A 72,089-nucleotide genomic window follows, 5' to 3' on the forward strand; every position below is an offset into this window, starting at 1 on the left:
GTCCAGTTCTAACTGTTGCTTCCTGACCTGCATACAGATTTCTCAAAAGGCAAGACAGGTAGTCTGGCATTCCCATCTCTTTAAGAATTTTCCAGTTTGTTGTGATCCACACAGTCAAAAGCTTTGGCATAGTTAATAAAGCAGAAGTAGATGTTTTTCTAGAACTGTCTTTTACTTTTTCAATGATCCAAATGTTGGCAATTTGATTTCTGGTTTCTCTGCATTTTCTAAATACAGTTTGAACATCTGGAAGTTCATGCTTCACATACTGCTGAAGCCTGGCTTGGAGAATTTGGGACATTGCTTTAGGAGCATGTGAGATGAGTGCAACTGTGCAGTAGTTTGTGCACTTCTGTCATTGCGTTTCTTAGGGATCAGAGTGAAAACAGACCTGTTCCAGTCCTGTGACCACTGCTGAGTTTTCTAAATTTTCTGGCATACTGAGTACAGCACTTTTATAGCATCAATTTCAGGATTTGAAATAGCTCAACTGGTATTCCATCACCTCTACTAGCTTTGTTTGTAATGATGCTTCCTAAGGCAGATGACACCACCCTTATGGCAGAAAATGAAGAGGAACTAAAAAGCCTCTTGATGAAAGTGAAAGTAGAGAGTGAAAAAGTTGGCTTAAAGCTCAACATTCAGAAAACGAAGATCGTGGCATCTGGTCCCATCACTTCATGGGAAATAGATGGGGAAACAGTGGAAACAGTGTCAGACTTTCTTTTTTGGGTCTCCAAAATCACTGCAGATGGTGATTGCAGCCGTAAGACGCTTACTCCTTGGAAGGAAAGTTATAACCAACCTAGATGGCATATTCAAAAGCAGAGACATTACTTTGCCAACAAAGGTCTGTCTAGTCAAGGCTATGGTTTTTCCAGTGGTCATGTATGGATGTGAGAGTTGGACTTGAAGAAAGCTGAGCACTTAAGAATTGATGCTTTTGAACTGTGGTGTTGGAGAAGACTCTTGAGAGTTCCTTGGACTGCAAGGAGATCCAACCAGTCCATTCTGGAGATCAGCCCTGGGATTTCTTTGGAAGGAATGATGCTAAAGCTGAAACTCCAAATCTCACTTGGGCCACCTCATGCCAAGAGTTGACTCTCTGGAAAAGACTCGATGCTGGGAGGGATTGGGGACAGGAGGAGAAGGGGACAACAGAGGATGAGATGGCTGGATGGCATCACTGACTCAGGATGTGAGTTTGAGTGAACTCCGGGAGTTGGTCATGGACAGGGAAGCCTGGCGTGCTGCAATTCATGGGGTCGCACGGAGTCGGACACAACTTAGCGACTAAACTGAACTGAAATGAAAGCCCACTTGACTTCACACTCCAGGATGTCTGGCTCTAGATGAGTGATCATATCAGCGTGATTATCAGGGTCATAAAGATCTTTTTAATATAGTTCTTCTGTGTATTCTTGCCACTTCTCTTTAATCTTCTGTTAGGTCCATACCACTTCTGTCCTTTATTGTGCCCATATTTGCATGAAATGTTCCCTTGTTATCTGTAATTTTCTTGGAGAGATCACTAGTCTTTCCAATTCTATTGTTTTCCTCTATTTTTTTGCATCAATCAATTAGGAAGGCTTTCTTAGCTCTCCTTACTATTCTTCAGAACTCTGCATTTAGATGCAGGTATCATTCCTTTTCTCTTTCACGTCTCTTCTTTTCTCAGCTATTTGTAAGGCCTCCTCAGACAACCATTTTGCCTTTTACAATTTTTTTCTTGGAAACAGTTTTGATCACACCGTCCTTTCAGTCACAAACCTCGTTCCATAGTTCTTCAGGCACTCTCTCAGATCTAATATTTGTCACTTCCACTGTATAATAATAAGGGATTTGATTTAGGTCACACCAGAATGGTCTAGTGGTTTTCCCTACTTTCTTCAATTTAAGTCTAAATTTTACAATAAGGAATCTATGTCTTAGCTGTTGTAAATAGTGCTGCAATGAACTTTGGGGGTTCATGTGTCTTTCTCAACTATGGTTTTCTCAGGACATTAAATCCAATAGTAGGATTTTTGGATCATATAGTGGTTCTATTCCTAGTTTTTGAAAGAATCTCCATACTGTTTTCCAAAGTGGCTGTTATCAATTTACATTCCCACCAACAGTGCAAGAAGATTCCCTTTTCTCCACATCCTTCTCAACGATTATTGTTTGCAGATATTTTCATGATGGCCATTCTAACTGGAGTGATGTGATACCTCATTGTAGTTTTCATATGCATTTCTATAATGAGGAGTGCTGTCGAGCATCTTTCAATGTGTTTACTGCCATCTGAGTGGGAAAAACACATAATTGAAACGGCCACCTCCCACTTGGATGGAAGGACTTTTTAGGTACTCTTAACTAGCTCATGCACAGTGAAGGTGAAGGGAAATTAACTCTTGGATTAATTCCCACTTCTAAAGGCCCCTACAATGGACTGGTCTATAAAGAGCAATGCTGACTTCACACTCATCTTAAAACAACACTCAAACAGAGAACACTGTATCTACAGCAGGGTGAGAAGACAATATCAGAAGTAGACAGGTGACTCAAAATTTGACTGGTAGATCGTTTGACTGGTATGATCAATTCTCTTACTTTTTGGACTTTTTCTTGTTAATTAAATATTTTCTATCTTGGATATGATCTTATGCTAGTTTAAAACTGAGTCTCATAATGTGTTGTTGTCAATTACCTGTATCTATTATTTCTGGGTTATCTAGTGGGTTTCTTCATTTCAAGACTCTAATTGGATGGCCCTTATGAAATTTATTTTAGAAGAAAGTTCAGTTCTGATTAGGCTACTCTTAATATTACTAGGTGGGATCCTCTCACCTGGTTAACAATGCCTGCTCTGATCTTGTCCATAAATAGAGAATTTTCTCTAAGCTACTCAAGCTCAAAATTACTAAAGCAGCAAGCAAAAAATTTAGCCAAGGTATAAGATCCCCCACTATTCTGAGATGGTTTTATGTGGTTTACACAAAACTATGGACAAAATAGCCTTTGAATTTAAGGTTTTAAGTTCCCTTCATCTTGGGATCAATTAAATTATATTAAGAATAGTCAGCCTAAAAACACTATGAAATTGGGATGGGAGACTTAAAAACAGTGCCAGTACAGAATTTAACTAAAAGATAAATACCAGAACAGAACAGACTGAAGATATACTGGACAGCACCTAATTCTTAATTAGAATTCTGGCTTAATTCTCACTTATGACCTTGGCAATACTGCCAGCTGTGTTATCAATACTTGTTTTACAAAATTATTGTTTCTTCCATCACCAAATGTGACAGTCTCCGACAAAGTATCCAGTACCAGCACATTGAGTTTCTATCAGCAAATTCATCACTAGACCTAGGAATGAGTTTCCTAGCACTGTGGGACAAAATGGTCAAAAAATGCCTGCTGAAGTATGGTGGGATTCATGATCATATAAGGGGTCCTATCAACTACAAATTGGCACCTTCCATCAGCCTCTACAAGGATTCAATCACATGGTGCTGCAGCTGCTGACCTTCAACAGCCCCTGAAGGGAGTTCAGGGTGGAGAGCAGAAATGAAGCCATCTGCACTCTGGGAAACAACTGGCAGCACAGGTTTTCAAGGAGTTCAAGAGCTCATTTTATAAGCATCATGAGATCTGCATATTGGAAAAGAGAATTTAAAGGACTAACTTCCAACAGAATGAAAGGACTTTTAATGGCTGCTTTTTAAAATGTTTTTATTGGGGCATATAGTCTATTAACAAATAGCTTCAGGTAGAGCAAAGGGTCTCAGCCATACCTATACAGATATCCATTCTTCCCCAAACTCCTCTCCCATTCAGACTCTCATATAACCTTGAGCAGAGTACCATGTGATATATAGTAGATTCTTATTGGTGATCCATTTTGAATATAACAGTGTGTACATGTACACGACCTAAGACTCCAAGAAGAGGTGGCAGAATACTCAGCAGACAGAAGAGCCTGAGCTTCAGAGATAGAGGAAGCCAGTGGCCACCATATAGCATGCGGTACCACATAGCCACAATTCTCATGGCATTGGCTCCAGTGGAAGACTGGGAGGCGATGGATGGGTCACCAGATAGCATTGGAAAGGTGTTACAGGCAGTGAGTTTCTGTTCACCAACAAGGCAGTACAGACTGCCACTGGCACCATGGGGTGGGTTTTCCTGACTCTTCTGAAGGTGAATATGGATAGTGCTTTCCATGATGCTGCAGAAGTGCATGCACTACAGAGATAACAGCTACAACAGTGTATACACACACACTGTACCAAGAGATGTGTGGCCTTGATGAACCAAGGACCTCGGTCAATGAAGTAATGAGGGACGATGATGAACACTGCAAGACTGCATGTCCCCACTTGGCAGAGAGGCCTACTGTGCAGCAGAAAGTGAAGAATAAGCAGCCTATGGCCCAAGGGTGGGGAGTGGCATCAAGGGGCCCACAATGTGACTGAGTTCATGACAAATCAACCATATACTCAGTCAGAGTTGGTTGATTTGGCTGTAGAATAAGGCACTCCATATGTGGTGGGTAGCTCTCCTAGCTCCATGAAGGTAAGCACTGCAACATGCATTTGAGGCGATAGCTGGTGTTGGTTTTTTACTGTTTTGAGGGTATAGCTTACACCCTAGTCGTCTGTTGTTGTAGCCTCTATTGTTGTTGCAGGATGTGGGTTCAAGTGGCAGCATTGTGCACTAGAAAGATGCTGTAGAAGGCAGAACTTGCATAATCTGTGGGTCAAGAGACCCTGAGCGGGTAGAATGTGGGGAAAGTAACAAGATGGTGCCAGTCAGGCTCTCTCTCTCCTCACACTCACATGCCCTCTCACCTCATGTTCTGTAAATAATGACTTGACATGGTTATACAACCACTGAAATCACAGTCTACTTTGTGCAGTACACTTCTATGAGTTTCACCATGAAAGCCCTGGCTGCTGCACCAACAGGGCAACACTGAACCAACAACATGGTTATGTTACATGAGGTTATGTATGGTTACATTATAGCTGTCATGGCTGCTGCATCAATCAGGGGGAGAGACTGTGTTACACCTGCTGTGCCAGCCAGGAGAGAATAAATGTGTTTGCTGTTCCTACAGTAAGATTCCTACTCCTTGAGTCTTCTTCCAGGCTCTTAGATTGTGCCTTGTCTACGCTAAGTTTAGTGAACAGTGCAAACAGTGTGAGCAGAAAGACAACTGGCATCATGAACAGATCAGCCATATAACTTTGCTGTGCAAAAGCTTTCAAGTTTAAGTAGGTTCCATTTCTTTGTATTTACTTCTGCTATTCTGGGAGATAGGCTGAAAAGATTTATGTCAGAGTGTGTTCTTCTTGTTTTCCTCTAGCAGTTTTATAGTGTCTGGCCTCACATTCAGGTCTTTAACATATTTTGAACTCACTTAATACATTTGCTTTTGAACTGTGGTGTTGAAGACTCTTGAGAGACCTTTGGATTGTAAGGAGGTCCAACCAGTCCATCCTAAAGGAGATCAGGCCTGGGTGTTCATTGGAAGGACTGATGCTAAAGTTGAAACTCCAATACGTTGGCCACCTCATGCGAAGATCTGACTCACTGGCAAAGACCCTGATGCTGGGAGGGTTTGGGGGCAGGAGGAGAAGGGGATGACAGAGGATGAGATGGCTGGATGGCATCACCAACTCAATGGACATGAGTTTGAGTAAACTGGGAGTTGGTGATGGACAGGGAGGCCTGGTGTGCTGTGATTCATGGGGTTGCAAAGAGTCGGACACTATTGAGCGACTGAACTGAACTGATTTTTGCATATAAAGAAGGATCTAATTTGCTTGTTTTATAAATTTAACTGTCCAGTTTTCCCAGCACCATTTGTTGAAGAGACTGTCTTCCCAATATTGTGTAGAATTGTCTTATCATACATATGGATGGCTAACAAACACATGAAAAGATGCTCAACATCACTCATTATCAGAGAAATGCAAATCAAAGCTACAATGAGGTACCATTTCACACCAGTCAGAATGACAGCGATCCAAAAGACTACAAGCAATAAATGCTGGAGAGGGTGTGGAGAAAAGGGAACCCTGTTACACTGTTGGTGGGAATGCAAACTAGTACAGCCACTCTGGAGAACAATGTGGAGATTCCTTAAAAAATTGCAAATAGAACTGCCTTATGACCCAGCTATCCCACTGCTGGGCATACACACTGAGGAAACCAGAACTGAAGGAGACACTTGTACCCCAATGTTCATCGCAGCACTATTATATAAATAGCCAGGACATGGAAGCAACCTAGATGTCCATCAGCAGATGAATGGATAAGAAAGCTGTGGTACATATACACAATGGAGTATTACTCAGCCATTAGAAAGAATATATTTCAATCAGTTCTAATGAGGTGGATGAAACTAGAGAGTGAAGTACGCCAGAAAGAAAAACACCAATACAGTATACTAACACATATATGTGGAATGTAGAAAGATGGTAATGATAACCCTCTACGCGAGACAGCAAAAGAGACACAGATATATAGAATGGACTTTTAGACTCTGTGGGAGAGGGAGAGGGTGGGATGATTTGGGGGAATGACATTGAAACATGTATACTATCAGCTAAGAAACAAATCGCCAGTCTATGTTCAATACAGGAAACAGGATGCTTGGGGCTGGTGAATGGGGATGATCCAGAGAGATGATATGGGGTGAAAGGTGGGAGGGGCGTTCAGGATTGGGAACTCATGTATAGCCATGGCTGATTCATGTCAATGTATGGCGAAACCAATACCGTACTGAAAAGCAAAATAAAGTAAAAAAAAAAAAAAGAACATATGTAGAGTTATTTAAAAAAAAAAAATTGTCTTGTCATAGATTAACTGCCCATGAACAGTATGAAAATGCAAAAAGATATGAATACTGAAACATGAACCCCACAGGTTATTAAGTGGGGCTATGCTACTGGAGAATATCCGACTTCAACATGCTATGGGAGAAGAGTGGAGGAATATCTCCAGAAAGAATGAAAAGGCTGAGCCAAAGTGGAAATGACACCCAGCTATCCAAGTGTCTGATGGTGAAAGTAAACTCTGATGCTGTAAAGAACAATACTGCATAGAAAACTGGAATGTTAGATACATGAATAAAGGTAAATTGAAAGTGGCAAGAAGGAACAATGCCATTTCACCAATTAGTGAACTAAACTGGACAGGAATGGTTGAATTTAATTCAGATGACCATTATGTCTATGACTGTGGGCAAGAATCCCTTGGTAAAAATGGAGTAGCCCTCACAGACAACAAGAATCCAAACTGCAGTACTTCAGTGGTACATCAGGAAGGACAGAATGATTTCAGTTTATTTCCAAAGCAACCATTCAATAACACAGTAATCCAAGTCCATACCCAACCATAATACTGAAGAAGCTGAAGTTGAATGGTTTTATGAAGACCTAAAAGACCTTCTAGAACTAACACCAAAAAAAGATGCCTTTTTCATCATAGGGGACTGGAATGTAAATGTACGAAGTCAAGAGATAGCTGGAGTAACAGGCAAGTTTGGCCTTGGCGTGCAAAATGAAGCAAAGGCTAAAAGAGTTCTGCCAAAAGAAAGCACTGGTCATAGCAAACACCCTCCTCCAACAACACAACAGATGATTCAACACATGAACTTCACCAGATGGTCAATACTGAAATGAGAGTGATTATATTCTTTGTAGCCAAAGATGGAGAAACTGTATACAGCCAGCAAAAACAAGGTCTGGCTGTGGCTCAGATCATGAGCTCCTACTGCACAATATGACCTAAAGCAAAGCCCTTACTGTCAGAGCACAGGTCCTGGGTGCCCTACTTCATGACTCTAACTCACAACGGTCATCCATTGTAATGTACATATTGTAATGTACATATTTCAATGCTATACTCTCAAATCATCTTGCCCTTGCCTCCCACTAAGTCCAGAACTCTGTTTTCTACATCTGTCTCCTTTGCCCTGAATGTACTATTACCAGTACCATTTTTCTAAATTCCATGTATATAAACAAAAGCCATCACAATATTCCTCCAATTAAAATAAATAAAAAAGTTTTAAAACCCTTATACAGCAAAAGTGACAAATAGATTCAAGCAACTAGATCTGATACAGTGCCTGAAAAACTATGGGTGGAGGTTCATAACACTGTGTAGAAACAGTAATCAAAACCATCCCCAAGGGGGAAAAAAGGCAACAAGGCAAAATAATTGCCTGAGGAGAACTTACAAATAGCTGAGAAAAGAGAAGCAGAAGGCAATGAGGAAAAAAAAATAAACTCATCTGAATGCAGAGTCCCAAAGAATAGCAAGGAGAGGTAAGAAAGCCTTCTTCAGTGATTAATGCAAAGAAAGAAGAAAACAACAGAATGGGAAAGACTAGAGATCTCTTCAAGAAACTTAGAGATGCCAATGCTACATTTCATGCAAAGATGGGCACAATAAATAACAGAAATTGTATGGACCGAACAAGCAGAAGGGATGAAGAAGGGGTAGCAAGAATACATAGAACTGTACAAAAAAGGTCTTAATGGACCAGATAACGATGGTGGTGTGATCACTCACCTAGGGCCAGACATCCTGGAGTGTGCAGTCAAGTGGGCCTTAGGAAGCATCACTCTGAACAAAGCTAGTGGAGGTAATGGAATTCCTTCAAATCCTAAAAGATGATTCAGTTAAAGTGCTGTACTAAATATGCCAACAGATTTGGAAAACTGCTCAGCAGTGGCCACTGGACTGAAAAAGTTCAGTTTTCATTCAAATCCCAAAGAAGGGCAATGCCAAAGAATTTTCAGACTGCAGCACAACTGCATACATTTCACATGGTAGCAAGGTAATGCTAAAAATCCTTCAAGGTAGGCTTCAATGATACATGAAGGAAGAACTTCTGTATATACAAACTGGATTTAGAAAATGCAGAAGGATAATCCCAACATAATGGAGGAATAGGACATCTCCCCCGCCCCACCCAAATTTATCAAAGATCATCTGACTGCTGAGCAACTTCCACAAAACAATTTCTGAACACTGGCAGAGAAAACCAGGCACTCAGAAAGGCAGCCCATTCTCTTCGAAGGAGGTAGGACAAAATATAAAAGACAAAAAGAGACAAAAGACTTAGGGGCAGAGACTCATCCTGGGGAGTCAAGGAGGAGGAGAAGTTTCCCAACAGCCGGAAATCCTCACTGGTGGGTCTGTGAGGAGTTTTGGAATCTCAGAGGCAAACATAACTGGTATAAAAAGCAAAACAAAACCACAGAATAGGCGCCTAACTGCAACTCCCAAAAGAGAAGTAAAGTAGCCCAGACGCACTCGACCCCCACCAGTGAGTGGAGGCACAGATTGCATACTTAGGGTAAGGAGCTGGCCTGAATGCCCTGAGCACAATCTGAGGGAGCTAACATAAGATAGCAACTGTGAGAGAGAGAGAAGAAAAGAGAGAGAGAGAGAGAGAGAGGAAAAAAAAAAAGAGAGAACTTTCCTGAAGAAGGCTCTAACCTAACGCACAACCTGGCCTGCTGATAGAAAAAAGGATTGAGCAAATACCAAAGAAGAGCTAGCCAGGTGCATATAGGCCCCTCCCCTACTGCCAGAGGCAGAGAGGTAGGCAAGTAGCAGCCAGAGCCAAAAGGCAAGGGGCAATCTTGACACCAGAGAGTGTCATCCTTCACCCAACTGTGAGCAGGCTCCCAGTTGCCAAAAAGTCTTCCTCAGATCCTGAACAGTTTGACACCTGCCAGGAGGGTTGCGGCCTGAGATCAGATCCTCAGAGGAGACACACAACACACCTGAGACGGTGCTCCCGTGGTGCATCAGGGAAACTGAGCAGCCTGGACCAGGGAGGTGATTAAGATGCATGGCCCACCTGGGATAGTGCGCTCACCAAGCACCTGGTCTTCTGAGCTGCTCAGACCTGGGAAGACACAAAATGCATGCACAACTGAGTCCGTGCCTATGCAGAGTACCTGAGAACCTGAACCTGAGCAGCTTAGACCTGGGATGTGCACCAAGCATAGGGCTCAATTTGGACAGTACCCCTGCAGAGCAACCTGGAGCCTGAGCCATGTAGACCCAGAAAGCACACGCCACTGTGATCTAGGGCAAACTCAGTGTGGTCCATACACTGTGAACACTGCCCCCGCCTCCCACGCACACACTCCAGCGATATTTGTTTCCAGTGTTCCCCGCTCCCCACAATACAACTGAACAAGGGACCCTAAATAAGCGACCACCTTCAGCCCCTTGTGTCAGGGTGGAAATTAGACACTGAAGAGACTTGGAAAGAGAAGACGCCAAAATAAGCAAACAGGGAACTGCTCTAGAAGTGACAGATAAAACAGATTAAAACTCTGTAGCTAACATTGACTAAGCATTGGAAGAGGCCTGTAGACCGTGAGAAGTACAAGGTGGAACAAGGAACTATTTGAAAGTGAACTGACCCCACACTGCCCACAACAGCTAGAGAAAAATTCCTATATATATATTTTTGCTATTATCACTTTTTAATTTTCTTCTTTTATTACTTTTTCATTTTTATAACCTATTACCTTGCAAAAAAAAAGGACCCTATTCTTAAAAAAAATTTCATATATATTTTGTAATTTTTGATTTTGTACTTTTGAGAGTCTAACCTCTAGATTTTTAATCTTTCCATTTTCCTATTTGATATCAATTTTGTACCTTTAAGAATCAAATCTTCAGTATCCATTTTCACATAGGGATGTGATTACTGGCTGATTGCTCTCTCCCCTTTTGATGTTCCATTTTCTCCCAGGTCATCTCCATCTCATTCCTCCCCCTTCTTTTTGCTATTTAACTCTGTGAATCTCTCTGGTGTTCCAGGCTGTGGAGAGCACATAACAAAGTTGATTACTGGCTAACCTGCACTCTCCCCTTTTTACTTGCCCTATTCTCCTCCTGGTAACCTCTATCTCCCTCCTACTCCATCTCTACTCCATGTAACTCTGAACCTCTCTGGGTGTCCCTCACTGAGAATCTTTTCAGTATTAATCTAGATGTTTTATCATCTGTGCTGTATGGATCAAGAAGTCTTGAGTCTACAGTAAGAATAAGACTGAAAGCCAGAGGCAGGAGGCTTAAATACAAAACTCAAAAACACCAGAGAACTCCTGATTCCAGGGAACATTGACAAGAGCTCATCCTCCCCTACACTGAAACCAAGCTCCCTCAAGAGCCAACAAGTTGCAGAGCAAGACAAGCCACACTCATTCTCCAGCACTGCTGGAAGACAGCCCTGCGCATTTAATCCAGGCTATGCAAAGTCATGCCAAACACAGATACCCCAACTACACTACTGAACACTTCATTGCAATCCAGAGAAGAGATACAGTTCTACCCACCAGAACACAGATGCAAGCTTCCCAAACTAGGAAACCTTGACAAGACACTCGTCCAAACCCACCCACAGGGAGTAACCTCCACAATAAAGAGGAACCATAAACTTCCAGCATACAAAAAGGTCACCCCAAACATAGCAATCTAAACAAAATGAAAAGGCAGCGAAATATTCAGCAGGTAAAGGAATATGATAAATGCCCATCAAACCAAACAAAAAGAGCAGACAGTCTATCTGAGTAAGAATTCAAAATAATGACAGTAAAGATGTTCCAAAATACTGAAAACAAAATGAAGTTAGCAGACAAAAAGACTGGAGACAAGGATTGAGAAGATGCAGGACCTAGAAGAAATTAACAAGTCAATCAATTATGAATAATGCAACAACTGAGATCAAAAGCACTATGTAGAGAACCAACAGTAGAACAATGGAGGCAGAAGACAGGGTAAGTGAGGCAGAAGATAGAATGATGGAAATAAATGAGGAGAGGAAAAAAGAAAAGAGGACAACCTCAGAGACCTCTGGGAAAATGTTAAATGGCCCAACATCCGAATCATAGGAGTCCCAGAAGAAGACAAAAAGAAAGATCATGGGAAAATACTTGAGATAATAGTTGAAAACTTCCCTAAAATGGGGAAGGACATATTCATCCATTTCGAAGAAATCCAGTGAGTCTGAAACAGGATAAACCCAAGGTGAAACACCCCAAGATATATATATTAATCAGATTAACAAAGTTCAAACACAAAGAACAAATATTAAAAGCAGTAAGGGAAACCTAACAAATAACACACAAGGGAATTCCCATAAGGATAACAGCTGATCTTTCAATAGATACTCTTCATGCCAGAAGGGAAAGGCAGGGCATACTTCAAGTAATGAAAGAGAAAAACCTACAGCCCAGATTACTGTACCCAGCAAGGATCTCATTCAAATATGAAGAAGAAATCAAAAGCTTTACAAACAAGCAAAAGCTCAGAGAATTCAGCACCACCAAACCAGCTCTCCAACAAACACTAAAGGATCTTCTCTAGACAGGAAACACAGAAAGGGTGTATAAACTCAAACCCAAAACAATAGAGTAAATGGCAACAGGGTCATACTTATCAATCAGTTCAGTTCAGTCGCTCAGTCATGTCCGACTCTTTGAGACCCCATGAATTGCAGCACGCCAGGCCTCCCTGTCCATCACCAACTCCCAGAGTTCACTCAGACTCGGGTTCATCGAGTCAGTGATGCCATCCAGCCATCTCATCCTCGGTCGTCCCCTTCTTCTCCTGCCCCCAAACTCTCCTAGCATCAAAGTCTTTTCCAATGAGTCAGTTCTTCGCATGAGGTGGCCAAAGTACTGGAGTTTCAGCTTTAGCATCATTCCTTCCAAAGAAATCCCAGGGTTGATCTCCTTCAGAATGGACTGGTTGGATCTCCTTGCAGTCCAAGGGACTTATCAGTAATTACCTTCAATGTAAATGGGTTGAATGCCCCAACCAAAAGACAAAGACTGGCTGAATGGATACAAAAACAAGACCCCTATATATGCTACAAGACACCCACCTCAAAACAAGGGACACATACAGACTGAAAGTGAAGGGCCGAAAAAAGATATTGCATGCAGATGGAGACCAAAAGAAAGGAGTAGTAGCAATATTCATATCAGTTAAAACAGACTTTTGAAATAGAGGCTGTGAAAAGTGACAAAGAAGGACACTACACAATGATCAGAGGATCCAAGAAGATGTAACAATTATAAACGCACCCAACATTGGAACACCACAATATGCAAAGCAAATGCCAGCAAGTATGAAAAGGGAAATTAACAGTAACACAATAATAGTGGGAGACTTTAACACCCCACTTACACCTATGGATATATCAACCAAAAAGAAAACTAGCAAGGAAACACAAAGTTTAAGTGATACTGATACAATGGATCAGTTAGATCTATTAGTATCTATAGGACATTTTACCCCAAAACAATGAAATTCACCTTTTTCTTAAGTGCACACAGAACATTCTCCAGGATAGATCACATCCTCTGCCATAAACCTAGCACTGCTAAATTCAAAAAAACTGAACTCATTTCAATTATCTTTTTTGATCACAATGTGGTAAGATTAGATGTCAACTACAGCAAATATATATATATATTAAAAATACAAACATATGGAGCCTAAACGTCATGCTCCTGAATAACCAACAAATCACAGAAGAAATCAAAATACACGTAGAAACAAATGAAAATGAAAACACGATAACCCAAAACCTATGGGATTCAGTAAAAGCAGTGCTAAGGGGAAGGTTCACAGCAATACAAGCTTATCTCTAGAAACAAGACAAAAATCAAATAAATAACCTAACTTTACATCTAAAAAAACTAGAAAAAAAAAAAAAGAAATGAAGAACTTCAGGGTTAGTAGAAAAGAAATCATAAAAAATTATGGCAGAAATAGATGAAAAAAAAAAAAAGAGAGGAGACTAACAAAAATCAACAAAACTAAAAGCTGGTTCTTTGAGAAGATAAACAGACAAACCATTAGCCAGATTCATCAAGAAAATAAGCGAGAAGAATCAAATCAACAAAATTAGAAATGAAAATGGAGAAATCACAACAGACAACCCAGAAATACAAACGATCCTAAGAGAGTACTGTCAACAACTACATGCCAATAAAATGGACAACTTGGAAGAAATGGACAAATTCTTAGAAAAGTATAACCTTATAAAACTGAGCCAGGAAGAAATAGAAAATCTTAACAGACCCACCGCAAGCATAGAAATCGAAACTGTAATAAAAAATCTTGCAACAAACAGAAGACCAGGACTAGATGTCATTATGGGTGACTTCTACCAAAAATTTAGAGAAAAGCAACACCTATCCTACTCAAATTCTTCCAGAAAACTCCAGAGGAAGATAAACTGCCAAACTCATTCTATGAGGCCACCATCACCCTAATACCAAAACCAGACAAAGATGCCACACAAAAAAACCAAAACACAGAATCCAACTACATATTTAAAAGATCATATATCATGATATATGATAGTGGCAGGGGTGCAAGGAGTCTTCAATATTCACAAATCAATGTGATACACCACATTAACAAATTGAAAGATAAAAACCATATGATTATCTCAATAGATTTAGAGAAAGCCTTTGACAAAATTCAACATCCATTTATGATTAAAAAAAAAAACACCTACAGAAAGCAGGCATAGGAATAATTTACCTCAACATAACTAGAAGCCATATATGATAAACCCACAGCAAACATTATCCTCAATGGTGAAAAATTGAAAGCATTTCCCCTACAGTCAGCAACAAGACAAGGGTGCCCACTAGCATCACTATTATTCAACATAGTTTTGGAAGTTTTAGCCACAGGCATGAGAAGAAAAATAAATAAAAGGAATCCAGGTTGGAAAAGAAGTATAACTCTAAAGACACCACCAGAAAATTACTAGAGCTAATCAATTAATATAGCAAAGCTGCAGGATATAAAATTCACACACAGAAATCTGTTGCATTTCTATACACCAACAATGTGAAAATAGAAATTAATGAAATAATCCCATTCACCATTGTGACAAAAAGAATAAAATACTTAGGAATGTATCTACCTAAAGAAACAAAAGCTGTATATACAAAAAACTATAAAACACTGATTAAAGAAATCAAAGGTGACACAAATAGATGGAGAAATAGACCATGTTCATGGATTGGAAGAATCAATATAGTGAAAATGAGTATACTACCCAAAGCAATCTATAGATTCAATGCAATCCCTATCAAGCTACCAGAGGTAGAAGAAATAATTTCACAATTTGTATGGAAATGAAAAAAACAAAAAAACAAAAAAACTCAAAGAGCCAAAACAATCTTAAGAAAGAGTGTATCTGGAGGAATGAACCTACCTGACTTCAGGCTATACTAAGAAGTTACACTCATCAACACAGTATGGTACTGGCACAAAGACATAAACATTGATCAATGGAACAAAACAGAAAGCCGACAGATGAATTCACTCACCTATGGATGCCTTATTTTTGACAAAGGAGGCAAAAATATACAATGGAGAAACGACAATCTCTTTAACAAGTGACCCGGGAAAATTGGTCAACCACCTGTCAAAGAATGAAACCAGAACACTTTTATACAGCATACACAAAAATAAACTCAAAATAGATTAAAGATCTATAAGACCGACCAGGAACAATAAAACTGCTAGAGGAAAATATAGGCAAAACACTCTCCAACACAAATCACAGCAGGATCCTCTATGACCCCCCTCCCAGAGTAAAGGAAATAAAAGCAAAAATAAATGGGACCTAATTAAACTTAAAAGCTTTTGCACAACAAAGGAAACTATAAGCAAGGTGAAAAGACAAACTTCAGGATGGGAGAAAATGATAGTGAATGAAGCATCTGACAAATAATTAATCTCAATAATACACAAGCAGCTCATGTAGCTCAATTCCAGAAAAATAAATGACCCAATCAAAAAATGGGCCAAAGAACTAAACAGACATCTCTCTGAAGCAGATATACAGATGGCTAACAAATGCATGAAAGGTGCTCAACATAGCTCATTATCAGACAAACGCAAATTAAACCTACAATGTGGTACCATCTCACGTTGACCAGAATGCCTATCATCAAATAGTCTACAAACAATAAATGCTGGAGAGGATGCAGATAAAGGTAACTCTCTTACACTGTTGGTGGGAATGCACACTGGTACAGCCACAATGGAGAACAGTGTGGAGACTCCCTTAAAAACTGGAAATAGAACTGCAATATGACACAGCAATCCCACTGCTGGGCATACACACTGAGGAAACAAGAACTGAGAGAGACACATGTACCCCAATGTTCATCACAGCATAGTTTACAATAGCCAGGACATGGAAGCAACCTAGATGTCCATCAGCAGATGAATGGGTAAGAAACCAGTGGTACATATACACAATGGAAAATTACTCAAGTATTAAAAGAACACATCTGAGTTAGTTCAAATGAGGTGGATAAAATTGGAGCCTATTATACAGTGAAGTCAGAAACAAAAGCACTGATACAATATATTAACATATATACATGGAATTTAGAAAGATGGTAATGATGACCCTATATGCAAGACAGCAACAGACAGATATAAAGAACAGACCTTTAGACTCGGTGCAAGGTTAGGGTGGGATGATTTGAGGTAACAGCACTGAAACAGGTATTATTACCATATGTGAATTAGATCACCAGTCCATGTTAGATGCATGAAAGGGGCACTCAAATCCAGTGCAGTGGGGCAAACCCTGAAGGATGGGATGGGGAGAGAGGTTCAGGATCGGGGGACACACGTATAACCATGACTTATTCTTGTTGATGTATGGCAAAAATCACTACAACATTGTAAAGTAGTTAGCTTCCAATTACAATAAATAAATAAATTAAATTTTAAAAGTTTAGTAAACATTTTTCTAAAGTGAATATTTTTAAGCAAATAAAAAAGTAGCAAAAAAAAAAAAAAAAAAGGCAACAGAAGCAGATCAAAATGCCAGCATCTGTTGGAACATAGCAAAAGCAAGAAAATTTCAAAAAAAAGTCGTCTTCTGCTTCATTGACCAGGCTAAACCCTTTGACTCTGTGGATCACAACTGTAGAAAATTCTTTTTTAGAAAGAGATGTGAATACCAGACCACTTTACCTGTCTCCTGAGAAACCTGTATGCCTGACAAGACACAACAGTGAGAACCAGACATGAGACAACTGACTGGCTCAAAACTGGGTAGTTTTGTCAAGGTTGTGTACTGTCACTCTGCTTACTTAACATATATACAGAGTACACCATGTGAAATGCCAGGATGGATGAAACAGAAGTTGGCATTAAGACTGCAGGGAAAAGTATCCATCATCTCAGACATGCAGATGACACAACTCTTAACAGCAAAAGTGAGTCACTGAGTCATGTCTGATTCTTTGCAACCCCATGGACTATACAGTCCACAGAATTCTCTAGGCCAAAATACTGGAGTGGGTAGCCAAGCCTGGGATCAATTCTAGGTCTCCCACCTTGCCGGTGGACTCTTCACCAGCTAAGCCACAAAGGAAGCCCAAGAATACTGGAGTGGTAGCCCATCCCCTTCTCCAGCAGCTCTTCCCAACCCAGAAGATCTAACAGCAGAAAACAAATAGCAGAAGACCAGTACCAGAAAATGGACTAAAGAGCAGCCCCCTAATGAAAATGAAAGGGGAGAGTGAAAAAGCCTTCAAAAAACTCAACATTCAAAAAAAGATCATGGCACCTGGTCCCATCATTTCTTGGAAAATAGATCAGGGTTGAGTGGGGGAGCAGATGGAGAGTTTGACCATACAGGACTGAGCAGCAAAATTTTATGCTTTCCAACTGTGGTGCTATCTTAAGACTGCAAGGCGATCAAACCAGCCAATCCTAAGGAAATCAGCCCTGATTATTCATCCAGTACTGATGCTGAAGTTCCAATACTTTGGCCCTCTGATGTGAAGAGCCAACTCAGTGGAAGAGATCCTGATGGTGGGAAAGATTGAGGGCAGGAGAAATAGGCAACAGTGGATGAGCTGTTTGGGTTGTATCATCAACTCAATGGACATGTTTGACTTAATTATGGAAGGTAATGGGAAGGATGGTAAGCCTAGTGTGCCACAAGTCCATGGAGTCACAGAGTTGGACATGACTGATTATACAACATGCTTCTAAGTAATGCTGATACTAGACATCTTGGCTGGCAGTTCAAAAATAACCGTTCTGAAATAGTGTATCTTTTAAGATATCAACTGGTTGTAGATTTTGATTTCAGATAATACAGCTATAAATTATCTGGGAAGTAGGGATCTGAAACGCAAAACTCGCTCAGTTGTGTCCAACTCTTTGTAACCCCATGGACTACACAGTCCATGGACTTCTCCAGGCCACAATACTTCAGTGGGTAAGCTGTTCCTTTCTCCCAGGGAACCAGTGCAGGTCTCCTGCATTGCAGGTGGATTCTTTATCAGTTGATCTACTAAGAAAGCGAAAGAACACTGGAGTGGGTAATCTTATCAGGTGTTACTTATAAAGGCTGTATGTGTGTCTGTGTACATGCTCAGTTCTGTACAACTCTGGGACCCTCCAAACTGTAGCCAGCCAGGGCCTCTGTCCGAGTGGTTCTCTAAGCAAGAAGAGTCTTCTCCACTGGCCAGTGGATTCCTTACCTCGGAACCACCTGGGATGCCCATTTATAAAGTAGTGTATTATAAATAAGTTATTCAGCTGCCATGGTCTCATCTGACTTATGACAAAGTAACATTCACCATTTCAATAATTATTAACTCAAATTTAAATTATTTATGGTTTGAGCTATCAGACAAATACATGTTCCTGTAAAGCGGAAGAACTTCAAGATCCTTATTTTCAAAATCAAAGCCTTTTGAAACAAAATAGAGGTGATGGTTGCAGAGCACTGTTTTTGAATTAAAGGCCAACTGGACACTTTAAATGACTTAGGGACATCCCCAGTGGTCCAGTGGCTAGGACTCTGCACTCCCAATGTGGGGGCCCAGGTTCCATCCCTAGGCAGGGAACTAGATCTCACATGACCCAACTAAGAAACAGTAGAGCCGAATAAGTAAAAATAAATATTAAAAAAAAAAAAAAACCTGACATATATTGGGTCAATTTTATCTCAGTAAAAATCTGAATGTCCCAATCATTTTTTCAAATTTCCCTTAACTGTAACACCATAAAATTATGATGTTTTCATGTGCTAGCTAATTCCAATGTGATGGTATTAGTAGGTGGGGCCTTTAGGACCCGATTTGGTCATGAGGATATAGCCCTCACAAGTGAAAATATGCCCTTCTTCATATCTCCCTCACTCTACCATCATGTGAAGACACAAACAGAAAATGGCGGTCTCTGAAGGAGCAGTCAGTATCTGTCTTGACCTTGAACTCCACAGCCTCTGTAACTGTGAGAAATACTTATCCGTTGTTCATGAGCTAACCACTCTATGGTATTCCACAAGAGCATTCTGAATGGACTAAGACAATTCCTGGTAATTTATAAGAGTCTAGCTTCTAATTTTACCATGACAATAACCCATTCTGTCAGTGTTTATAACGCACCTCCAAACTGGGCACAAAAGGATAACTCAAGGACAGGTTCTTTGCTATGAATACAGTAATCATCACCACTGATTCTTGTGCTCTCATACTGAAATGAACTTTAAGTGCTCTAAAACAATTTTATACATGGGAAACCTCAGAATTTGGAAACGTTGAAAAGATAAATCTTTTCCAAAAAAGAAAAAAAAATTCAAAGACATGATAATTAACAGGATTCAACAATCAACTACTGTAAAGTATAACCTGCAAAATCACAGGAAACATTTCTAACCAAGTCAAAAAAGGAAGGGCAACTAAGTATTTTGAACACATTCCACTGCTACACAGAGAATTTAAAAATCCAGAAAAAACAGTCCACTGTTTTATGTTTATTAGATTTAACAAAATTGTATTTTTTTTCCCCTTAAATAAGTATTACTTTGTACCGGTAACAGACTAAACACTGATTATCAGGAAAATAAGTCTGATTTTTATTTTTTCATGTTACTCTTAAGTACACATTTATAATAGTGTCACATTTCTCTGTATGAATTCCTTATTAAGTATTTTACAATGTACAGAGGAAGGAACATACAATATTTAACAGGTTATTTCAACAAATAACTTATGTTTTCTAAAAACTGGTACCTCTTTAAAACATTACACTGAAACATACTTTTTTTTAGCTTTGCTAATCAGTTGTTTAAAGGATTAAAACAACTTCAACTAATAACAGCACATAACAGTAAGTACAATTTAATTTTTTCTTTATGAAGAGAAATATTTTACCATATTTACTTGACCAAATCCTTAAATACCTTTTGAAGGTTTCAATATTGTGCTTTAAAACAACTGTGACTCCAGAATATATGAGAAATATGTAAAGTTCTGTGTTCTTTATCTTTCACTGTATTCTTTAAAATATAAATAGCTATTTATCTGTATTAATTTTACAGAATGTTCTAAAATTCATAAATGTAAACTTTCATTAAACATTTTGTTACTTAAGGGATTAACAAATTCAGGGGAGATTTAAAAGATTCTTACACACAGAAACAATTTTCCAGAACAGGACAAGAGATGGATACTAAAACATGTGGATACTAAAACAGGTGGGGACATACATGGAGGCCAAGAAGGCAGAGGTTCCAAAACCCATCCTGTGACTGTGGCTGGCACTAAGTTTAAATTCCTATGTACCTAAAGCACTTGATTTAGAATGAGAATAAATTAACCTAGCCTTGAGTGGCTGTCAATAAGCCCAAACAATTTGATTTCTAACCCTATTAATATAACTTTTGAACATGAATATTAATGGCACACAGAAAGGCAGAAGGTGAAACTTTCACAGGTGTAGAAGAAAGCACCATATGATGAAGTTGTAAGGTACTTATCCTAAGAAAAAAAAAATTTCTAATCTCCCCCAGTGTGCTAGTGTATATATGCCAGTAGCTAATTTAAGCACTAAAAAGAGTTTAACTGTGGTATAAAATTTGTATTAACATAACCAAATTGTAATTAACTGTTTGAATTCATTTTATGTTAAAATGTCAACACTTGTAAAGTTATTTTGCAGTAATCTTCAGTATATAGAGCTACTCTTTTGTTAACGCTACCTTCTTATTCGCTGAGATGACAGTTTCTTCAAAAGCTTCTCAGTCAGAACTGAGAGACAAATGTCTTGATACTTGATACTCCATTAGCTTTTCAGAAATTTTTTAAGGTATAAAAGATGAAGCTGTTAAGTAAGCATTCTATCTAGACATTACTTTCCTTTTCCAATTACCAAAGATGGTTATTGTAACTTTTTACAGTAACTAGCGTCATTTCCTCCCCCACTAATTCTTCAGCTAAATTTTAACCTCTGAATTACAAGCTGGGGAAAACACTCCTTCATATACCCTGAATGTTCCAGGTTATAGTACCTTTAATTCTCCCCATTATAGACTTAAAATTTGGGATTGGGTGCAGACGTACATAAAGCAAGCAACAAAAAGGTACACATGAAATTTGGGGGTACCTTACACACGCAGTTGTGCAATCTATGAGCCACATACATCTCTAAAAAAATTTCAACTTAGTTCAAAGTATCATCTGCAGAACACAACTATTCCAAAACAAAGGAGTATCGACAAAATAAAAAAACAGGAAAAACAAAACCTTTCAATATGACTTTCTAAAAGCATGCTATGCTGGCAAAAAAACCCCCACAACACTACAAAGAGGGAAAAACGCAGCACACTTTTCCTGTTAAACAGGATGAAAATTAAACACAAACCTAGCCAATATTCTATATTCAGCAAATGTAGAGTTTCAACTGGGAAGTTTCATGGTCATGTGGCCTGAAAATGTTAAGCCAGACAAGGAAATGACTTCTGTGCTGTAATTTAGACCTGACAGTAAAATCTCTCATTGACATTAGCAGATGTTTCTGTTTAAAATTTGTATGGGGAAAATGAGAGAATGATTACTTTTAGAGTTACCAATACTATGTTTTTTTAAATCTTTACATGGTCTTAGAAGAGTACCATACAGGTGAATAAAAAAAGAGTAAAACTTTTAAGACTGAAAAATTCAATATAGACTCAGATTATTAAAAACAAAATTTTGGTTGCTACTCTTCCTCATTTAAACTGAAGAGGATGCAAAACACTCTACATCAGTAGAATGTACTGATGTAGAGTACTCTACACAGTAAAATGAAAAGTTAAGAAAAAATAATCCCATCTGTACACAGTATAACAATATACAGTACTCTATGTGAAAAAGACTGACTAGCTTTAACATGAAATTTCTGCTTTCAAGGCCAATATCTCTACAAAGACTGTAGAAGTATTGCTGTTAGGGCAGGCCAACTTCTTTATGATGTCGTGTTATGTGCTGGTTCTTTTCTGAAGGTCTTCGGAACCCTTTCTTGCAGTACTCACAACGATGAGGATAGTCTTTCGTATGAATGGAAATAACATGCCGTTTAAAGCCTGAGGCATCTGTAGTGCTATATTCACAGTACTCGCACTGATACACTTTTCTGCCACTGTGTGTCTTCATATGCTTTTTAAGCTCATTCTGTTGCCTAAATCCCTTTTTACATCTCTTACACCTAAATGGAAGATCTTTCGTGTGAATTGAGAGAATATGGCGACTTAGAACAAACGGATCTGCAATCTTAAAGTCACAATGTCTACACTGGTGCATTTTTTTACCCTTGTGGGCAGCCACATGCTTCTTGAGTTCTGATGGCCTGTGAAAGCCTTTATCACACATGTCACACTTATGAGGGTAGTCCTTTGTGTGAACTGAAATTATGTGTCGTTTCAAATCGCTAGAGTTTGAACTCTTGTGGTCACAATGCAAGCACTGGTGTGTTTTGCTTTCTTGGTGGATAAGAGCATGTTGCTGAACCTCTTTGGTATCTGAGAAAGTCAGAAGACAAATGTCACACTTGAAAGACATTTCTTTACTATGCTTAGTTTTCACATGCGTTTTCAAATTAGAAGAGTCTGCAGACCTATATTCGCAGTACTGGCATTGGTACGGTTTCTCTCCAGTATGGATTCGCATGTGCTTTCTAAGCTCTGATGGGTGACGAAAACCTTTACCACACTCTACACATATATGAGGAAAGTTCTTGCTGTGGACTGCCAAAAGGTGGCGATTTAATAACCCTTGTTCAGCTGTCTCATACTCACAGAATTTACATTTATGCATTTTGGTGGCTCCTTTTTCCTTATGCACCATTTTGTGAGTGAACAAAGCCCCAGCATGGGAGAAATGCTTCCCACATTCATCACATTCGATGGCCTTCTCTGCCTTGCTGGTAAGCTTGTGGCTCTCCAGGTGATTGTGTAAACTTATCTTCTTATTGGTAGTGTAATCACAATCAGTACAGCGGTACTTCTTTTTGGTAAGGTGTTCAGGATGGTTTTTCATGTGCCTTTTCAAAAAACCTCTCGACTTAAATTTTTTCCCACAAATCATACAAGGATAGACAGTCAAGGGATGTCCATCAGGACCAATAATTATTGCTAAGAAAGGAGAAGAAAGGAAGCATGAGTGATCAAATGAAGTTCAGTTGTCGTCTCTTCAAGCATATAAAGTGAGTTCTGAACACATTTACAAGTACTCTTTCTTATATATTACACTTTTCAACAAAAAACATAGTTAGCATAGTAATAACGTGAATTTGGTCCAGAAAACTCAAAATGACTGTACCAATTAAAAGATAATTAAAATATAATAAAAACCCAATTAAAATACATGAAGCAGCAAAAACTGAAAGCCATACTTGCTTTGATATCTGGGGAAAACATTCATAAAGCTCAACCATTTTGGTTTTGTCAACTGTCAAATTTATATTGACAGTAAGCTACAATCATAGCCATAAAAAATTCTAATGTGCAGATCACTAGACAAGCAATAGAGGAAAGAAATATATTCAATTAACAGCTGTAGTATTTGTCCTGCTCCTCTGTGAATGTGCCTGCTTCATGCTGACACAAAACGACTTTAAATTTTTTCATTTAAAGTTAACCAACGTAACATTTTAGTGATTTACTTGCATTTCCAATAAAGTAACCTGATAGTTTGCAATGTTTTTCCTGAATTACATTCTGATTCAAAACTGTTTATTTTTATGAAAGAAAATCATTCATGAATATCACTTAATTCTTAAAAACTGTTATTTTCAAATTCAGTGCATGTATTCTAGCACCTAAAATGCCATCACAACACCTTTACGGAATATATACTGGAATTTCTTCTGAGAGCTTGCAAAGCATGCTGTGCTGTGGAACTCATGTGCCCTCACCTGTTTGGTACTGCCTGGAATCAGGTCTTCTCCTTTTCTTTGGCTTTTGTTTAGCCAGTCTGCCAAGTCCAGCAGACTCATCTATGTGCAAGAGAGCACTTGCAGTGCCATTCCGATTTTCAATTCCATCAGAATTATTACCTAACAATGTGCATTAAAAAACAAAATTATACAGTATTACAAATTATAAAGAATTAGGGACTCTTTATTAATGACAACAATGTAAAGCCATGATACTCATGAATGAGAGAAATTCCCTATCTAGGTATAAACACTGGGCATATTTGCATAAGATGAAAGAAAATGCCTAGCTTCCAAATATAGCATCGTTTTCCCCCATTAACTCTCATTCTCATTCAAACAAATTACATACTAAAAATTAAAAATATGGGTCTGAAAATCTACGTGCATGTATGCTCAGCTATGTCTGACTCTTTGAGACCCCACAGACTGTAGCCCACCAGGCTCCTCTGTCCATGGTATTTCCCAGACAAGAATACTGGAGTGGGTAGCCATGCCCTCCTCCAGGGTATCTTCCCAACCAAAGGATCAAACCCAGGTCTCCTTCACTGGCAGATGGATTCTTTACCACTGAGCCACCTGGGATGCCCTCTGGGAAGTCTTCATACTTCTTAGAAAACATAAGCATAAAGAAAGTTCCTATTAAAGTTAAAGACAAATGATAGACTATCATTTTTCTCAGTTTTTACTTAAATCAGTTCATTAGTATTCATATTTCTGAAACCTATGACAATGAAACCTATTTTTTTATTCTGAAATCATGTTCAAGAACCATACAATCCTAAAGCTGCAATGTGACTTACCATAAGCTGCTGCCCATGCTATTGGCATGAAGGTTTTGATTTCACTGTCATCCATTTCCTGCTCATGAACAGTGGTAGCAGCTGCTGCAGCAACAGCAGCATCTTCCTCTCCTACAATCACTTCCATATAAACTTCATCTGCAATTTCAGCAACATCTGAGTACAAAATTAACAGAACCACTTTTGTGACCAAGTTTACAGACGAGATAAGAAAAATATTTTTATTTGAATTCTGTTAATAAACAGAAAGTTCAAGTGTTACATACTTAGAATATTACTTTCACATAGTAAATACACTATAAACATTCAATGAATTATTTTCTTGGTTTTCACTATAATTTGTTTATAAAATGATATCGAGTAAACATCAAGAATCAATGATATTTTCTTTGTACTATGGCAGTACAGTAATGTTTGCCATAGTACTACTTTTCTTCCTTCAAATAGTGGTACAGTTTTAAAAATTTGAAGCATATAGAAACATAAAATGCTCTCCCACAAAAAGGCCACCTACTTACTTAAATCTTCATCTTCTTGTTGAGAGTCACTGACAGTCATATAAACCATCTTTTCCCTTGGCATACGAATACTGTTACTCTGATCAAGGAGTTCAACTCCATGATCATTCTCAGGCTCACTCTCCACAATGTCAACAGTCCCACCTATCAGGGAAGATGACAATTCCAAGTATTTATGTCAAAAGTTCATTTCCTCCTGTTTCATCTTAATAAGTAATTAGCTCCTTCAATACTTTTGTTTTTAATACAATAAAAACCTGTTTTTAAAGTTATCTTCAGAAACAATTACAAGTATTTCCAGTCTAAAACACCCTAAATTAATTAGGTTAAAGTGTTTGATGGGGATCTCCCTATGTTTAGCAGGGGAAAAGAATCTCTCTCCCACTGCAGGAGAGGCAGGAGATGCAGGTTTGAGCCCTGGGTTGGGAAGACACCCTGGGGAAAGAAATGGCAACCCACTCCAGTATTCTTGCCTACAAATCCCCTGGACAGAGAGCTGGACACAAGTGACACAAAGCACACATAATGTGCTCAAGGTTTCTCCTTACCTAAGTCATCCTCTCCAGGGTCAGCTTTAAAAATATACACCTTGATGACTTCAGGGCAAGTGCCATCCACCTTACAAGGATCAATTTCCGACTCTCTGTCTATGGTCATACCAGAACAGTCCTGTTCCATTTTGCCATCATCATCCACTAAAAAGGCAGGAAAGACATAACTTACTAACAGCAGAAACTTAAATATTACCATTTTCAAAAATTCTTTTTTTCCAAATATAATCTCTAAATTGATTCATGTAAAACTCAATGATTCTACCTAGAAAGTAGATGATTCAATGAATAAATCTTGGAAGTTTCCTAAAATTTTGAAAATTCTGCAAGCTATTAACGTAAAATACTTAAAAGTAAAATGCTGGCAATTTAGGAAACCAACACAAGTAATGAAATAATATATTTTACCTTTGGATACACATATCAGTAAGGTTAAAAGCATTTTATAATCTTAAAGATCTTGTGGAAAATGTCCTACTAGAAAAATCAGCAAGTAATAGCCTTAATATAAAGATTTTTATTGGTGTTACCTCATGTTTACTACTCCTGAGTACGGTCTGGTTTTATCAGTTTGTATTAGAATTATATGTATTTTTTTTTAATCAGAATATGTTTTTCAAAAAAGCACACTGCATTGGTCAGCATAAACATCAAACTGTCATGCAGAACTATATACTCACAGACATGGTATGTACATGCATATAATACATACAAACACACATACTTGAGTTTTGTAAAAAGTGGTAAGTTCGGGTCACTGCTTGAGAATGCAGTAAATCCATACTTCAACATACTCCTATAAACCCTAAAGAAGGTTAGGTGTTTTGCAAAAAAGAGAAACAACTCTTTCCTATAAACTGACACTCACATGGTTTCCAATATTAGAGACTTGAATACAAATAACAAATACATCCTATTTTGAACTTTATAACAGAAGAAAAAAATATGTGGCAGCAGTATGCTTAAGATTTGAGAACTTAAAAATCTCTCAAAGAAACATATTCTGGATAAAATTAATATGAAAAATATAATTCCCAAATCATGTAACCTTTCATGCATTGCTATCTGTGGCACAAAAGAAACTCTGGCAAAGACTGATAAAAACCAAGCCAGTAAAATTCAATTCATCATCAACATATGCATTAAGCAAAGACTAAAAGAGTCTTCTCTCTGCTTTGGCCACTACCTCGTCTATCTTGTACAACTGCACAGAGAAACAGAACCAAAGCCTAGAAAAAGAATGTGATAATGCTAATAACATACCTAACATTTATTAAGTGATATCTATCTAATCACTGAATATTTAGCCGGGAGATATTAAAGCATTTTTAAAATTTTAAAGGAGAGGAAAGATGTTTGTGCAAGTCGAATGACTTATCTGAGATCACACAGCTAATGATCTAAACAAAGCATGTGTGCTCAGTTCAGCTCAGTCGCTCAATTGTGTCCAACTCTTTGCGACCCCATGAATCACAACACGCCAGGCCTCCCTGTCCATCACCAACTCCCGGAGTTCACTCAGATTCACGACCATCAGGTCAGTGATGCCATCCAGCCATCTCATCCTCTGTCGTCCCCTTCTCCTCCTGCCCCCAGTCTCTACCAGCATCTAAGTCTTTTCCAATGAGTCAGTTCTTCGCATGAGGTGGCGAAAGTACTGGAGTTTCAGCTTTAGCATCATTCCTTACAAAGAAATCCCAGGGCTGATCTCCTTCAGAACAGACTGGTTGGATCTCCTTGCAGTCCAAGGGACTCTCAAGAAAGAGTCTCCTCCGACACCACAGTTCAAACGCATCAATTCTTCGGCGCTCAGCCTTCTTCACAGTCCAACTCTCACATCCATACATGACCACAGGAAAAACCACACCCTTGACTAGACAGACCTTAGTTGGCAATGTCTTTGCTTTTGAATATGCTATCTAGGTTGTCATAACTTTTTTTCCAAGGAGTTAAGTGTCTTTTAATTTCATGGCTGCAATCACCATCTGCAGTGATTTTGGAGCCCCCCAAAATAAAGTCTGACACTGTTTCCCCATCTATTTCCCACGAAGTAATGGGACCAGATGCCACGATCTTCGTTTTCTGAATGTTGAGCTTTAAGCCAACTTTTTCATTCTCTTCTTTCACTTTCAACAAGAGGCTTTCCTCTTCACTTTCTGCCGTAAGTGTGGTGTCATCTGCATATCTGAAGTTATTGATATTTCTCCCGGCAATCTTGATTCCAGTTTGTGTTTCTTCCAGCCCAGCATTTCTCATGATGTACTCTGCATAGAAGTTAAATAAGCAGGGTGACAATATACGCCCTTGACGTACTCCTTTTCCTATTTGGAACCAGTCTGTTCTTCCATGTCCAGTTCTAACTGTTGCTTCCTGACCTGCATACAGATTTCTCAAGAGGCAGGTCAGATGGTCTGGTATCCCATCTCTTTCAAAATTTTGCAGTTTATTGTGATCCACACAGTCAAAGGCTTTGGCATAAAGCAGAAATAGAAGTTTTTCTAGAACTCTCTTGCTTTTTCCATGATCCAGCAGATGTTGACAATTTGAGCTCTGGTTTCCCTGCCTTTTCTAAAACCAGCTTGAACATCTGGAAGTTCACGGTTCACGTATTGCTGAAGCCTGGCTTGAAGAATGTTGAGCATTACTTTACTAGCGTGTGAGATATGTGCAATTGTGCGGTAATCTGAGCTTTCTCTGGCATTTCCTTTCTTTGGGATTGGGATGAAAACTGACCTTTTCCAGTCCTGTGGCCACTGCTGAGTGTTCCAAATTTGCTGGCATATTGAGTGCACCACTTTCACAGCATAATCTTTCAGGATTTGAAATAGCTCCATTGGAATTCCATCACCTCCACTAACTCTGCTCATAGTGATGCTTTCTAAGGCCCACTTGACTTCACATTCCAGGATGTCTGGCTCTAGATGAGTGATCACAGCATCGTGATTATCTGGCTCGTGAAGATCTTTATTGTACAGTTCTGTGTATCCCTGCCACCTCTTCTTAATATCTTCTGCTTCTGTTAGGTCCATACCATTTCTGTCCTTTATCAAGCCCATCTTTGCATAAAATATTCCCCTGCTATCTTTAATTTTTTTGAAGAGATGTCTAGTCTTTCCCATTCTATTCTTTTCCTCTATTTCTTTGCACTGATTGCTGAAGGCTTTCTTATCTCTTCTTGCTATTCTATCTTTCCTTTTCTCCTTCGCTTTTCGCCTCTCCCCTTTTCAAAGCTATTTCTAAGGCCTCCCTAGACAGCCATTTTGCATTTCTTTTCCATGGGGACGGTCTTGATCCCTGTCTCCTGTATAATGTCACGAACCTCATTCCATAGTTCACCAGGCACTCTATCTATCAGATCTAGGCCCTTAAATCTATTTCTCACTTCCACTGTATAATCGTAAGGGATTTGATTTAGGTCATACCTGAATGGTCTAGCGGTTTTCCCTACTTTCTTCAATTTAAGTCTAAATTTGGTAATTAGGAGTTCATAATCTGAGCCACAGTCAGCTCCTGGTCTTGCTTTTGTTGACTGTATAGAGCTTCTCCATCTTTGGCTGCAAAGAATATAATCAATCTGATTTCAGTGTTGACCATTTGGTGATGTCCATGTGTAGAGTCTTCTCTTGTGTTGTTGGAAGAGGGTGTTTGCTATGACCAGTGCATTTTCTTGGCAAAACTCCATTAGTGTTCGCCCTCCTTCTTTCCACATTCCAAGGCCAAATTTGCCTGTTACTCCAGGTGTTTCTTGACTTCCTACTTTCGCATTCCAGTCCCCTACAATGAAAAGGACATCTTTTTTGGGTGTTAGTTCTAAAAGGTCTTGTAGGTCTTCATAGAACCGTTCAACTTCTGCTTCTTCAGCATTACTGGTTGGGGCACAGACTTGGATAACTGTGATACTGAATGGTTTGGTAACGAATAGAGATCCTTCTGTCATTTTTGAGACTGCATCCAAGTACTGCATTTCGGACTCTTGTTGACCATGATGGCTACTCCATTTCTTCTGAGGGATTCCTGCCCGCAGTAGTAGATATAAATGGTCATCTGAGTTAAATTCACCCATTCCAGTACATTTTAGTTTGCTGATTCCTAGAATGTCGACGTTCATTCTTGCCATCTCCTGTCTGACCACTTCCAATTTGCCTTGATTCATGAACCTGACATTCCAGGTTCCTATGCAGTGTGTGCTCAGTCATGTCCAACTCCTTGCAAACCCCTGGGCTGTATGTATCCCATCAGGTTTCTCTGTCCACGGGATTCTCCAGGCAAGAATACTGAAGTGGGTCGCCAGGTCCTCCTTCAGGGGATCTTCCTGACCCAGGGATTGAACCCAATCCTCGTGTCTCCTGCACTGGCAGGAGCATTCTTTACCACTAGCACCACCTGTATTCTGGCAAAACTTGACCCATGTGACTCCCAACTAACATTCTTCAACTTTCATATTTTAAGAATATTTTCTCTGATATTTAAGGTGACTTTTTAGAAAAGCCAACAATCAGTATATTTAACCCAAGATGGCTTCTCTGAAAACTGATCAGTTGAATATGTTCATGACTCAAGTACAATTCACCTAAGGCTGTGGTGATGGTTTTGTCTATGTAATTTTTTATGCCTTAAATTCTTAACAATGGTTTATAAAGAATTTAGAGTTTGATATGTTTAAAATACTCTTCCAAATCATCCATCATTTCCCTTAAAAGATCAAAAAATTACCTCTGTGTAAACTAATTCTTACACAGAAGTGAAGAATATTCTTACGTAGAATATTCAGATAAATTTGGTATTACACTCATGAAAAATGGACACTTTAGTTTCTTGCTTACTACAAATAAACAGTATCACTTTCCCTAAGAAATTACTTCATAAAACTGCTTTCAAACAGCATTCTGAAATCTTACGGAAGGGTAAATCCTTCTATAAACCCATACAGTAACACAACACCCAAACATTGTTAAGAATGAACAACTACATTGGCCTACAGTAACACAGAGGTCACTGATATTCCTGATGTAAAGTGTTTTAGTGAACGCTGTGGGGGTCAGACAGAAGCAGGTGTAAGCATCTGATGTAAGATGTCAATTTCTTTAATGTTTAGTTTAAAAAAGGAGGACAAAGGAGCAGTAATCCAAAAGGACTGAAAAATCAAAGTGATTACTATCTGATAAAAAAATGTATCAGCATGTTCAAAGTCTGTGGATAATAAAGAAAATGAGATTCTGGAATTAGAAGACTGAACTGCTACATCAGGATCTTGGATAGAAAGAGAGACTAGAAACAAAAATCAAGAAAATTTCTTTATCCTGGAGGATGCACATTATTTCTTTTGAGTCCTGGAAGTAAACAGCAACAGTAAGATAGGTGCATTGTTTGGGGGCAGAGGGCTGGACAGTAATGAGAAATGTAGAAAGCAAGAAAACAGAAAAAAAGTCCTGACTTGTGGTTTCAAGCACATATACACAAGAGGAGGCAAAGACTCAAGGTTAAAAGTAAGAGACTGGTAAGACTGGGAAAAGAACTTGATGACTGTGGGAGAACAAGTTGGTAGATGAAGAAGTTAATGATGATACCAAGATTCAAAAAGCCCAGCTTGTTGAACTCTTGGCAATTATTAATAAATACACACACACACCCACTCCTCCTTCCCTGAACTGTGAGTTTATCTAAAATGTCTTGATAATGTTTAATAAATACAGCTTGTGAGGACAAAAAGGCATGGTGTCCTTAACTCTGGGTCTGATGTGTACACAGCCTTTTTTTTTCCCAAACCTGAGTATTTTTGCATGACTACGTATCAAACTACTATGATATATCAGACCTAATTAAGATTATTTCCCTTAAAGTGACTTGGGGGTTTCAAACTAAGATAGCATTAGAGGGTGAAGATCTCAGCAAATAAGGGAGGAAAATCCAGAATAAATTTGTAATTCTTTGAAGAACCAACCACTAAGAACCTTAATTACAGATGAAGCTGGCCTCTTTGGGCAATGATTCTAAGTGTGAGTGAAAGTTGCTCAACTGTGTCCAACTCTTCGACTAGAGCCCATGGAATTAGTAAGGCCAGAATACTGAAGTGTGCACCTGTTCTCTTCTCCAGGGGATCTTCCCAATACAGGGATCAAACCCAGGTCTCCCACAGTACAGGCAGTCTCTACCATCTGAGCCACCAGGGAAGCTCAACAATAGTGGGGTAGGTAGCCTATCCCTTCTCCATGAATCTTCTCAACTCAGGAATCGAACCAGGCTCTCCTGCACTGCAGGCAGATTCTTTACCAGCTGAGATACCAGTGAAGCCAGGTACTGAAAAATCTAATGTTCGGTGTCTGTGAGAACATACCTGATTATTTTACAAGTGGTGGTTTGTAGGCAATAGTAAAATAAAACTCTTGAGGACTGGGAAATTTAATAATTTTCAAATTCCAAAATATCACATATTTACCTTTAGCTTGTAAAAGATTTTTCTAGCTGTGTCTATGGTTTTAAAAATATGCAATAAAGGGAGTTTCCTAGTGGCCAAGCAGTTAAAAATTTCAGGCTTTCACTGCTTGGGCCTTGGCTCAATCTCTGGCCAGGGAACTAAGATCCTCCAAGTCCTCTGGTGTGGCCATAAAAACAAACAAACTAACCACAGCAGAGCTCTTCCTTTGCACCAAATTAAAAAAATAAAAATTTAAAAATATAGGTGTCCTGTTACTACTCAACTTCTGATTTTAAAACTAATTTTAAAATTAAAATTTAAAGCCTGCATTAAATTGAGTCATGTAACAAGAAAGAAGTAGAGCTTTCGAATCAGGCCACTCCAAACAGAAAGTATAATTTCTAGAAATTAGGACTGCTTCTAATCAGAGCTACCTTCTACACATGGCATTTTAGATTTTCTTTGGCAGTTCTAAACATTTTGTCTCCCTTCTCACAGATAAATGAAAGTTCCGGGGTGGCATGTTAACTGCCAAAAGTTGGTGACCTTACTAAGTAAAAGCCGATGGAGAAGGAATGAGAAAGATGTCTTCAAGAACTGTTTCATTTTACTTTTCACCAGGTTATGTTATCTTACTTCTCTAAACTTCTGGAAAAAATTGTTTATGATTTTATATGGAAAAAAATGGTATCAAATTTGCTCTGGTACTGTACTTTTTCTAAACTAACCTCATAAACTGAGCTATCTTTTACCATCTGTTATGATATGTTAAAATATAAAATGCAAACATATGGGTTATCTCTCCATTTACTTAAACTGCCTAATCTTTCAAGATTTATCAAATCACTGCTCAGATCCCAGAAACCTAATGATTATCTACTGGATCTTCCCTCTCCAGGGTTCCCACTTATCACCGTGACACTGCTACCAATTTATCTTCCTAAAAACATCCCTGTTCTCCTTTTCTACCAAGTAAAATAGAAATCGGGCTTCCCCATCAGCTCATCAGTTAAGGAATAAGTCTGTAGAAGATCCAGGTTTGATCCCTGGGTAGTGAAGATCCCCTAAAAAAGGAAATGGCAACCTACCCCAGTATTCTTGTCTGGGAAAACTCACATATAGACAAGCCTGGTGCGCTACAGTCCATAGAGTCATAAAGAGCCAGATACAACTGAGCACACACACTGCAATGACAAGTAAATGGGCTTCCCAAGTGGCTCAGATGGTAAATTCATCATCTGCCAATGCAAGAGACCCAAGTTTGATCACTAGGTTGGGAAGATCCTGTGGAAAAGGCAATGTATTCCACTGGAGTATCCCACTCCAGTATTCTTGCCTCGGAAAATTCCATGCACAGAGGAGCCTGACTGAACCCTTCTGTGGCTGTGGTCACACAAATGGGCACAACTTAGTGACTACTTAATGACTACTACTAACGATGACGACTAATAACACTGATCTTCTATATGCTTACTTTTTCCTTTGGTGAAATATCCAGTCAAGTTCTTTGCCCATTTTCAAAATTAGGTTTTTTTTTTTTTTGCTGAATTGTAAAACTTTAATATTCTGGTTCCTAGACCCTTGAATATAGGCTTCAGAAATACATAGAAAAATTTTCTCCAACACGGAGTTATTTTTTCAGTTTCTTGATAGTGTCTAAGAAACAAAAACAATTTCAAATTTGACTTAGTTCTATTCATTTTTCCTTTGTTGTTTGTGGTTTTTGGTGCCAAACCTGAGAAGCTACTGCCATTAATAATTCAATTTAATACGTTCACCTAATTTTCTTCTCAGTATTTTACAATTTAAACTCCCACATTTAAGTCTTTTCTTTTTAAAGGTTAGTTTTTAAAATACTCAACATTTTGTTTTTTGGTGCACTGGGTCTTCCTTGCTTTGCACAGGCTTTCTCTAGTTGTAGTGAGAAGGGCTACTCTTCATTATGGTGCCCAAGGCTCTCATTGCAGTGGCTTCTTTTGTTGCAGAGGACAGGCTCTAGGCATGAGCATAAGCCGCTGCAGCATGTGGGCTCCATAGTCACGGTGCACAGACTTGGTTGTTCCATATCATCTGGAATCCTCCCATACCAGGGGTCAAATCCGTGTCTTCCGCATTGGCAGATGGACTCTTTTCCACTGTGCCATCAGTGAATCCTACATTGAAGTCCTGAGTTATTTTTGCATACGTTCAAGATAGTGGCCCAACTTCATTCATTGATATGTGGATGTAAAATTATCCCAGGACAGTTACAGTTATCCCAGTATTTATTATTATCAGCTGAAGAGACTATTTTTTACCTTACTGAACTATCTTGACAACTTTGTGAAAAATCAACTGACCACAGATGTACAGATTTATATGTGGGGACTCTACTCCATTCACTTACACGCCTATCCTTATCCAACACTAGTCAAGTCTTGATTACTTCAGCTTTTCTTTTAACATGTGAAGGCCTTAATTTCCCCTTTATTTTTAAAACTTTAGTTAGAGAATACTTGGTTGGCAATCTTTGTTCAACTTTTAACATGTTGAATACATTATCCATTGTCTTCTAGCCTCCATTTTTCCTAATGAGAAAACTGCCGCTACCCTATTTGAGGAAAGACCATTTGCATAAGAATCAACTCTGCCTGGCTTTCAAGATTTACTGTCTTGTAACAATTTAAAAGTCACCTCTTAGTTTCTATCAATTTTCTGATAATGTTTAATTCAATTTTTTAACCACTTCATTTTTGTAATTTTCTAAAACATGACCAGAAGACTGATAATTAATGACACATTTTAACTCTTATTCCTGCTTCTAAGTGTTTTGTCAACTAGTTTACACATGGTATAAAGTTCAAACAGTACAAAGGATATACAATAAAAAATGTCTCCCTGCAAGTCATATCTGCAGTGGAAATGGCAACCCACTCCAGTACTCTTGCCTGGAAAATGCCTGGCTGTAGAAGCCTGGTAGGCTACAGTCCAGGGGGTCACAAAGAGTTGGACACGACTGAGTGATTTCTCTCTTTCTCTGCAGAACAATTGCTGAGAGCTTCTGGGTAAATATTCAGAATCTCATGCATATGCAAGCATATCTGTATGAATTCCTAAAAGTATAATTTTTGTCGTGGGTAAAATCACTGCAGATGGTGACTGCAGCCATGAAATTAAAAGCTTACTCCTTGGAAGGAAAGTTATGACCAACTTAGATAGCATATTCAAAAGCAAAGACATTACTTTGCCAACAAAGGTCCGTCTAGTCAAGGCTATGGTTTCTCCAGTAGTCATGTACGGATGTGAGAACTGGACTGTGAAGAAAGCTGAGCGCCAAAGAACTGATGCTTTTGAACTGTGGTGTTGGAGAAGACTCTTGAGAGTCCCTTGGACGGCAAGGATATCCAACCAATCCATTCTAAAGATCAGCCCTGGCTGTTCTTTGGAAGGAATGATGCTAAAGCTGAAACTCCAGTACTTTGGCCACCTCATGCGAAGAGCTGACTCATTGGAAAAAGCCTCTGACGCTGGGAGGGATTAGGGGCAGGAGGAAAGGGGACAACAGAGGATGAGATGGCTGGATGGCACCACCGACTTGATGAACGTGGGTTTGAGTGAACTCTGGGAGTTGGCGATAGACAGGGAGGCCTGGTGTGCTGCAATTCATGGGGTCACAAAGAGTCGGACACTTCTGAGCAACTAAACTAAACTGACTTGCATTTAAAATTTTGTTACATGTAGGTAACTTTCCTGACAGTCCCAGTAGTTAAGACTTATGCTCCCACTGTAGGGGGTGCAGGTGTAATCTCTAGTTATGAACTAAGATCTCGCACGTCATCCAGTACAGCCAAAAAAAAAACAATAAATAGACTTTTGTACACAGACAATACAGTGGATTAGTGACAACACAGTGACCTTTACCTTGATGATAATTTCCTGAATTTAACAGTTTAGTATTTACTTTCTTTTATTGCTGAGTAACAGTTCCTTTGACACAGTGTACACCTGGTATACATTTCCTAAATACATTTTAGAGTCCTTATACCAAAAAACATCAGTTTCAGCCTTACGAACAAAACCTTGTTTCTGTATCTTATCAGAACAAACTTTAAAAAACCGATTAAGACTTCCTTGGTGGTATAAGTGGATAGAAATCTGCCTTCCAATGCAGGGTACATGGGTTCTATCTCTAGTCTAGGAAGATCCTACATGCTATGGAGCTACAAAGCCTGTATGCCACAGCTGTCAAAGCCCCCAAGCCCCAGGGACCATGCTCAGCAACAAGAGAAGCCACCACAATGAAAAGGCTGCATACCACAACTACAGAGTAGTGTCCCCTCATCACGACCAGAGAAAGGCCATGTGCAGTAACAAAGACAGAGTGAAACCAAAAATAAAGAAAGTATCTGAGCAGGATATAATCCCTAAAATATCCTTATTCATTTTTCAGAAACAGTTTCTATGTATGTTAAACTGTTATTCTCTTTTACCATTTAAAAATAAATTCTAAAAACAAAGAGAAAGCACCTGGTAGTGAGCTTACAATGGTAAGGTATATAACATGTCCAATTAGCTATTGAACAAAGGAATAAAAACACAGAATTTAAGAATATTAGATAAGTGAAGTAAATATTTTATCATCCTTTGTATTCTTATAAATACTACCATAAATTATATGCATCATCTAAGTTTATGCATTAGGTAAGGTTTGGGCTTCATTTACTCACTCATCACAGAACCTCTTTATAGTAAACGTTCAATATAACCAGTCATAAATTGGAAACTAATACCATAATACCAGGTCAATTGATTAAAACATCTAAACTAGATGGCCCTGTAAGGGTCATGATAATGACAGAATTTCAGCCATAAAGTTAATGTATTCAATATTCAATAAATATTCATACCTAATATGCTTAGAGTTTGATGGGAGAGATACCTAAAACAAGATGCACCAAATTCTATCCTCAAGAAAGACATGGTCAATTTAAAAGCAACAATAGCATCTAGACTGCAAGTCTATATATTGCCATTGTGCTGTAAAAGTAATCATTTGTGTCTAGATACATTACTATATAATAAAAAATGAGAATTCTTCTTAGTCATTAAGGGAGATCTTCAGAAGGAAGAAAATTGATGAGATCAACACTAAATGTATAAAAACTTAGGCATTTAGATTTAATAACTTATTAACATTTCTAGAAAGAGAATAGACATCTGTTTACATTCTTTGATCTACATATGTTGAATAAATACATTCAAAGAACTGAGATACTTCCTATTATTATTAAAAGTCAATAACAGTATCTCAGGTTGCTCTATCATGTATAAAATCAGATTAGACCATAACTTCACTGCATTCATAACAAACAGGTGCCAAGCATTTCTCTTCCCCATAGTTTTAAATAACAATAGAGAATAAAAAGTATATTTCATAGAAGGCAAAAACAAATACATAACAATGAAATACAAACCTCTAGATAAAATCATCTTTAAAAAATCTATATTCTAATTAAATTTTCATTAAAATTAAAACCTAAATTAGTTGTGATAAATATTAACCATATCCCATTTTCTTCAGAATATACAATCAAGGTCAGAAACTGTAAATTATTAAGAACCTCAATACTTAAATCTAGAATAAGGTTTTATACACAGAAGGAGTTTAATGAATATTTATTAAACCAGCACAATTAGATTTGTGACAGCTATTAAGCAAGTTCAGTTGAGTATTAAAAATTATAATTATAAAGTTGGCCCATATGATACGCCTGATTACAAAAGAAATGTACAAATGCTTACAATCTCTGCCCCAAAAAATTGTGCAGTAAGTTTTAACAGTGCTGTGCTCAAGACAGAGGGATAAAGATTTATGCTCAGAATTAATGGGAATCTCTTAACTCCATCTACACAGTAGAACTTGTTTCCAAAGAAAACAATTGTCCCATGACCTAGCAATTTAGGATAAACAAGTAATTTAAATCAGCAGCTAGATGACAGAGCTAGTCAACAAAGTGAACCTCATTAATAAAAGGAATATATAGAAAAACTTAAGTTAGAAAAGAGCAAACTCCTACAAACTGTGATTCTACTATTACAAGTATGACATAAAAGTATAAGCTAAACTCTATTTCCCAGGTGACTTTAAACAAAAAACATTTTTTTAAGGTAAATACAATGAAGAAACCCAGTATTCCATTAACAGCTATGAGCAGAATGCAAAATCAATGGTATTAAATTCCTAATCAATCTAAAATCTAAGTAAATTAATTGTTTACACTCTTGTACATTACTACTTTATTCCACAGCATTAAACTAATATAATTCCAAGCCAAAAGAGAATTTATTTTTTAAAATATAATCACTCAAGGAGAAGAGGGACACTGGTGTGGATAAAGACCATAAAGTACAAAAGTAACTACATTTATAAAGACAGAGTTTCTTTTTCAAGCTGAAACTCTTTCAAATTTCAGTGATAATTATAAAACAGCAGGTAACAGCCTCATCACATCTTCCATGATTTCAGCTTTTATCTTTCTACTAAATCCTTATATAGAAAAAACTATTATTTTTGTACCATTTAACTTTCCTTAATTCTGGCTTATCTGACAGGAACCAAACTATAACAATAATGCAAACAAGCCTAAGAGATTTATCTTAATTTTATATAAGTTTAAGACGAGAAAATATTCCCCGGATGTAAGTTAGGAAAGACAGCCTTTGAAAACACCTTTGACAATCACTGTACCCCAGGACTTACAGGAAATCATAAGGTAGTCCTCACAGTTGCCTTTGTCATCATCCTGCTGGTCCACAGGGATCCCGTTGGCATCTATGACTGCTTCTGAGGCACAATCTGCTACCAATACTTCTTCTGACACTACGTCGTCTGTCAGAGGATCAGTGACAATTTCTGCCTCTACTACACTACCATGAACAACGTGTTCAACATGTCCAACATCAGACACATGTACAGACTCACTGGTCAAGACATGTTCTGGCATAGACATTGAGGCTGAAGTAATATCAGAAGCTAAGACGTCATCTGGGACTGTGCAATGTCCTAAAGACACTTCTTCTGTTACATTTGAGGAAAGCATTTGCTCAGGAATGATGACATTTTCAGACACATCTGCTTCTTCTAAGATATCTGAGCACTGAACATCCTCAATAACAACATTCTCAATAACATCTTGGATTACAACTGAGTCTGGATCATCAGGAACAAAATTATGCACAGTTATATCTGAATCCACAACATCTGAAACAAAAACAGTTTCTTGTACTTCCACAACAATTTGATCACCATCCATGTGTGTAGCATCAGTTCCTTAAAAATACAAAAATTAAAATGACAAATTTCAGGTAGGCATGAATGACAATCTCAAATGATGTTAATGTTATTTCATTTCCACCAGGAAAACAGACCATATACTTCACTTTCTCAAACATTAAAACAGCTTTAAGAAATAAGGTATTAACACAAATACTGTTTTTACTCAACCCCAAACAATTAACGTGTAAAGAAATAGAAAAATAAGAAAGGCAGTCATAAAAGAAAAAGTTCCCAGCAACTAAAAGGACAGGCACATGAATGAAAAGAGACAGAACACCACAGTTACAGAGAAAGTAAGAAAGACAACTAAGAATCTCTGAGGACCCATAAGATGAAAAAATGGGCAGCTGCAAGAAGCAGTGGAGGTTGAGGTTGGTCTCTGTTGAGTCCTGACCAAGGTCACAGTATTTTGCCTCCACTGAGCCTCTTCCTGAGCCCTTACCCTTCCATCTCCAGGGTAGTTTCCCAGAATATAAGTAACTCTAGTGTATTCCATTCTGTAGTTAAGGAGTGAAGATAGAGAGATGAAATCAACTGCAGCTCAACAAGATTAAAGGACTTCACCAAGTTCACAGTTGTTTGCATAACATAAGAATGTTATGAGTGAGAAAAGAAGATATCCCTAACCAAACATGACATAGATAAATGAAAACAAATCTGGTATCTTGGCTCTTGGAGCAGTAAAAAGGATATGGAAGTCTTAGCTAACTAGCTACTCTGGTTGCCTTAGTGTTCCTGGCTGTGACTTAGAGAAGCTGAATTTACACAGATACCTAGCCCAATGACCCTATGTCAATAAGCACGCTCTGAGAGCAGATTCTTTAACAAACAAAAAAGATCAAGAATGACTGAAGCATAATATAACATGCAATAACTCTTTAAACAAGTAAATACCCATCTAATTAGACGTAGAAATAAAAACAAAAGGACATTTTCTTTTTATAAAACTTCTGACAAAATATTCAATGATAATTTGTTTTCAATGTTTGTAATAATTCACATTATGCAATAGATAACTTTAAACTCCATCTTAAAAACATGACTGTGAAAAAGCATTAAAAGAGAACTGATTTTAAAAGGTCTAAATCAGAGAACAGTTAGGACATTCAATCTGTGACCCTGGACAAGTCATTACCCTCTGAGTTTTTGTTTCCTCATCAGTGAAATGAGGACAGTAGTATTTGCCATGCATACCTCACGGGACTGTTGTGATGACCAAATGCAAGTGTAAGGGAAGTGTTCTTAAAAAACTGTAATGAGAGGTTTCATAATTAGGACACGTGAAAATGGAAGACCTGATAAGATGAAATGCCTGGCTCAAAGATAAACAACAGAGTGTTAATAAACAGGGTTAAAATACAAAAGCTCCTCCATCTACCTTGGCTAATGCTCACCCAGGCTTCCTTGTGCCCTTAAGTTATTATGTGTGTTTCTCCAAAGACTGTGACTTCTTTGGAGAAACTTGTGGAGAAACACACATAGTATTTACAAATTTAATTAATTTTTATATTTTAAATTTTAATTTACATTTAAATTTTAATTTAATTTTATTTTTGTAACTGTAATTCAACTACACTTCACTATGTTCAAGTGATCAAAGAGGGAGGCAGTATTATCAAGCAGAAATTACCAAAAAGACTATCCCACACTGTTTAAGAAACACACACACATACATAGGACTTAGAAACCTCATGTTAAAAATCCCCATATTTCCTGGTAAAGTTAATTAGTTTCATTAATATATAGCAATATGATCATATAAAATTCAATGAATGAAATCCTTAAGATGAGAATGTATAAGAGAACTTGTGTTAATCATTTTAACAATATTCTGTACTTAGAACCATGGGTAATTTGTAAATGTCAATATATTTTTTCCCACTATTATAACTTCATGAATATCATCATTCTTGTGCAGTTGGAGGAATAAAGCAAGAGTCCATCTGCTTGATGCACAAGGCTCCTTTCAGGAAAACTTTTGAGAAACAGGGCTATATAAGTAGGACACTATCAAAACAAAAGATTTCAGATTTATACTTTATCTCTGGATCCATGATGAACACACATATGACACCATCCATATGTTATTTTAGATTAATTTTCTAGTGGCAAAGTTAATGAAAAAATAACTTTGAGGAAAATAATTTAATATAATAGGTTAAGAATGAGATAAAAGGGCCTGGGTTAAGTGGCAGAACTGGTATGAAAAGCAGTGTGGTACACAGACTGCCCTGACCTATCCTCCTTGCAAAATGTCAATGTCCCAATGGCTGGAATTGTGAATGTATCAAACTACGATGTATGTAGGACATGATTAGTTTGGGCATATAATTAAAGGAATCTTAAAACAGTGTGATTTCACTACAAAATTTAGGTAGGTCCAATTTGATTACACAAACCGTTAAAGCAAAGAAATTCCCTAGACTAGCATTAGAGAGTTGAAGCAGAAGCAGAACATTAGTTTTGAGAGACATGCAATTCTATGTTCCTGGAGGTGGGCACAGGAGGGAGGTATTGGCATATGAAAAGCAGAAGGTACACAATTAGCAAGGAGCAAAGAATAGCCAGCAAGGAAATAGGGACTTTGGCCCCACAAAGGTTAAGGAAGTGAATTCAGCCAACCACATAAATTAGCTTGGAATCAGTTTCATCCCCAAAGCCCTAGAAACACTCTGCTGACACCATGATTTCAGCCACATGAAATCCAAACCAAATAGCAAAGCTATGTCACAACAGATTTCTGACTATGGAAACTTTGAAATGTAGAATTTCACTGTGTTAAACTGTTGTATTTGTTTAGAGTTTGGCATACAAATGAATATAGATTTTGGATACCAGAGTGTGAAGGGGTACTATAACAGATGCCTACAAATGTCAAATAGCTTTGATTTCCCCTTGAATAGACCACAAACAGGAATATGGATGTTAACAATTCACATTAGTGAGAACTCAGAAGGAAGAAACAATCAAGGCAGAAAATTCTTGTATGGACTTAGTCACCATGTACAGATAGTTAATATATATCTAGACTTTAAAATACTGCTGATACTATTTACAACAGCCAGTACATGGAAGCAACCTAGATGTCCACTGGCAGACGAATGGCTACGAAGGCTGTGGTACATATATACAGTGGAATATTACTCCGCTATTAAAAAGAACGCATTTGAATCAGTTCTAATGAGGTGGATGACTGGAGCCTATTATAGAGAGTGAAGTTAAGTCAGAAAGAAAAACACCAATACAGTATATTAACTCATATATATGGAATTTAGAAAGATGGTAATGATGACCCTGTATGCAAGACAGCAAAAGAGACACAGATGTAAAGAACAGACTTTTGGACTCTGTGGGAGAAGGCGAGGCTGGGATGATTTGAGAGAATAGCACTGAAACTTGTGTATTATCATATGTGAAACGGATCACCAGTCCAGGTTCGATGTATGAGACAGGGCACTCAGGGCCAGTGCACTGGGACAACCCTGAGGGATGGACTGGGGAGGGAGGTGGGAGAGGGGTTCAGGATGGGGGACACATGTACACTCATTGCTGATTCATGTGAATGTGTGGCAAAAGCCACTACAATATTGTAATTAGCCTCCAAGTTAAAAAAAAAAAAAAACAGTGCTAATAAAAGCTCAAAACGTAGAAAGGAACATGTTATTCAAAAACCAAAGAAAGGAACATACTGTTACGTTGTGATGGGTAGCTTATTAGCGAAACTTTATCCTACAATTCCATAGAAAGCGTCACTTATAAAATTTAACTCAGATATTTAGCTCAGGAGCTTTCAGCAATGTTACTGCTGTAACCTGGTTTCTTTCTGCTGGTATGCTAAATTCAAGAAAAGAAAAGTAAATTATAGACGAATAAATAAAAAGCTAGAAGGACTTAATTTGGGATATTCTGCCTCAACAGATGAAAAAAGAAAAAAGAGTTAAACCTGGGGTGATGTGATGTCAGGACAAAACTTTCTATAGAAAAAGTAGTTTGTGACTCTATACCTCCCTGAAATTTCAGACAGACCAAACTGTCTGAGAACAAGGTCTTTCTGAGGCTGTAAATAGTGTGTCTCACATCATTTAAACAAACTAAAATGTTTCTAAGGTGTTTAGGGTATTGTCCCTCAATTATCTTGGCAAAGTCAAAAAGAAGTGATATTATTTCTAAAAGACATGTAGATAAATCTACATGTAAAGAATCTAGTAAATCTAGTAAACAAAATGCCCATGAAACACAGTAGAGACTCACAAAATTCTTTAAAAATTTGTTACTTTCAGAGTCAATACTAGTTTGGATTATTAGCTTGGAGTAAAGAAGACAGAAAAAATACAACATAAGGAAAGTTGGCATTTCATATTCTAGGAATAAGAAGCACACAGACAAAACTACTCAGTTGAAAAACACTATCTTTGATGAAAAAGGGAAGGATAACTCAAGGCAGCCATTAAATGCCCAGGATCTGAAACCTAATGGTGAGTACTGCATTAACCTACCCAATTATTTTTGAACATTTATTAATACCATTTCACCCTCCTTTCACCCTGTTTGAATGAACCAGGATATTCAAGGCTGCCCTTCCATTTACATTGAGAGTAGATAACTTGTTTCTGTATAGGACTGCAGATGAAAAGGAACTGCAAACCTGGAGCTATACCTAATGAACTATACCCAGAGTATCATGAACATTTGATTTAGATGCTATTTTAGATTTTTCTAAATGCGGGAGACCCAGGTTCAATCCCTGGGTTGGGAAGATCCCCTGGAGAAGGAAATGGCAACCCACTGCAGTACTCTTGTCTGGAAAATCTCATGGAGAATCCTGGTAGGCTCCAGGCCATGGGGTCGCAAAGAGTTGGACACGACTGAGCAACTTCACTTTTTTTCTCTAGATTTTTCTTAACTTCAGATGAGCATTTTGGATACCAAGTCTGAGAACCTTAGCAGAGGATGAACTGATTTTACACTTACGAGAGGCTTAAATGTTTGGGAACCAGTGATAGGCAAAATGGTCCCTCAAAGACATCCAAATTCTAATTCTTGGATCTAAAAGTATGTGTGTGACATGGTAAAAGAAATCTTGCAGATGGAATTAAGGGTGTCAATGGAAGATACAGGCAGATTATCCTGGGTGGGTTGCTGGCTGGAGTCAAGAAAATGTGACAGGAAGGAATGTTAGATTCAAAACATGATAGGGGCTCAATTTGCTCCTGCTAAAGAGAAACACATGTAAAACATGAAAATGAATATAGGCAGTCTCCAGAAGCAAAATTAGAAAGGCAATCAGCAAAGGAATGAAGCCCTGCCAACACTCTTGAGTTTGGCTTTGTGAAATTCCACATAAATGACAGTTCAGTAACACTGTATATGAATTTCCAACCTACAAAAATGTGAAGTAACAAACTGATGCATTTTACCGGTCACCAGATTTGTGGAAATGCATTACAGCAAAAAGACAAAACCAATACCAGCAGAAATAACTAACAGGACTTAACTGGGAAAAATGAAAATGCAGTCAACAGCTAAGACTTTGATACTGATGGTATTGATGACAAGATTGAGCTGGCAACGAGATTTTTACATGATAAGATACCTAAGTATGAATGAATTACAGATCTGAAAATCCATCCTATAGATAAACAATTCCAAATCTGGCAAATGGAAAGTGGAACAACCAAGAAACAGATATACCTATTCCATCAAAACATGAGTTTGGCTCCTGTGGCTGTAATTCAAGTTCATCTTCATCCATGGCCTCTGATTCTCATCAGTCACAGCTCCTAAACCAGGGAATAAAGTACACCAAATATTAAACTATTTAATGTTAAATACTACATATATATTAAATATTAAACATTACATTAAATATTAAATATTACATATGTCATCACGATATTTATACTTCTGAAATGGGCACATTTATCGATTAATCAGAAACCTGTCAATGTAAAATAAAGGAAACATCATGATTTCCCAAAGTATTTGGACAATTATATCATAAGAAAGGGCAGTAAATCAGATTGACAGTGTTTGAGGACTTTCTCTTTGTTTTAATCACAGTATAACCTATACAAACAACTTTTTTAAAATTGAGGAATAGCTGAGTGCAATTATTATGTAAGTTTCAAGTATACAAAACAGTGATTCACAATATTTGAAAGTTATATTCTACTTATGATTTAAAAATATTGACTGTGTTCCCTGTGTGGCACAACATTTCTCTGAGCTTATTTATCTCACATGTAATAGTTTGTACCTCTTTATTTCCTACCTTATCTTTCTTCTCTCCTTTGCACTGGCAACCCATAGTTGGTTATCTATGAGTCTTTTTCTGCTGCAATTCAGTAATTTCTTTTATTAAAGTACATAATATTAAGTGTTTAGTTTATTTTATATATGTGTATTTTTGTATTAGCATAACTCAGAGTAAGATACAGAACATTTTTGGACCCCAGAAAGCAACCTCTAGCTTCCTCTCCATTAACAGTAAGTGACTCTTTTAAGATTCAAGTTTAACAAACTTTATATTGAGGGAATTCCAGCCAAATTCTTATTACATCTTTGAATTTAATACAGACTATCATTTTTCTACCAATGAATTACAGAAGGGTAAAAGATAAAAATTTTATTACAATGATAAACATGCTTGAGATTTCTGCTTAGCTTACAATCACTTCCCTTCACTGACCTTCTGATTGCAGAAATAATTCTCAGAGTATATCTATATTCTCCAGGAAACAAATGATTTGGTAGCAGCTAGAAAGAAAAAAAAAATCATCTTTGAACATAATAAAATCAAGATTCTACTTGTAGGATGCCTGAAACCATAAGCAAGAGTTTCTCTTTCTCCTAGGGACTGAAATAGTAACATTTGAACATAAAGATGATGGTCATCTACAAAAGTTCTTCTATGGTAGAAAAAATAGCCAGTTAAAAAAGAAGTTAAAATACAAGAATGCAAAGTACCTAGCACATGCCTAAAAAACAAGTGCGTAGAAAGAGGGAGCAGAAAGCATGATTTACTTAGCACCAGTTCAGTTCAGTTGCTCAGTCATGTCAAACTCTTTGCGACCCCATGAACTGCAGGTATCTCTGTCCATCACCAACTCCCGAAGTCCACCCAAAGCCACATCCACTGAGTCAGTGATGCCATCCAACCATCTCATCCTCTGTCGTCCCCTTCTCCTCCTGCCCTCAATCTTTCTCAGCATCAGGATCTTTTCAAACGAGTCAGCTCCTTGCATCAGTGGCCAAAGTATTGGAGTTTCTTAGCACCAAGTACCACACAAACTTAAGGCTGGTTTTTCCTATCTCCACTCTCTTAATTCACCTTCAATCCTGCCATCACACATAGCATTATTTTTGTTGACAATATACAGAATGTCTGCTTGTTTAAATTTCAAATAATGTAGTGTAGTGGAGTATATTTTTCTCTTTTGGGTCCTTGATCCTGGAGGAACTGCCCCGCCCACATGTAGGTAAATCCTACTGAAAGCAAGTCTCCTTTTTGAGTCCACCTTTGATATGCAAATCAACCAATCAAAGTCTGCAAGCTTAACCATCAAACTGGTACACTATGGCTAGAATACATTTACCAGAAAATAATCCAAAGCCACAAACGAAACAACCAGGAACAACAACTGGGTTCCTACAGCCCAGAGACCATAGAAATTATTCAAAGTATCCAACCATAAATTTAGTATACCTTCTCTTCCTTGCCCATTCCTTCTCTACAGAATCCTAGAAAAGGCTCTACATCATATTTCCTCTGCTTCTTTTCACTATGTGGTCCTTCAAGGAATGCCATGCCCCTCTCCTTCTCCTTCTGTATCTGTGACTGTAAACTTCCTTTTCTAAAGCATAATTTAAATGATGTCAGACCTTAATGCAAAACATCCTAATGGCTCCCTGCTGACTCTAAACAATTCAAACCCTGTGGACTACAAGCCTCCAAGATCTGATTCTGACAATCCCTCCATTATTCTTTTAATTTCCTTTAATTCATCTTCTCCTCCTTTCTACCACCAACACCAATCTGTTTGTGTCTCTCAACAGTCAAAAATATACATCATCTCCACAGGACCCAAACTCTATCCCTGGTTTCAGATATGGAAAGACCTTTCTGTATCATTATCTGTTTTATCTCTTACATGTACTTCCCCATAAAAAGAAAATTCTTAAAAAACTCCTCCCTCTGGTGAGAGTCCACTTCATTCTTTTTTTCTTCTGAAGTGTATGTCACAGTTCTTGATGTATGTCTCAATGTTTGACATTTTAACCACACAGTGCTTAACAAATTCAGAAGTAAAAAAACTCTATTGTAATTTATATTAAAGAATTAATTTCCAAAATGTCATCCCTAAGACATTTCCAATCCATTTTCAAAAGATAATCTATTTCATGACTTTTATTTCAAATGCTTCAGATAGAAACATGGCAGGGGCAGTGCTAAGATGGCAGAGGAATAGAACGGGGACACCACTTTCTCCCCAACAAACCCATCAAAAGAACATTTAAACGCTGAGTAAATTCCACAAAACAACTTCTGAATGCCGGCAGAGGACATCAGGCACCCAGAAAAGCAGCCCACTGTTCTTCGAAAGGAGGTAGGAAAAAATAAAAGACCAAAGAGGTAGGAAAAAGTATAGAGGTAGGAAAACGGAGGTAGGAAAAAATATAAAAGACAATAGACAAAAGAGGTAGGGACAGAGCTCCGTCCTGGGAAGGGAGTCTTAAAAATCGAGAAAAGTTTCCAAACACCAGGAAACACTCTCACTACCGAGTCTGTGGTGAGCCTTGCAACTACAGAGGGCAACATAACCGGGAGGAAAAATAAATAAATAATTAAACCCCACAGATTACATGCCAAATGGTAACTCCCCCAGCGGAGAAGCAGAGTAGACGCCTGCACCTGCCACTAGCCAAGTGGGGGCTGGGCAGGGAGGCACAGACTGCACTGCCTAGAGTAAGGACCCGGCCTGAATGCCCCTTGGTCAATCTGAGGGCACTAACTTGGGCTAGCAAACTAGACTATTGGATAGCTACCACGCGAAAAGCCCTAACCTAAGACACTGCCAGACCTGCTCACAGAACTAAGGACTGACTAGAGGTATGCGAAAAGCCCTAACCTAAGACACCATCAGGCCTGCTCACAAAACAAAGGACTGAACAGAGCTGGCTGGCTGCAGGCCATCCCCCTCAGGTGACAGGAAGCCAGAGCCGCAAGGGGACAATTGCAGTCCCAGAGAGACATTATCTACCAAACTGCGAGCAGGGTTCTTTGCTAAAACTTCTTGGGGTTCTGGACAGTCAACATCCACCTGAGAAGCAGCGCTGGTTGTACATCCAGAAAACCAAGCGGCAGGGATGGGGGAGGCTAAAGTCGCAGCTACTGCACTCGCCAAACACCTCATCACCTGAGCTGCTCAGACGTGGGAAGGGCACAAAACCGAGTCTGAGCCTCTGAGGACTACCCGAGTGCCTGAACCTGTGTGGCTTAGACCCTGGGAGGTGCATGCAGTCCAGGGCCGGCCTCGGACGGTTCCAGGCGGAGCAATCTCGAGCCTGAGTAGTGTGGGCAGGGAGGGCATATGCACCATGAGCGGGGGCAGGCCCAGTGTGGCTGAGGCACTACAAGCACACGCAAGTGTTATCTGCTTGCAGCGTCTCTCCATCCCCACAGCGCAACTGAACAAGTGAGCCTAAAAAGGTGTCCACCACCACCTTCTGTCAGGGCGGAAATCAGACACTGAGGGGACCAGCACACAGAAGAAGCTAAAACAGAGGGAACCACCTTGGAAGTGACAGGTGCAACAGAGTAAAATCCTGTCGTTAGTACCGACTACATAGGAAGGGGCCTATATAAGCCGAGGAACTAGCCGAAAATGTAAGCCAAGGAACTAGCCAAAAATGAACTGACCCCCACACTGCCCACAGCACCACCAGAGAAAGTCCTAGATATATTTTTACTATCATTTAAAAAAATTTTTATTAATTTTTAAGTCCTCTATTACTCTTTTAATTTTTATAACCTACTGTTACTTTGCAGAAAGAAAAGCGACCCTATTTTATATCATATATATATATATTTTATAATTTTTGTGACATTTTTTCTGTTCTTTAATATTGTATGTTTGAAAATCCAACCTCTACTCTAGATTTCTAATCTTTGCTTTTTGGTATGTTATCAATTTTGTACCTTTAAGAACCCGATCTTCAGTACCCATTTTTACTTGGGAGTGAGATTACTAGATTGACTGCTCTCTCCCTCTTTGGACTCTTCTTTTTCTCCATCAGGTCACCTCTATCTCCTCCCTCCCCTTCTCTTCTCTACTCAACTCTGTGAATCTCTTTGCGTGTTCCAGACGGTGGAGAACACTTAGGGAACTCATTACTGGCTGGATCTGTCTCTCTCCCTTTGATTCCCCCCTTTATAGTCCTGGCCACCTCTGTCTCCTTCCTCCCTCTTCTCTTCTCTGTGTAACTCCGTGAACATCTCTGAGTGGTCCGGACTGTGAAGCAAACATAAGGAAGTGTTACTGGTTAGATTGCTCTCTCCTCTTTGGATTCCACCTCATCTCATTCGGGTCACCACTAACTCCCTCCTCCCTATTCTCTTCCCCATGTAACTGAGAACCTCTCTGGATGTCCCTCACTGTGAAGAAATTTTTCATCTTTAACCTAGATGTTTTATTAACAGTACTGTATAGATGGAGAAGTCTTGAGGCTACTGTGAAAATAAGACTGAAAACCGGAAGAAGGAGGCTTAAGTCCAAATCCTGACAACATCAGAGAACTCCAACCACCAGAGAACATTAATCGACAGGAGCTCATCAAATACCTCCATACCTCCACTGAAACCAAGCACCATCCAAGGGCCAACAAGTTCCAGAGCAAGACATACCATGCAAATTCTCCAGCAACACAGGAACACAGCCCTAAGCTTCAATATAGAAGCTTCCCCAGTCACTCCAAACCCACTAACATCACATAACTAATTACTGGACACGTAACTGCACTCCAGGTAGAAGAAATCCAGCTCCACCCACCAGGACACTGAAACAAGTTTTCCTAACCAGGACACTTTGACAAGCCACCTGTACAACCCCACCCACAGCGAGGAAGCTCCACAATAAAGACGACTCCACAAACTGCCAGAATACAGAAAGGCCACCCCAAACACAGCAATATAAACAAGATGAAAAGGCAGAAGAATACCCAGCAGGTAAAGGAACAGGATAAATGGCCACTAAACCAGAGGAAGAGATAAGGAATCCACCTGAAAAAGAATTCTGAATAATGATAGTGAAAACATCCAAAATCTTGAAAACAAAATGGAATCGCAGATAGATAGCCTGGAGACAAGGATTGAGAAGATGGAAGAAAGGTTTAACAAGGACCTAGAAGAAATAAAAAAGAGTCAATATATAATGAATAACCCAATCAAAAACACTCTGGAGGAAACAAATAGTAAAATAATGGGGGCAGAAGATAGGATTAGTGAAGCAGAACAGTTCAGTCACTCAATCGTGTCCAATTCCTTGCGACCTCATGAATCACAGCATGCCAGGCCTCCCTGTCCATCACCAACACCTGGAGTTCACTCAGATTCACGTCCATCGAGGCAGTGATGCCATCCAGCCATCTCATCCTCTGTCGTTCCCTTCTCCTCCTGCCCCCAATCCCTCCCAGCATCAAAGTCTTTTCCAATGAGTTAACTCTTCCCATGAGGTGGCTAAAGTACTGGTGTTTCAGCTTTAGCATCATTCCTTCCAAATAACACCCAGGACTGATCTCCTTCAGAATGGACTGGCTGGATTTCCTTGCAGTGCAAGGGACTCTCAAGAGTCTTCTCCAACACCACAGTTCAAAAGCATCAATTCTTTGGTGCTCAGCCTTCTTCACAGTCCAACTTTCACATCCATACATGACTACTGGGAAAACCACAGCCTTGACTAGACAGACCTTAGTCAGCAAAGTAATGTCTCTGCTTTTGAATATGCTATCTAGGTTGGTCATAACTTTTCTTCCAAGGAGCAAGCATCTTTTAATTTCATGGCTGCAATCACCATCTGCAGTGATTTTGGAGCCCAAAAAAAATAGTCTGACACTGTTGCCATTGTTTCCCCATCTATTTCCCATGAAGTGATGGGACCGGATGTCATGATCTTCATTTTCTGAATGCTGAGCCTTTAAGCCAACTTTTTCACTCTCCTCTTTCACTTTCATCAAGAGGCTTTTTAGTTCCTCTTCATTTTCTGCCGTAAGGCTGGTGTCATCTGCATATCTGAGGTTACTGATATTTCTCCCAGCAATCTTGATTCTAGCTTGTGCTTCCTGACATTGCCTTTCTTTGGGATTGGAATGAAAACTGACCTTTTCCAGTCCTGTGGCCACTGCTGAGTGGCATATTGAGTGCCCACTTTCACAGCATCATCTTTCAGGATCTGAAATAGCTCAACTGGAATTCCATCACCTCCACTAGCTTTGTTCGTAGTGATGCTTTCTAAGGCCCACTTGGCTTCACATTCCAGGATGTCTGGCTCTAGATGAGTGATCATACCATCGCGATTATCTGGGTCATGAAGATCGTTATTGTACAGTTCTTCTGTGTATTCCTGCCACTTCTTAATATCTTCTGCTTCTGTTAGGTCCATACCATTTCTGTCCTTTATAGAGCCCATCTTTGCATGAAATGTTTCCATGGTATCTCTAATTTTCTTGAAGAGATCTCTAGTCTTTCCCATTCTGTTCTTTTCCTCTATTTCTTTGCATTGATCACTGAAGAAGATGGAATAGCAGAAATAAATGAATCAGAGAGGAAAAAAGAAAATAATTAAAAGAAAAGAGGACAATTTCAGAGACCTCTAGGACAGTGTTAAACGCCCCAACATTCAAATCACAGGAGTCCCAGAAGAAGAAGACAAAAAGAATGACCATGAGGAAATACTTGAGGAGATAATAGTTGAAAACTTCCTTACAATGGGGAAGAATGTAATCACCCAAGTCCAAGAAACCCAGAGAGTCCCAAACGGGACAAATCCAAGGCGAAACACCCCAAGACACATATTAATCAAATTAACAAAGATCAAACACAAAGAACAAATATTGAAAGCATCAAGGGAAAACCAACAAAGAGCACAAGAGGATTCCCATAAGGGTAAAAGCTGATCTTTCAATAGAAACTCTTCAGGCCAGGAGGGAATGGCACGACATACTTAAAAGTGATCAAAGAAAAAACCTACAGCCCAGATTACTGTACCCAGCAAGGATCTCATTCAAATATGAAGGAGAAATCAAAGCTTTACAGACAAACAAAAGCTGAGAGAATTCAGCACCACCAAACCAGCTCTCCAACCAGCTAAAGGATCTTCTCTAGACAGCAAACACAAAAAGAATGTTTAAACTCGAATCTAAAACAATAAAGTAAAAGGCAACGAGATCATACTTACCAATAATTACCTTAAACATAAATGTGCTGAATGCCCCAACCAAAACACAAAGACTGGCTGAATGGATACAAAAACAAGACCCCTATATATGCTGCCTACAAGAGACCCACCTCAAAACAGGGGACACATACAGACTGAAAAGTGAAGGGCTGGAAAAAGATATTCCACCCAAACAGAGACCAAAAGAGAGCAGGAGTAGCAATATTCATATCAGATAAAATAGACTTTAAAACACAGGCTGTGAGAAAAGACAAAGAAGGACACTACATAATGATCAAAGGAGCAATCCAAGAAGAAGATACAACAATTATAAATATGTATGCATCCAACACAGGAGCACCGCAATATGTAAGACAAATGCTAACGAGTATGATAGGTGAAATTAACAATAACACAATAATAGTGGGAGACTTTAATACCCCATTCACACCTAGGAATAGATCAACTAAAGAGAAAATTAATAAGCAAACACAAACTTTAAATGATACAATAGACTGCTGCTGCTAAATCTCTTCAGTTGTGTCCGACTCTGTGCGACCCCAGAGACAGCAGCCCACCAGGCTGCCCCATCCCTGGGATTCTCCTGGCAAGAACACTGGAGTGAGTTGCCATTTCCTTCTCCAATGCATGAAAGTGAAAAGTCAAAGTGAAGTCGCTCAGTTGTGTCCAACTCTTAGTGACCCTGTGGACTGTAGCCTACCAGGCTCCTCCGTCCAGGGGATTTTCCAGGCAAGAGTACTGGGGTGGGGTGCCATTGCCTTCTCCTATACAACAGACTAGTTAGACCTAATTGATAGCTATACATTTCACCCCAAAACAAGGAATTTCACCGTTTTCTTAAGCGTACACGGAAACTTCTCCAGGATATAATCTAGCCTTGGTAAACTCAAAAAACCTGAAATCATTCCAAGCATCTTTTCTGACCACAATGCAGGAAGATTAGCTATCAACTATAGGAGAAAAATCATTAAAAATTCCAACATATGAAGGATTAACAACACACTTCTGAATAATCAACAAATCACAGAAAAAATCAAAAGAGAAATCAAAATATGCATAGAAACAAATGAAAATGAAAACACAACAACCCAAAACCTGTGTGACACTGTAAAAGCAGTGCTAAGGGGAAGGTTCACAGCAATACAAGCTTACCTCAAGAAACAAGAAATAAGTCAAATAAAAAATCTAACTTTACACGTAAAGCAACTAAAATGGAAGAAATGAAGAACTCCAGGGTTAGTAGAAGGAAAGAAATCTTAAAAATTAGGGCAGAAATAAATGCAAAAGAAAGAAAAGAGACCATAGCAAAAATCAACAAAGCCAAAAGCTGGTTCTTTGAAAGGATAAATAAAATTGACAAACCATTAGCCAGACTCATCACGAAACAAAGGGAGAAAAAGCAAATCAATAAAATTAGAAATGAAAATGGAGAGATCACAATAGACAACACAGAAATACAAAGGATCGTTAAAAGACTACTATAGCGATTATATGCCAATAAAATGGACAACTTGGAAGAAATGGACAAATTCTTAGTAAAGTACAACTTTCGAAAACTGAACCAGGAAGAAATAGAAAATTTTAATAGACCCATCCCAAGCACAGAAATTGAAACTGTAATCAGAAATCTTCCAGCAAACAAAAGCCCAGGTCCAGACGGCTTCACAGCTGAATTCTACCAAAAATTTAGAGAAGAGTTAAAACCTATCCTACTCAAACTCTTCCAGAAAATTGCAGAGGAAGGTAAACTGCCAAACTCATTCTATGAGGCCACCATCACCCTAATACCAAAACCAGACAAAGATGCCACCAAAAATGAAAACTATAGGCCAATATCACTGATGAACATAGATGCAAAAAGCCTTAACAAAATTCTAGCAATCAGAATCCAACAACAGTTTAAAAAGATCATACACCATGACCAAGTGGGCTTTATCCCAGCGATGCAAGGATTCTTCAATATCCGCAAATCAATCAGTGTAATTCACCGCATTAACAAATTGAAAAATAAAAGCCATATGATTATCTCAATAGATGCAGAGAAGGCCTTTGACAAAATTCAACATCCACTTATGATAAAAGCTCTCCAGAAAGCAGGAATAGAAGGAACATACCTCAACATAATAAAAGCGATATATGACAAACCCACAGCAAACATGATCCTCAATGGTGAAAAATTGAAAGCATTTCCCCTAAAGTCAGGAACAAGACAAGGGTGCCCACTTTCACCACTACTATTCAACATAGTTCTGGAAGTTTTGGCCACAGCAATCAGAGCAGAAAAAGAAATAAGAGGAATCCAGATTGGAAAAGAAGAAGTAAAACTCTCACTGTTTGCAGATGACATGCTCCTCTACATAGAAAACCCTAAAGACTCCACCAGAAAATCACTAGAGCTAATCAATGAATACAGTAAAGTTGCAGGATGTAAAATCAACATACAGAAATCCCTTGCATTCCTATACACTAATAATGAAAAAATAGAGAAATTAAGGAAACAATTCCATTCACCATTGCAATGAAAAGAATAAAATACTTAGGAATAAATCTACCTAAAGAAACTAAAGACCTATATGTAGAAAACACTGGTGAAAGAAATCAAAGAGGACATTAATAGATGGAGAAATACACCATTTCATGGATCGGAAGAATCAGTATAATGAAAATGAGTATACTACCCAAAGCAATCTACAGATTCAATGCAATCCCTATCAAGCTACCAACAGTATTTTTCACAGAGCTACAAGAAATAATTTCACAATTTGTATGGAAATACAAAAAAACCTCGAATACCCAAATCAATCTTGAGAAAGAAGAATGCAACTGGAGGAATCAACCTGCCTGACTTCAGGCTCTACTACAAAGCCACAGTCATCAAGACAGTATGGTACTGGCATAAAGACAGAAACACAGATCAACAGAATAAAATAGAAAGCCCAGAGATAAATCCACGCACCTTTGGACACCTTATGTTTGACAAGGGAGGCAAGAATATACAATGGAGAAAAAACAATCTCCTTAGTAAGAGGCGCTAGGAAAACTGGTCAACCACTTGTAAAAGAATGAAACTAGATCACTTTCTAACACCGTGCACAAAAATAAACTCAAAATGGATTGAAGATCTAAACATAAGATCAGAAACTATAAAACTCCTAGAGGAGAACATATGCAAAACACTCTCCAACATAAATCATAGCAGGATCCTCTATGACCCACCTCCCAGAATATTGGAAATAAAAGCAAAAATAAACAAATGGGACAAATTTTAATTTTAATTAAACTTAAAAAGCTTCTGCACAACAAAGGAAACTACAAGCAAGGAGAAAAGAGAGCCTTCAGGATGGGAAAAAATAATAGCAAATGAAGCATCTGACAAACAACTAATCTCAAAAATATACAAGCAACTCCTGCAGCTCAATTCCAGAAAAATAAACAACCCAATCAAAAAATGGGCCAAAGAACAGACATTTCTCCAAAGACATACATATGGGTAACAAACACATGAAAAGGTGCTCAACACCACTCATTATCAGAGAAACGCAAATCAAAACCACAACGAGGTACTGTTTCACATCAGTCAGAATGGCTGCTATCCAGAAGTTTACAAGCAATAAATGCTGGAGAAGGTGTACAGAAAAGGGAATCCTCTTACACTGTTGATGGGAATCCAAACTAGTACAGTCACTATGGAGAACAGTGTGGAGATTCCTTAAAAAACTGGAAATTGAACTGCCTTATGACCCAGCAATCCCACTGCTGAGCATACACACCGAGGAAACCAGAACTGAAAGAGACACATGTACCCCGATGTTCATTGCAGCACTGTTAATAATAGCCAGGACATGGAAGCAACCATCTGTCCATCAGCAGATGAATGGATAAGAAAGCTGTGGTACATATACACAATGGAGAATTACTCAGCCATTAAAAAGAATATGTTTCAATCAGTTCTAATGAGGTAGATGAAACTGGAGCCTAATAAATACACAGTGAAGTAAGCCAGAAAGAAAAATACCAATACAGTATACTAACGCGTATGTATGGAATTTAGAAAGATGGTAACGATAAACCCGTAATGTGAGACAGCAAAAGAGACACAAATGTATAAAACAGTCTTTTAGACTCTGTGGGAAAGGGAGAGGGTGGGATGATTTGGGAGAATGGCACTGAAACACGTATATTATCATATGTGAAACAAATTGCCAGTTCAGGTTCAATGCATGATACAGGATACTTGGGGCTGGTGCACTGGGATCACCCAGAGGGATGGTACGTGGAGGGAGGTAGGAGTGGGGTTCAGGATGGGGAACACATGCATATCCACGTGGCGGATTCATGCTGATGTATGGTAAAACCACTACAATATTGTAATTAGCCTCCAATTAAAATAAATAAATTTATTTTTAAAAAGGTCATGGTTAGTAATAAATATTGTTCAATCATAAAAATATGGTAGATACTTCTAAATATATTTTCACTGCTTCCTCTCCCAAAGCTTTCTAGCTTGTCTTCTTTTTCCTCTCAAAACTCCAACTATAAAAAGATAATTGAGAAAATGTCTTATGAGCATAAGAAAAAGTAAAATAATGTACTATTTAAGGCATCTTCAAATTTCCCTTCAAAACTCATTTTATTACCTCTAATAAAAGTTTAATTTGGATACATCATGGTAGACTAAGTTTTCTACAATTCTCACACAAAAAACACTGCCACTGCTCTGTGACCACCCAGAGTGGGATGGGGAGGGAAAAGGTAGGAAGGTTCAAGAGATGAAACGTGTATCTATCGTTGATTCATAGGACATATGAACATCTATGGTTGATTCATGTTGATGTATGGCAGAAATCAAACAATACTGTAACGCAATTATCCTTCAACTAAAACTAAATAAAAATTTTAAATATATTAAAAACAAACCAAGGTCACATGACAACCAATAGAACACAGTAACTTTCCAGTAATCAACCCAAAAGACATGGAGATCTGCAATATGCCATAAAGAATTAAGAAATCAAGTTCAGTAAACTAAAAGAAAACACAGAAAAACTGAACAAAACATTGGAAGCTACACATAAACAAAGGAAGTGCAAGACAGTGATCGTAAGAGAGAACCAAACAAATTTCTGAAAGAACACAGAGAGCATCAACAGCAAAATGGATTAAGGAGAAGAAAAAAATTTGATAACATGACCTTCATATATATATTAGTCTGAGATAAAACAAAAACTATGGGATGATTACAGAATGCAACTTACATACTACTGGCATCCCAGGAAAGAAGGAGAGAAATAGGGGAACAATGGCTTCAAAGAACTAATGGTTTCTCTAACCTGTAAACATCTAGATATCCAAATATCCTATATCCCCTGAATTTCATCCTAAATGATGAAATTGAGATCATCCTAAAATGATCTCAAGACACATAATTCAACTTTCCAAAAGGAAAACAGAATTTTAAAAGCAGCAAAGAGAAAATTTTCTCTAATATGTAATCCCCATCAAGTGTATAGATGTGTTTCTCAGAAGAAACAATGTAAGCTAGAAGCTAATACTAAAAGAAAATTTTTTAATTGGAGAATAGTTGCTTTACAGTGTTGTGTTAGTTTCTACTGTACAACAAAGTGAATCAACTGTATGTGTACATTTACCTCCTCCTCCTTTTGGAATTCCTTCCATTTAGGTCACAAAGAGCACTGAGTACAGTTCCCTGTGTCTTACAGTAAGTTCTCATTAGTTATGTTTTTATACACTGTATTCACACTTTCAATAGTGTCTGTGTCTATTCCAATCACCCAATTTATCCCATTTCTCCCCTCCCCATGCTATTTTTCACGTTCGCCTGAAGAACTCCTTTCAGCATTTACTATAACGCAGCTGTACTGGTGACAAACCTTTTTCCATCTGTTTGGTAAATTCTATCTTTCCTTCATTTCTGAAGCACATGTACGACAATAATAAATTATTCTATAAATCAAAGACAAAAACTATTAAAAATAACATTAGCTACAATTTTTAGATGAATATACAACATAAGAAAGATAAGCTGCAATAACAGAAACATCAATGTGAGGAGTAAAAGAACAGACCTTTTCTATGCAATAAAGTTTTAAGTTGGCATCAGCTTAAAACAGGTCATTAGGTGCATGACATTATTGCTAAGCCTCATATTGTTAATCAAAAACCTACAGGAGATATACAAAAGGTAAAAGAGAAAAAAGTTACCACTATGAAAAGTCAACAGTTCCCAAAGTGAAGTGAAGTGAAGTCGCTCAGTCGTGTCCAACTCTTTGCAACCCCATGGGCTGTAGACTACCAGGCTCCTCTGTCCATGGGATTTTCCAGGCAATAGTCCTGGAGTGGATTGCCATTTCAAAAGAAAGCAGCAAAAGAAGGAAAAAACAAAGAAATCTAGGAAAGAGTAAGATACTAAGTCTTCAAGTATCATTAACCACCCTGATGTTAAATGGACTAAATTTGCCAATCAAAGGACAGAGTGGCTAGATCAATTAGAAAAGAAAAAGAAAAAACAAAAGACTCAACTACCAACTATATGCTGCCTACAGGGCACTCAGTGCACGAGTTAAGGATAACAAAGGTTAAATGTGAAGATGTGGATAAAGATATTCCTTTCAAGTGGAAATAAAAAAAAAATACAGATAGCTTTACATTAGACAAAACAACAGTAGCTCAAAAATGGCACAAAAGGTCTTTGCTGCTGCTGCTAAGTCGGTTCAATCGTATCCAACTTCAGATGGCAGCCCACGAGGCTCCTCCACCCCTGGGATTCTCGAGGCAAGACCACTGGAGTGGGTTGCCACTTCCTTCTCCAATGCATGAGAGTGAAAAGTCAAAGTGAAGTTGCTCAGTCGTGTCTGACTCTTAACGACCCCATGGACTGCAGCCCACCAGGCTCCTCCGTTCATGGAAATAATGATAAATGGTCAATGCATCCAGACATACATCAAAAGTACGTATAAAACCAACACTGTATCTTGCATTGCATACTTAAATATATTAAGCAAATATTAAATGGTGGAGTCTTGCTATTGTAATGTATTTCTTGTTTCAAATTCATTAGTATTTGTTTTGAAGGAAGAAATATACTAAAATAATAAGTCTCCAGAGGCTTCAATATTACAACTTTTAACAGATAGATCATCCAAATACAAAATCTACAAGGAAACACTATTTGAACTACACATCAGATCAAATGGATCTAACACACATACCATCCAAAGGCAACAGGATACTCCATTCAAAAGCAACAGGATCCTCATTCTTCGGACTATTTTTCACACAGACCATAACATATGTCCCAAATCTTAACAAACTTAGGAATAATTAATTTATAGCAAGTATCTTTCCATACAACACTGATACGAAATGAGAAATCATCAAAAATCTTTCAACAAACCAAAAAATCTTTCTACAAAACAAAACAAAATTTGGTAGAATTTTGAATTCTACAAAAAATTTAGAGGCGGACTGAGTTATCCTACTCAAACTCGTCCAGAAAATTTGAGAGATGGGGAAACTCCCAAACGCATACTTTAAAGCCACCATCATCCAGGTTGCAAAACAAAACAAAGATGCCACAGAAGAATAAAACTACAGGCCAGGGGATGGTACTAAGATGGCGGAAGAACAGGACAGGGAGACCACTTTCTTCCCCACAAATTCAAAGAACATTTGAACACTGAGCAAATTCCAAAGAACTTCTGAATGCTGGCAAAGGGATATTAGGCACCCAGAAAAGCAGCCCACTGTCTTCGAAACAAGGTGGGACAAAATATAAAAGATAAACCGAGAGACAAAAGGGGGACGGACGGGAGACCCTCCTGGGAAGGGAGTCTTAAAAGAGAAGAACTTTCCAAACACCAGGAAACCCTGTCATGGGGGTGGGGTGGGGGGCGGCAGGTCTGTGGGGAGTTTTGGAATTTCAAAGGGAAACATAACCAGGAGGAAAACGAAGAAACAAATAAATAAAATAAAACCCACAGATTATGTGCCTAATGGGCAACTCCCAGTGCTCAGATATGCCACCAGCACGCACCAGCTGAACAGGGAGGCACGGGCTGCATTGTTTAGGGTGAGGCCATGGCCTAAATGTCTGAGGACTATCTGAGGAACCTAAAGTGAGACAGCAAACTCCAACTGTGGGATAGCCACAGAGAGACGGGGAAAAAAAAAACAGAGAGAGAGAGAGATAGAGAGAGAACTATCCAGCAAAAAGCCCTAACCTGATGGGAATCCCAGACCCCCTGACCTGCCTCCTGAGAAATCTGTATGCAGGTCAGGAAGGAACAGTTAGAACTGGACATGGCACAACAGATCGATCCAAACAGGAAAAGGAGTACATCAAGGCTGTATATTGTCACCCTACTTATATAACTTATATTCAGAGTACATCATGAAAAACGGTGGCTGAAGGAAGCACAGGCTGCTATCAAGATTGCGAGGAAAAATATCAATAACCTCAGATATGAAGATGATATCACCCTTATGGTGGAAACTGAAGAAGAACTAAAGAGCCTCTTGATGAAACTGAGAGAGGAAAGTGAAAAAGTTGGCTTGAAGCTAAACATTCAGAAAACGAAGACCATGGCATCAGGTCCCATCACTTCATGGGAAACAGATGGGGAAACAGTGGAAACAGTGTCAGACTTTATTTTGGGGGGCTCCAAAATCATTGCAGATGGTGACTGCAGCCATGAAATTAAAAGACGCTTACTCCTTGGAAGGAAAGTTATTTATGACCAACCTAGAGAGCATATTAAAAAGCAGAGAAATTACTTTGTCAACAAAGGTCCATCTAGTCAAGGCTATGGTTTTTCCAGTAATCATGTATGCGTCTGAGAGTTGGACTATAAAGAAAGCTGAGCACCGAAGAATTGATGCTTTTCAACTGTGGTGTTGAAGAAGACTCTTGGAGAGTCCCTTGGACTGCGAGGAGATCCAGCCAGTCCATCCTAAAGATCAGTCCTGGGTGTTCATTGATAGGACTGATGCTGAAGCTGAAACTCCAATACTTTGGCCACCTGATGCAAAAAGCTGACTCACTGGAAAAGTCCTTGATGCTGGGAAAGACTGAGGGCAGGAAGAGAAGGGGACAACAGAGGATGAGATAGTTGGATGTCCACCGACTCAATGGACATGGGTTTCAGTGGACTCTGGGAGTTGGTGATGGACAGGGAGGCCTGAATATTGCAGTCCATGGGATTGCAAAGGGGTGGATATGACTGAGAGACTGAACTGAACTAAAATGTAAAAGAATACATCTGAATCAGTTCTAATGAGGTGGATGAAACTGGAGCCTATTACACAGAGTGAAGTAAGCCAAAAAGAAAAACACCAATATAGAACTAACAAATATATATGGAATTTAGAAAGATGGTAACGATAACCCTACTTGTGAGACAACAAAAGAGGCACAGATGTAGAGAACAGTCTATCGGACTGTGCGACAGAAGGGGAGCGTGGGATGATTTGAGAGAATTACACTGACACATGTATATTATTGTATGTGAAACCGATCGCCAGTCCAGGTTCAATGCTTGAGACAGGATGCTCAGGGCTGGTGCACTGGGATGACCCAGACGGATGGGATGGGAAGTGAGGTGGGAGGGGGTTCAGGATGGGGAACACATGTACACCAGTGGCTGACTCATGTCAATGTCTGGCAAAACCACTACAATATTGTAAAATAAGAGATAGCAAGGATGAACATCGACATTCTAGGAATCAGCGAACTAAACTGTACTGGAATAGGTGAATGTAACTCAGATGACCATAATATCTACTACTGCGGGCAGGAATCCCTCAGAAGAAATGGAGTAGCCATCATGGTCAACAAAAGAGTCCAAAATGCAGTACTTGGATGCAATCTCAAAAACAACAGAATGATCTCTGCTCGTCTCCAAGGCAAACCATTCAATATCACAGTTACCCAAGTCTATGCCCCAACCAGTACTGCTGAAGAAACCGAAGTTGAACGGTTTTATGAAGACCTACAAGACCTTTTAGAACTAACACCCAAAAAAGATGTCCTTTTCATTATAGGGGACTGGAATGCAAAAGTAGGAAGTCAAGAAACACCTGGAGTAATAGGCAAATTTGGCCTTGGAATGCGGAATGAAGGAGGGCAAACACCAATAGAGTTTTGCCAAGAAAATGCACTGGTCATAGCAAACATCCTCTTCCAACAACACAAGAGAAGACTCTACACATGGACATCACCAGATGGTCAACACCAAAATCAGATTAATTATGTTCTTTGCAGCCAAAGATGGAGAAGCTCTATACAGTCAGCAGAAACAAGACCAGGAGCTGACTGTGGCTCAGATCATGAACTCATTACCAAATTCAGACTCAAATTAAATAAAGTAGGGAAAACCGCTAGACCATTCAGGTATGACCTAAATCAAATCCCCTATAATTATACAGTGGAAGTGAGAAATAGATTTAAGGGCCTAGATCTGATAGATAGAGTGCCTGGTGAACTATGGAATGAGTTTCATGACATTGTACAGAAGACAGGGATCAAGACATCCCCATGGAAAAGAAATGCAAAAAGCAAATGGCTCTCTGGGGAGGCCTTACAAATAGCTGTGAAAAGAAAAGAGGAGAAAAGCAGATATAAGCATCTGAATGCAGAGTTCCAAAGAATAGACAGAAGAGATAAGAAAGCCTTCCTCAGCGATCAATGCAAAGAAATAGAGGAAAACAACAGAATGGGAAAGACTAGACATCTCTTCAAGAAAATCAGAGATAACAAGGGAACATTTCATGGAAAGATGGGCTCAATAAAGGACATAAATGGTATGGAACTAACGGAAGCAGAAGATATTAAGAAAAGGTGACAAGAATACACAGAAGAACTGTACAAGAATGATCTTTAAGACCCAGATAATCATGATGATGTGATCACTAATCTAGAGCCAGACATCTTGGAATGTGAAGTCAAGTGGGCCTTAGAAAGCAACACTACAAACAAAGCTAGTGGAGGTGATGGAATTCCAGCTGAGCTGTTTCAAATCCTGAATGATGATACTGTGAAAGTGCTGCACTCAGTATGCCAGCAAATTTGGAAAACTCAGCAGTGGCCACAGGACTGGAAAACGTCAGTTTTCATTCCAACCCCAAAGAAAGGCAATGCCAAAGAATGCACAAACTACCACACAATTGCACTCATCTCATATGCTAGTAAAGTAATGCTCAAAATTCTCCAAGCCAGGCTTCAGCAATACGTGAACTGTGAACTCCCTGATGTTCAAGCTGGTTTTAGAAAAGGCAGAGGAACCAGAGATCAAATTGCCAACATCCGCTGGATCATGGAAAAAGCAAGAGAGTTCCACAAAAACATTTATTTCTGCTTTATTGACTATGCCAAAGCCTTTGACTGTGTGGATCACAACAAACTGTGGAAAATTCAAGAGATGGGAATACCAGAGCACCTAACCTGCCTCTTGAGAAATCTGTATGCAGGTCAGGAAAAAACAGTTAGAACTGAACATGGAACAACACACTGGTTCCAAATAGGAAAAGGAGTACGTCAAGGCTGTATATTGTCACTCTGCTTATTTAACTTATATGCAGAGTACATCATGAGAAACGCTGGACTGGAAGAAACACAAACTGGAACCAAGACTGTCGGGAGAAATCTGAATAACCTCAGGTATGCAGATGACACCACCCTTATGGCAGAAAGTGAGGAGGAACTAAAAAGCCTCTTGATGAAAGTGAAAGAGGAGAGTGAAAAAGTTGGCTTAAAGCTCAACATTCAGAAAACGAAGATCATGGCATCCGGTCCCATCACTTCATGGGAAATAGATGGGGAACAGTAGAAACAGTGTCAGACTTTTATTTTGGGGGGCTCTGAAATCACTGCAGATGGTGACTGCAGCCATGAAATTAAAAGACGCTTACTCCTTGGAAGAAAAGTTATGAGCAACCTAGATAGCATATTCAAAAGCAGAGACATTATTTTGCCGACTAAGGTCCATCTAGTCAAGGGTGTGGTTTTTCCAGTGGTCATTTACGGATGCGAGAGTTGGACCGTGAAGAAGGCTGAGTGCCGAAGAATTGATGCTTTTGAACTGTGGTGTTGGAGAAGACTCTTGAGAGTCCCTTGGACTGCAAGGAGATCCAACCAGTCCATTCTGAAGGAGACCAGCCCTGGGATTTCTTTGGAAGGAATGATGCTAAAGCTGAAACTCCAGTACTCTGGACACCTCATGCGAAGAGTTGACTCATTGGCAAAGACTGATTCTGGGAGGGACTGGGGGCAGGAGGAGAAGGGGACGACTGAGGATGAGATGGCTGGATGACATCACGGACTCGATCGACGTGAGTCTGAGTGAACTCCGGGAGATGGTGATGGACAAGGAGGCCTGGCGTGCTGCGATTCATGGGGTCGCAATGAGTCGAAGACGACTGAGCGACTGAACTGACTGTAAAATAATCAGCCTCCAATTTAAAAAAAAAAACCCACAGGCCAATATCACTGATTAACATAGATGCAAAAATCCTGAACAAAATTCTAGCCAAAAGTATTCAAAAATATATCAAAAAGACCACACATCATGACCAAGTGGGCCTCATTCCAGGGATGCAAGAATTCATTCCATGGATACAAGGATTCATTCCAGGGATGCAAGGATTCTTCAGTAATTGCAAATCAATCAATGTGATACACCATAATACAAATAAAAGATAAAAATCATGCGATTATCTTAGTAGATGCAGAGACAGCCTTTGACAAAATTCAACACACATTTTGATAAAAATTCTCCAGAAAGCAGACAGAAAAGGAACATACCTCAACATGATGAAAGCCATAACCACAGACCAACAGCAAACATTTCCTCAATGGAGAAAAATTGAAAGCATTTCCTCTAATATAGGAACAAGACAAGAGCACTCACTCTCACCAGAACTACTCAACGTAGTTTCGGAAGTCCTAGTCATAGCAATCAAAGAGAATAAAAAGAAATAATCAGATTGGAAAAGAAGTAAAACTTTCACTGTTGGCAGATGACACAATCCTCTACATACATGTACATGTGGCTAATTCATGTTGATGTATGGCAAAAACCATCACAATGTTGTAAAGAAATTACCCTCAAATTAAGTTACTTTTTTAAAAGAAAAAAAAAAAAAGGAAAGAAACAAGAAATTAGTAGTAAGAAAGTGGGAAACTAACTTAACAAAATACCTCTGAAACAATCAACTTGTCAAGGAAGAAATCATATTAAAATTCAAAATATTCTAAGGCAAAAAGGAAACAAAACATACTAAAACTTGCTAGATGCAGCAAAAGCAAATGACAAATTCACATGAAAGATAAACATCTCAAATAGACAAAGTTATATTACCCCCTCAAGGAACTAGAAAAGGAATAAAAACTAAGCTCAAAGATGGCAGAAAGAAAAAAAAGAACATAGCAGAAAGAAACAAAACAACAAACAGAAAGCAAAGAAAAGTTAAGGAAACCTAGGAACTGTTTTTAAGTAAGATTAAACTACCAAACATTTAGCAGACTAAAAAAAAACCTAAATAAAATCAGAAATTAAAAAGACATTACCACAGACATTAGAGAAGCACAATCACTAAGAACAGGTACATGTCAACATACTGGATAACGTACAAACATGGATAAAGTCCTAGAAACATATACTTCCTAATAATACTATACAAGCCAGAAACAAACAAATGAATAAGGCAGCAAAAAAAGACAACACCTGATTCCCCTCAACTGCTGGGACTTAGCAGTTAAGACCCTTCTTGACCCTATTAGACAAGAAGCAGACTGGCAGTTTAAGTGTTTCATCAAGTGGAAATACCAAAATACCTGGGATACCGAGTGCTTCTCAAACCAAGAAAGCAGCATCAACAAGAAAGTAGGATAAATGGAAGGAAGCTGATCTAAGGCAACTGCACTAGAAAACATGATTAAAAACTTCAAAAAGGGATTTAATGGAGACCACAGGACAAAGATGATGCCCAGCCAGTTCTGCATTCTCTGCTAGGCTCAATGGCCTGCAATGGGAGTCAGCTGACCACCAGAGCGCATCATGGACTTAAATTTAATAAAGACAGTCTATGCCACAGTTGGGCTTCCCTGGTGGCTCAGAGGTTAAAGCCATCTGCCTACAATGCAGGAGACCCAGGTTCGATCCCTGGGTCAGGAAGATCCCTTGGAGAAGGAAATGGTAACCCACTTCGGTATTCTTGACTGGAGAATCCCATGGATAGAGGAGCCTGGTGGGCTATAATCCATGGGGTTGCAGAGAGTCAGACATGACTGAGCGACTTCACTTCACTTCTTCATGCCATAGTTACAGGAAAACCTGAACATCCCAATCAGTTCCCATACATAAAACTCTTGGCTAGGGATAGCCCAGGACCCACCGCCCCCCCACCACCGCCACCTGCCCCCCAAAATGGGCTCAATTTTATATCCAAAATGAAGAAGATAAGATATTAATGGCCTAAAAGGTAGCCAAAGATGGGAAGCAGATCTTGAAGGATCCAGAGGGGGAAAGAACTTCCCACGCCATCATACTGGATGATGATTGCACTAACCAATGTTCCTGCAGTGCCAGGAGCCTCCCCACAGAGAACTGACCAGAGGCCAGTAAGCATCCCAGCACCTCCACCTTCACCAGTCCTCCGGAGAGCCTCACAGGTTGTAGAGCTGCCATTTCGGCAAACTCCGACCTTAGCTGAAGCTACAACCCACTGGACTCAACAACTGCTGACGTCATGTAACCCAAGCTCAATCCTTTGCTCCTGGTAAGTACTACCGTATGAGAGGAGGGAAACATTGGGATTAAGCAGAGACTGCTCCAGCAGAGAGTCAAGGGAAAAGGCACCACAACAGATGCCTTTTAGAGAAGTTCAACAACCTCTGCTGCAAGGGGAGGACAGTAATTACCATCAAGCTCCTGAAGCTTATTACAATCAGCCTTCTTATCAAATGACATACTAAACTGGCCAGTATATCCTACCCCCTTACTCAGAAGACCCACATATATGACTAGATCGATGGAAACCATCTTTTGCACCCACTGACCAACATGGGATGATGTCATGCAATTATTGACATCTCTCTTTCAGTACTGAGGAGAGGTACAGGATTAATAAAGAAGCAAAAAAATGGTTATGAGAGATGGTTCCAGAAGATGCTGCAAATCCATAAGTGTGGATAGAGCAACCCTTCCCCACTGATAAGCCTAACTGGGACTGTAACACAGAAGAAGGGAGGATTCAACTAGACAGATCAGACAGCCATTATACAAGGGCTGAAGAGGAGAGCCCATAAGTCAATGGATGTGTCAAAACCTGCTGGGGTAATTCAGAAGGGGAATGAATCACCTTCTGAATTTTATGAGAGGCTCAGCAAAGCCTATAGACTTTATAAACCTACAGACCCAGAAGCTGTGGGCTCTCAAGACTGTTGTAAACTTGGCATTCATCTCACAGGCATACCACAGTATTAAGCGAAAGCTTCGAAAGACAGAAGGGTTCCTATCCTATGCTCAGCGCACAGTTAACTGAAATAGCAGACAGTGGTCTTGAATAAGGACACAGAAATAGAAAAGAAATATGAAGAGAAAAAAAGAGGAACAAAAAAGAACAGTCCAAAGATTTGCAATGCTAGCTGCGGCTCTGGAAAAGTCTATCTCCGGCCCTCCAGAAAAACCTCCTCCTGCCCCAGGGACGCGACAGTCCTTCAACCAGTCCCAACAGAGGCCCCAGGCCCTGTTACAGCCAAACTTGTGTGCTCAGTGCCGAGGTTTTAGCCACTGGAAGAATGAATGTCCTAAGGCAAAGAGGGAAGGGAAAGCTCTGGCAGTTGTGGTGCTTGCTGACTTGGAATTAAATAGGGCTGCCAGGGTTCAGAGATCATCAGGTACCCGAGAGCCCATGGTAACCTTAAAAGTGGGGGACTGAAACACTGACTTTATGGTGCATACAGGACCAGAACTGTCAGCAGTAACAAAACCTGTGGCACCACTGTCCAGAAAACTACCACTGTAACTGGGGTGTAAGGAGAATAGATGATTAAAACATTTTGTCAGCCCAAAAAACGCCAAATGGGAGGGACACCAAGTGATTCATAAATTCCTCTAAATTCCTGAGTACCCAGTACCCATGTTGAGAAAAGAACTGGTCTCCAAACTGGGAGCACAAGTGACTTTCTCCCCTGAGAGGAGGCCCACCTTCCAAGTAGGCACTATGACTTATTTGCTCTCTCTCTCAATACACCCCCAAGATGAGCAGAGGTTGCATAAGCCTCTGAAGAAAGTACAGGGTGGGCTGGAAGAGCTTGAAGTGAAGTCAAGTCACTCAGTCGTGTCTGACTCTTTGCGACCCCATGGACTGTAGCCTACCAGGCTCCTCCCATGGGATTTTCCAGGCAGGAGTACTGGAGTGGGTTGCCATTCCTTCTCCAGAGGATCTTCCCCACCCAAAGATTGAAGCCAGGTCTCCCGCATTATAGGCAGACGCTTTACCGTCTGAGTCACCAGGGAAGCACTTAAAAGAGAGCTAACTCAATCATTCCCCGAGGTCTGGACAGAAGACAACTGCCCCTCTCCCGCTGGCTAAACATCAAGCCCCAGTGATAACATAACTCAAGCCAGGTGCCATCCTGGTTAGAAGGCGCCAGTACCCGCTACTGGTAGAGGCCTGGGCCGGCATACTACCTCACATCAATAGATTGAAACAAACTGGCATTCTGGTAGAGCACCAGTTGGCTTGGAATACACCCATCCTGCCAGTCTAAAAGGAAGGAGGACAGAACTAGAGGCCTGAACAAGATCTCAGGCTGGTCAACCAGGCTACTGTGACTTTACAACCCACTGTTCCAAACCCCTGTACCTTACCTAGCCTCCTCCCGCTGAGGACTAAAGTTTATACTTGCCTGCATCTCAAGGATGCCTTCTTTTGTATATGCCTCATCCCAGTGCAAAGCCCATCTTTCCCTTTGAATGGGAAGATCCAGTACAGGATACCAAACAACAGCTCACCTGGATTTATCTCCCACAAGGGTTTAAGAATTCGCGGACCATCTTTGGGGAAGCCTTGGCTTCTGACCTGGACTCATTCCAGCCGGCAAAGTACAGGTGTTGGCTCCTACAATACGTGGATAACCTGCTACTGCCTGCTGAGACCCAGGAAATATGTTGGGAAGGGACAAAAGCCCTGCTCCAATGCTGATGGAAGCAGGTTACCAGGTGTTGAAGAAGGTAGCACATATCTGCAAGGAGGACTAGCATTTGTTTTAAAGAAGGGCACAAGGTTATCAGACCAGTCCAGAAAAGATGTAACCCTGAGAATCCGAACACCTAAGACTCGTCGGCTCCTCTGAGTGTTGGGGAGCTACTGGGTTTTGCGGAATTTGGATTCCAAGGTATTCCCACATGGCCCAGTCATTGTATGAACCCCTGACAGGGCCTGAGAAGAATCCACTAAATTGGACCAAAAAACAACAAAAAGCCTTTGATGAACTAAGGTTGGCAATTACATCACCCCCTGCTTTAGGGCTGCCACACCTTACCAAACCATTTACTCTGTATGTAATTGAAAAAGACAAATCAGCAATGGGAATGTTAACTCAGACTGTGGGAACGTGGGAGAGACCTGCAGCCTATCTCTGAAGGTGGCCTGACCATGTCACCACTGGGTGGCCCGGATGCTTGTGAGCAATTGCAGCAGTTGCCCTACTAGTACAAGCAGCTACTAAATTGACTCTAGGCCAAGATCTGGTCATAACAGTCCCACATGAGGTCAACACACCTTTACAAGGAGACCCCACAAATGGCTATCAAACTCAGGGATTATTCAATATCAAGGGCTGTTATGTGAAACTCCTAACCTCTGTACTGAGCACTTTACCAGACTTTAGACCAGCCACACTTCTTTCAGGAGAAGGAAATGGCAACCCACTCCAGTATTCTTGCCTAGAGAATCCCGTGGACAGAGGAGACTGGTGGGCTGCTGTCCATAGAGTCACAAAAAGTTGGACACAACTAACACAACTAACGGAGAAGGCAATGGCACCCCACTCCAGTACTCTTGCCTGGAATATCCCATGGATGGAAGAGCCTAGTAGGCCGCAGTCCATGGGGTCACTAAGAGTCGGACACTACTGAGTGACTTCACTTTCACTTTTCACTTTCATGCATTGGAGAAGGACATGGCAACCCACTCCAGTGTTCTCACTTGGAAAATCCCAGGGACGGGAGAGACTGGTGGGCTGCCGTCTATGGGGTCGCACAGAGTCGGGACACAACTGAAGCGACTTTGCAGCAGCAGCAAGGCAATTTAGCATGGACGCATGGATTGGAGAAGGAAATGGCAACCCACTCGTGTTCTTGCCTGGAGAATTCCAGGGACAAAGGAGCCAGGTGGGCTGCCATCTATGGGGTCACACAGAGTTGGACACAACTGAAGCAACTTAACAGCAGCAGCACACTCCTTCCAGTGGGAGAAAGTGGACCTCATGACTGTGGGAAGTCTTGGAGGAAATCTACACTAGCAGACCCGACCTCCAAGACAGATTCCAGACCCTGACTGGGTCCTATATACTGATAGCACTAGCCTGCTATCAGTGGACAATGGTTGTCAGGTTACCCCATATCACAGAAAAGACTGTCACTGAAGCTGGCTCCTTGCCACAACACTGGTTTGTTCAACAAGCTGAGTTTGGGGCTTTGATTCAATCACT

The 72,089-nt window shown here is 39.2% G+C and overlaps 1 protein-coding gene across 1 annotated transcript; it reads right to left on the bottom strand.

Annotated features, from left to right (window-relative positions):
• Positions 1–22,316: 22,316 nt before the first annotated feature.
• LOC128071016 (zinc finger Y-chromosomal protein) lies at positions 22,317–45,657 on the bottom strand. Its single transcript, XM_052664014.1, has 7 exons — positions 45,597–45,657; positions 39,330–39,899; positions 26,173–26,319; positions 25,625–25,768; positions 25,107–25,262; positions 24,283–24,423; positions 22,317–23,500 (listed from the first exon to the last, which is right to left on the bottom strand). The coding sequence occupies exons 1-7, from the start codon at positions 45,655–45,657 to the stop codon at positions 22,317–22,319; spliced, it is 2,403 nt and encodes an 800-aa protein (XP_052519974.1).
• Between the last annotated feature and the right edge of the window lie 26,432 nt (positions 45,658–72,089).

This window comes from Budorcas taxicolor, chromosome Y, assembly GCF_023091745.1.
Source record: "Budorcas taxicolor isolate Tak-1 chromosome Y, Takin1.1, whole genome shotgun sequence".
NCBI classification, from domain to species: domain Eukaryota; kingdom Metazoa; phylum Chordata; class Mammalia; order Artiodactyla; family Bovidae; genus Budorcas; species Budorcas taxicolor.

Bases quoted from the DNA above. Each gene is read 5' to 3' on its own strand.
- LOC128071016 (XM_052664014.1), bottom strand. From the start codon at position 45,657: ATGGATGAAGATGAACTTGAATTACAGCCACAGGAGCCAAACTCATGT. The intron at 39,900-45,596 runs GTATATCTGTTT...TGTATTTTTAAG, and splicing joins CTCATGTTTTGATGGAATAG to GAACTGATGCTACACACATG. The intron at 26,320-39,329 runs GTAAGTCCTGGG...CTGCCTTTTTAG, and splicing joins GGACTACCTTATGATTTCCT to TGGATGATGATGGCAAAATG.